Genomic DNA, 72089 nt, shown 5'->3' on the forward strand with positions numbered 1-72089 from the left:
AAAATGCACAGCGTGACAACATTGAGAAAATGGTAATCTTGAAAGACCATCCCTTAAACCGACATTTGGTTTCTGTCTTTCCATAATTTAAAGCTTTTTTTTTAAAGAGGCAATTATACAAACAAGACCACAGTGTCGATTGTCATCAAATATTTCCAGCATATGGGGCTGTCATTGCCTTCCTACTGAGGGTTCTCACCATGATAATTAGCAAAGGTTAGGACCCAGAGCCCATTTTAACAGGCTGACTGACATGCAATTATTTCAGCTTCAGAGCAGTAAAACAGATAGCACTTGCAGTTTGTAACTGATGAAATGCGAGGATAGTTCATGTAGGTGGAATGGAGCGATAAGGCACAGCCAGCCTTTGTAAAGTTCTCTGGTCTGCTGTCCTTCTTATGAATGAGTTTGAGTTCTGGAGACTCAGTGGAAGATCATCTAATTGTATCATTTAGTGTCCTTCAGAGATACATCAGGTCTGGAGTCACGCTTTCAATGCCTTCACAGGTAGACTTAAAGGATTCTGCTGCACATTTTGGAAGATTGAAGGAGTCTTTTTGCAGTTTCCCAACTAATATTTAACCTTTGATGTACACCGAAGAAACAGATCACTGAGTCGTTACTACATTATCATTTGTGGGAGCTTGCTGTGTTTGCAACATTAAAACAGAGACTACATTTCAACCTATGGAGTACTTTATGAAAAGCATTTCTTGCCTTCTTAAAATAATGAAGGGTGCTACATAAATGCATGATCTTTCTTTATGTCACAAATTGGTAAATACTCTTACTTTAAGCTGAACACAGTATTAAGCAAAAATAGTATGGAGAAGAACTTTATCTGTGCACACTAAACCTCATGCTTTTATACTAACATTAGTCTTACTACAGAGTGGTGTGTCCTTTGCAATAACAGTCGTCCGAATGCAAGCTTGAGAGAAAAGTGATGTGACATTCCATGCATGGTTTCGATCAAGTCAATTCTCACTCCACTAAATTCCTCCTGTTAGCAGATTGACCTTTCCTCATAAGACAACCATCCATTCAGGTATTTGTCTAGTAAACCTTCTATGATCTGTTCCCTGTGAACTTAGATCCAACCTTAAAAAATTAGTCCAATGCTTCACACAGCAATCCCAATGTGGTCTCTCACATTGATTATTATAACTGGAGCACAACTTCCCCACATCTGTCATCAATTCTCCTTGCAATAAATAATAGTGTTCCATTAGCCTTCCTAACTACCTTTGGTACCTACATCTTAACTTTATATGATATATAAACAAGGAGACCAAGCCTATTTATATTTCAGAACTCTCCAGTCTCTTACCATTCAGATAATACACCTTTTTTTCAGTTTTCACACTCTCTCACACTTATCTCAATTGTCAGATATTTGAATTCACTTAATTTATCCATATCCTTGTGTAGTACCTTTATGCGTCTTCAGAATTTACTCTGCCATCAATCTCTGTGTCTTGAGCAATTTTAGCGACACAAGTTACATAAGAAATAGGCCTTTTGGCCAATAGAGCCTGCCCCACCATTCAATAAGATAATGGCTGATTTTTTTCTTGGACTCTGCTCCACTTACCCACCCATTCACCATAACCATTAATTCCTTTACTGTTCAAAAATCTATCTATCTTTGCCTTAAAAATACTCAACGAGGTGGCCCCAACTGCTTCACTGGGCAGGAAAGTCCACAGATTCACAACCCTTTGGGTAAAGAAATTCCTCCTTGACTCAGCCCTAAATCTGCTCCGCCTTATTTTGAGGCTATGCCTTGGTTCGACTTTCACTCACTGGTGGAAATGACCTCCCTGCTTAATTTACTTTCTTCATAATTTAATATATTTCTATAAGAATCTCCCTCATTCTTCTAAACCTTTGGTGCTTTCATCCGCATCCATTGTGAACTCATACTGATTGTTGTAAATTAGTTGTTAACGTAGTCGTTAGCACACGTCGGATTGCTCAGTAAGAGGTACCCAATCACAGAATCACATCCAAGATTGGGTGTGTTCTTGGTTAATCAAAGCCTGGCTGAATGAGTGCAGTGTGCACTTTTTGGTATTCATTATCGCAGGAAGTAGTTGATGCCAAAACATTGAATGTATTCAAGAGAAGGCAAGATATAGCACGTGGGGAGAAAGGAGGATTAGGCTATTGAGTTGGACGATCAGCCATGATAGTGCTGAATGGTGGAGCAGGCTCAAAGGGCTGAATGGCCTCCTCCTGCTCCTATCTTCTAAGTTTCTATGTTTCTCAGTGGAAATATGGCATCTTACGTAAATGCACCATCCACGCACTGGTTTCTAAACATCTCATGCTGTGGTGCACATAGGAATTTACTACTCCATCGAAATTAAACGAGTTCTTAGAGAATTCATGGTTTATATTCTTGCTTGCTAATCCTACAGGGACCCGACAAGTTGGTGAGGCATCGTCCTAAAGAAAAATTTTACTGGAACGGGAGTGAAATTCATGAGAGGGATGAGGTCTCGCATGCGCATAGATACCAAGCATAAATGTTCACCAGGAATCAAATTCTGAAAAGACATGGGATTCTCTGAAGCAATACTGGATTTAAATATATAAAACCCTGAATGAAGAGGTAAGAGTTTAATGTTGAACGGAAGTTGTCAATCACTCTCAATTGGTGGTACAATGAAGATGCCTTAAGCAGTTTAGGATGGCATGCAACTCATTTAACACCAGAGAGGCAGGTTTGCAATTTGGGTTCAACTACACAATGTATGGACTCAAGCTGCTCGTTTCTATAGATTTCACATAGGAAATTGCCTTAATCCTGCCGTGTTTTCCAGCATCGCTAGGATGGCCCCATCCAATTAGTCCTGACGCTGGTAGCACTGTTTACCACCATGTAATTTTGCTAAGTTTCTGCAAGGGGCTTGAAGAGTTAATCAGATCATGTGGGAATTGGAATCGCACGTAAGATCGTGTTGGCAGGCTCCATTCATTAATCGAGAACCTGATGGATTTCTGCAACAATCCTGTAGGTTTCATTGTCTCTTTCCCCAGTGTCAGCACACAGATGTCAGATTTATTGTATTCGATTCTACAAGCTGCTATGTTGGGATTTGAACTCACAACCTTTGTATAGCTCGTCCAGTACTGTAATGACAGTGTTACTGTGCTTGTTAGTGAGTGATAAGAATCCTTCACAAAAGTATGCAAAAAAACTCCACAGTCACTCGCAACTCTGACCAGCAGGAGCTCAGCATCAGCATGGCAAAATCTAACCGAATTCCACAGTTGGTTCAGCAATGCTATCATTTTATGTATCAGCTATTACTCAGCTGATCAAAATTGAAGTCCCACTTTGGAGATTAAACATATATTACAAGGATACACTCTGACAGAGTGCTGCACTGTTAAACTGAGGCCCCCATCTGCCTGTTTAGGTGCATACAAACGATCCCAGGTCACTATTTTGAAGAGAATGTAGAATCCCCACAGTGCAGAAAGAGACCATTCAGCCCATCACATCTGCACTGACTCTCCAAAGAGCTTCCCTCCCACACCACCCTATTTCCGTAACCTTATTATTTCTTTGATTCATTTGTAGGATGTGGATGTTGCTGGCTGGGCCAGCATTTATTGTCCATCCCTAGCTGCCCCTGGAGAAGGTGGTGGTGAGCTGCCTTCTTGAACTGCTGCAGTCCACCTGCTGTGAGTTGACCCACAATGCCATTAGGGAGGCAATTCCAGGATTGTGACCCAGCGACGGTGAAGGAATGGCGATATATTTCTAAGTCAAGATGGTGAGTGGTTTGGAGGGGAACTTGAAGGTGGTGGTGTTCCCATGTATCTGTTGCCCTTGTCCTTCTAGAAGGAAGTGCTCATGGGTTTGGAAGGTGCTGTCTCAGGATGTTGGGTGAATTTCTACACTGCTACTACTGAGCGTCAGTGGTGGAGGGAGTGGATGCTTATGGATCTGGTACCAATCAAGTGAGCTAATGCCATAGCTAATCCACCTAACCTGCATATCCACTGCTCCCTGGACCTAGTGCCATTCATACTAGCTGCAGCAGGAGTTTTCTCCTGCTACCCTGACAGCAGCTTACATCCTACCCCATGTGGAAGTGAAGAGCGCATTTGATGAAATGTACACTATCACAAATAGGCTTGAGATGAATACCCCGGGGCCTCGTTCATTGTAGCAGTGACTTCAACCAGGCCAACCTCAAAAATGTGTGCTACCAACGTGCCATCAACACATCTCCTGTCCCACTAGCGGCTCAAACACCCTGGACCATTGCTACACAACCATCAAAGACGCCTATCACTCTATTCCCCACCCACATTTTGGTAAATCAGACAATAAGACTGTGCTCTTTCTCTCAGCTCACAAGCAGAAACTGTAGTGTGAGGATCTGGTACAGAAAGGTGTACAGCACTGGTGTGAGGTAACAGATGAGCTCCTATGTGACTGCTTAGAGTCGATGGACTGTCCTATCTTCAAGAACTCAGCAGCCAACCTAAATGGCCATGCCACTACGGTCACAGACTTCATCAGTAAGTGTGTAGAGGACTGTGTGCTATAGAATTTAATCTGAGTGTTCCTCAATCAGAAACCATGGATGAACTAGGAGATCCACTCCCTACTGAAGTCTAGGCCCAAGGCGGTCAAGTCGGGTCACCCTGACCCATACGGGAAATCTAGATACAATCTTCCCAAAGTCATCAGGGACATTAAGAGACAATACCAAACTAATCTAGAGTCCCAGGCTAACCACACAAACACAGTTCGACTGTGGTAAGGCTTACACAATATAATGGGCTACAAAGCTAAGCTGAATAGAATCGCTGACAACAGTGTATCCCTCCCTGAGGGGATTCTATGCTCGTTTTGATCAGAAGTTCAGTGAATTGGTGTCACCTGTCCCCACAGCCTTGGGTGTACCTGTACCCACACTCACTGCCACAGTGGTCAGATCGGCCTTCTGGAGGGTGAACCCACGGAAAGCAGCAGGCCCGGACATAGTCCCTGGCTGTGCACTCAGATCCTGTGCAGACCAGCTGGTGAGAGTACTTGCAGACATCTTTAACCTCCCCATACTCCAATCTGAGGTTCCCACCCCTTCAAGAGGACCACCATCATCCCAGTGCCAAAGGAAAATCAGGCAACCTGCCTTAATGCCTATCACCGAATGACTCTGACATCCATCATTTGGAAGTGCTTTGAGAGGTTAGCACTGGCACACATCAACTTCAGCCTCCCAGATTGCTTTGATGCTTTACATTACATCTACCATCGCAATAGGTCTATGGCAGATGCCACCTCCCTGGCTTTACACTCATCCCTGGAAAATGTAGATTACAAGGACACCTACCTATCTATTGACTTTATTCTGTCTTCAACACCATCATTGCAACCAAACCCATTTCCAAACTCTGAGACCTAGGTCTCTGCTCCCACTCTGCAATTGGTTCCTCGACTTCCTGACCCGCAGACCAAACTCAGGAAAGACAGATGACAACACATCCTCAATGATAATCCTCAATACTGGTGCTCCTCAAGGATGTGTACTCAGCCCCTCACTATACTCCTGGATCACTCACAACTCTGTGGCCAAAAAACTGCTCAACTTCCATTTACAAATTTGCTGATGACGTCGCCATAGTGGGTCAGATCTGAACCAACGATGAGACAGAGTATAGAAAGGACATAGATGGATCAGTGGCATGGTGTAAGCACAACAATCTCTCCCTCAATGTCAGAAAAATGAAGGAGTTGGCCATCAACTTCAAGAAGTGGAGTGGAAAACATGCCTCAGTCTATCAATGGGAGTGAGGTAGAGGTGGTCAAAAGTGTCAAGTTCCTGGGAGTAATTATCACCAACAATCTGTCCCGGTCCATCCATATCGAGGCTAGGGTCAAGAAAGCACACCAATATCTCTCCTTCCTCAGGAGGCTAAGGAAATTCGGCATGTTCACAATGATCGTTACCAATTTTTATAAATGCACCATGGGAAGCATGCTGACCGGATACATCACAGCTTGATATGACAACTTCTCTGCTCAGGACGGTCAGAAATTATAGAGAGTGGAAAATGCAGCCCAGTCCATCACACAAATCAGCCTTCCTTCAACTGACTCCATCTATACTTCCCGCTGTCACCACAATGCAGCCAAGATAGTCAGAGACCCATCCCATTCCAGTTACATTCTCTATACACACACTTCCATCGGGCAGAAGATACAAAGGTTTGAAAATATGTGCCAACAGACTCAAGACAGACAGTTTCTTCCCCACTGTTATCAAACTTCTGCATGTTCTCCTTATATCTACACAGAGTTTCCTCCCTCAGTCCAGAGATATGATTTTATGATTGCCACATATACCGAAATACAGTGAAAAGTATTGCTTTGCATGCTATCCAGGCAAATCACACGCTAGGTAAGTACACCAGGGTAATAGAACAGAATGCAGAGTATAGTGTTACAGCTGCAGAGAAGGTGCAGAAAAAGATCAACTCTAATATCTGAGAGGTTCAATCAATAGTTTGAAAATACATGCCAACAGATTCAAGAACACTGTTATCAAACTTTTGATTGAATCTCTCAAATATTAGAGTTGATTTTTTTTTGCACCTTCTCTGTAGCTGTAACTCAATATTCTGCATTCTGTTCTATTACCCTGGTGGACTTACCTAAGGTGTGAGTTGCCTGGATAGCATGCAAAGCAATACTTCCATAATCATATTATTTTGTGCCAAAAATCATATCTCTGGACTGAGGGAGGAAACTATGTGTAGACACAAGGAGAACATGCAAATTCCACACAGGCAGTCACCCGAGGCTGGGTTGGAACTCCAATCCCTGGCGTTGTGAAGCAGCAGTGCTGACCACTGAGCCATTGTGCCACCCTAAGTAGCGTAAGTTGTTAATAGTGTCCTGGTCAATACTAATCCCTCAATCAACATTACAAAAAATCACAGTATCTGGTCATAATCATATTGTTATTAGTGGGGCTTTGTTGAGGACATGTTGATATCTGCATTTCCAAAATTACAGCTGTGTTTACACTTGAAAAAGTTGCTCACTGAGTGGTGGGAGCTTTGAAATGCACTCACAGAATGCAAATCCTTAATTCTTGCTTTGTGCCACTCGGGTGAAAAATGTGCTGTGAGCCTGGATAAAGCTGGAATTCCATCTTTCAGAGCAAGGGCTGTTTTCTTGTGCATTTCCTTACATCGCCGGGCTGCTTAACAAACAAACTGTGCAGTCCTCGTGGGTTCTGGGTTAATCAGCTCTGCAAGCCTTGTGATCAATCCATGATGAGAAATTAATCCCTCGGAGCTATTCTGCTATGGATATATCCATTCCATTTTGAAGAAAAAGTTTGGAATAAGATGCTCAATTTGAAAATGAATCTTAATGATCAGCAACTTCACGTTTATTGATTCCTGGTCCTAATTCACTGTTCATGCCCTTTGTGTGCTACTGGCTGATTTTCTACTGGTGGTGAGCTTGCGGCAAATGTACTCAGTCTTTTAACGACCTTGAGAAAGCTTGTGGAATCGGTAGCTTTGTGATGTGGCAGTCTGTTCAGCAACGGAGGCTCATAAAAAGAATATTAGAGAATTATTCTACTCAGAAGGAGGACTTTCAACCTCACTGTATCTTTTCAGAGAGAGCTTTCCAACTGATCCCTCTCCACAGCCCTTTCACTTGAACCGATATTTTCCTTCTTAATTAATTTTGTTCATTTCCTTCTGAAACTTTCCAACTGAATCTGCTTCAATTCTCAGCCACTCCTCTCCAGTAAAATGTGAGAGGCTCTTGTGGTGCATTGGCCGTGTCCTTACCTCTGTGTTAAAGTCCTAACTGCTCCAGACATGTATTCCTGTACAGGACAATTAGGAAATATCTAAATGTGTGGGAGAGGGTGGTCATCTCACTGATCCCAAAGCCCAGATTCATGCCTCACCTCTCTGCTGCTCAAAGCACCCACAGCAGCAGATATTCAGCTAATAAATCTGGAATGTAAACCTAATTTCAATCATGGTGACCACGACAACAATTTTTATCTGTAAAAGCTATCGGATTTACTTCAGGGAAAGGAAATCTGTCATTCTTCCACAAGTCTTTAGATTTAAGACTGTGATAGATAGTACTGCTGCCTCACAGTGCCAGGGACCTGGATTCAATTCCAGCCTCGGGCAACTGTCTGCATGGAGTTTGCACATTCTCCCCGTGTCTGCATGGGTTTTCGCCGGGTGCTCCAGTTTCCTCCCACAGTCCAAAGGTGTGCGGGTTAGGTGAATTGGCCATGGGAAATTACCCAAGGTATCTGGGGATGTGTAGGTGAAGTGGATTGGCCATGGGAAATGCTGGGTTACAGGGAAAGGGTTGGCAGTGTGTCTTCAGAAAGTTGGTGTGGACTTGTTGGGCCAAGGCCAGATTCCACACTGTAAGGATTGGTAGATAGGTTCCTGATCAGTTGGGGAATCAAGCATTATGTGAAAAATGCAGGAAAGCAAATGTGAAGAGTGTTGGATCTAATTGGATGATCGAGCTGGCTTGAGGGGCAGAATAGCCTACTCCTGTTCCTACTCCTTACAGTCTTATAGTTTGGTTTATATGTAACTCCAGTCCCACAGCAATAAGTGCTCCTTCTGAAGCAGTCTTGCAATCCACTCAGGATCAAGGGGGTGGGAAATATATGTTGGCCCACTCAATAACATTCACAGTCTCCCATGAAAGAAGAAATTAAAAACTCGCTAGGTATAGAAAAGTTTCCTTATTTCCCCACACCTTCTGGACTCAAGATTGAGTTTGACAACTTTAGGGCTTGAACTTCTCCCATGTCCTTACCCCAACTCCCACACACCAGGCCTAGTTATCACATGGTCTGCTTTTCCACACAATTGTTAGCCATTAACAGACCCCACTAACATTTACTCACCCTCCCAGCCAGATTGTGATCTACTCTTTTGTCTGTCCAATTGTTCTTCTCTCTCTTTGAGTTCTATCCCCATCTCTCATATACTCCTTAACCCCTCCCCCACACCCTATCTTCTGTATATAAACGGACATTTTCCCAGCTACTAACATTTCTGAGGAAGGGTCACTGGACCAGAAATGTTAACTCTGATTTCTCTCCACAGATGCTGCCAGACCTGCTGAGCTTTTCTAGCAATGTATCTTTTTGTTTCTGGTTTCCAGCATCCGCTGTTGATTTGGGGTTTGCTCGTTATCTGACCCCCTGGTTCTTTTGACAATGACCATAAAACTGTGTCTTCTGGTATACAGTTCCTTCTTACCTACTCTTTTAAAACTCTTCTTTTGGTGATGGTTTCTAATTAATATTGTTTTTCACCTTATCAATTTTCCTATTTTCCTATGATCGGTTTGCTTTGGACTCACCAGTAGTATTCTTCTCGGGAATTTTAGTGCACAGTTTCTCATGTTCCTTAAGTCAGCATCTAGTTCTTTGAAATATATATATATTAAATGGAAATCACCACAATGCCTCCTAATCCATCACATTTCTTCTCAGGATCTTCAAAGTAATGTTCAGTGTCATCTATTCACCAACCTATGATTTATTGTATTTGTTTGGTGCACACCTTTGGAGCAGATACCATCCTGCTCCACTGGCCTCGATGTTGTACTGCAGTTCCTAAGTGTTGGAAATAATCAGAGCGTGTCTGTGTGGAAAACAATTCTTTTTATTGCACTGCAAAATTATCCCCCCTGTGTATTGCTTTACGATCAACTCCTTGCACTTATATGATGCTGCTAACAGAACAGCGCTTCTCAAAGAGATGATAAAAAAGGACTTTATTTATGTGGCACCTCGCAAGAGCAGTTCACAGCCAACGGCAAACATAAAAGGACAGAAGAAGTAGAAGCACAGGATAGGCCACTCTGCCCATTGAGTCTGGCCCTCCACTCGAGCAGATTGTGGCTGATCTGACTGTGGTCATAGAGTCATAGAATCATAGAGATGTATAGCACGGAAACAGACCCTTTGGTTCAAATTGTCCATACCAACCAGATATCCTAAATTAATGTAGGCCCATTGGCCGGCGCATGGCCCATACCACTCTAAACCCTTCCTATTCATATACCAATCCAGATGCCTTTTAAATGTTGTAATTGTGCCAATCTCCACCATTTCCTCTGGCAGCTCATTCCATACACGTACCACCCTCTGCGTGTTTTGGACTCCCCCATCCCATCTATTTACCTTATCCATGCCCCTCATGATTTTATAAACCTCTATAATGTCATCCCTCAGTCTCCGACGCTCCAGGGAAAATAGCTCCAGCCTATTCAGCCTCTCCCTATCGCTCAAGCCCTCCAACCCTGGCGACATCCTTGTAAATCTTTTCTGAACCTTTCAAGTTTCACAATATCCTTCCGATAGGAGGAAGACCAGAATTGTTTCAACCTTCCCCTATGCTGCACGTCATAACCCGTGACTACGGGTTTGGGTCCAGTGCAAGGTCCAGTGAAGACTCATGATCATGGCACCAATGGAAGCAAGATGGCATTGGAGCTTGGCAGTTCTTGATCCAGTGGGTGCGGTAAGGGGACTCATGGTTGGCTGCTCTAGCCCCATCTAACAAGAAGCACAGTAAATCATAGAGTCCTAACAGTGTGGAAATAGGCCCTTCAGCCTGAGTCCACACTGACCCTCCAAAGAGTATTCCACCCAGACCCATCTCCCATTACTCTACATTTACCCCGGCTAATGCACCTAACCAACACATCCTTGAACACTATGAGCAATTTAGCATGGCCAATTCACCTGATCTGCACACCTTTGGATTGTGGGAGGAAACCAGAGCACCCTGAGTAAATCCACGTAGACACAGGGAGAATGTGCAAACTCCACACAGTCATCCAAAGCTGGAATCGAAACTGTCGCTGTGAGGCAGTAGTGCTAACCACTGAGCCATCGTGCTGCCCTGTAAAGTTGTGGGTACAAATCCTACTTAATGGGTAGCATAGTGAAAATCTATTAGATATAGGGCTTGCAGGAAAACATATGTGTCCTCAAGTTGTGCCTCATTTGTATATGTGACAGAGAGGTCACACTTTACTGAGATGACCTGTTTGCGATGCAGAATGAAGCAGTTGAGTCTTTCCTGGCAATTGATTCATGTTTACAACTCAATTCCCGATTTTTGAATTCAAATTCCACCATCTGCTGTGGTGGGATTTGAACCTGGGTCCCCAGAACATTCCCTGGATCTCTGGCCTAGCCAGCAATACCCTTGTATGAATTTTTTTTAAAATTGGGGTTGATCTCTGCTGGACACAGACTTTCCTCTGGTTGACGGCTGTCCTGTTTCTAGCTTACCTGAAGGCTGTGGCCAGGGAGGGTCTGTCTGCAAGGGGATCCGTGGCAGCCTTTAATGCGGTCCTGGAAAATCAGCCTCACAGGCAGAGCAGCGATCAATAAAATGTCCAAGCTCTTGGCATCAAACTGTGCAGTGCCCTGACACTCCGAGAGCACCACTAACAATTGAGAGGAAACTAACAGTGCAGGCCCAGGGGATACGTTTAACTGACACCTTGCCACAAGAAATATGCAACCTGAGGGAGAAACTGGATACACTGAAATTGACAAAATAAAGCCTAAAAATTTACGACAGAAGCTGTATCAAATTGCAAATCAATTCAATCACTTTAAAGGAACATAATTATCTTGAATGAGCTGATTAATTGTTTTCACCTCGTAATCTTTTTATTATTCAGCAATAAAGGAAGTGCTGAAATTTTTTTTTTAATTTAATGCGATCCTATAAACTATGCTTTGAAAAGAAACTGGAGATATTTTCAGCACAGCGACCACATAGGCTGATGTGATTTCTGATGATTTGGAGGTGCCAGTGTTGGACTGGGATGGACAAAGTTAGAATTCAACACCAGGTTATCGTCCAACAGGTTTATGTGGAAGCATAGTGGGTGGCACGGTGGCACAGTGGTTAGCACTGCTGCCTCACAGTGCCGGAGACCTGGGTTCAATTCCCGCCTCAGGTGACTGACTGTGTGGAGTTTGCACGTTCTCCCCGTGTCTGCGTGGGTTTCTTCCGGGTGCTCTGGTTTCCTCCCACAATCCAAATTGCCTCTAGTGTTAAATGTATGGGTGGGTTGTGCTTCGGCGGGTCGCTGTGGACTTGTTGGGCCGAAGAGCCTGTTTCCACACTGTAAGTAATCTAATCACTAGCTTTCGGAGTGCTGATTGTTTAAAAAGCAAGTAAATCTGGGGCAAGATAGTGTTCGAACGTCACTGGACAAGCAGTCTTGAGGCTGAATCAAGAATAGTGCTGGAATCCCGACAACGGCAGCTAGTGGAATTCAGATTCAATTAATAAATTCTAGAATTAAAATTCCATCTCAGTGATGGCAACTGTGAAACTATCATCAATTGTCATTGAAAACCCTAAAACAAAACAAAGAATTGCAGATGCTGGAAATCTAAAACAAAAACAGTAATTGCTGTAGAAACTCAGCAGATCTGGGAGCATTCGTGGAGAGAGTAAAACACAGTTAACGTTTTGGAGTCTGGTGATCCAGCAGAGCTTAATTTGAATAAATGCAAGATATTGCATTTTGGTAAAACAAACAAGATCAGGACTTATACAATTAAAAGTAGGGCCCTGGGTAATGTTGTAAGAAGGCATTTCGCATGCTTGCTTTCATTCTTCAGACTTCTGAGTATAAGGAGTTATGCGGAGGTTGTCCATTGGTGAGGCCTCTCTTGGAGTACTGTGTCCAGCTCTGGTCTCCCTGTTATAGGAAGGATATTATTAGAGTCAATAAAGTCTGCCACTGGAAAATCACGGCAGACCAGGCAACATCCAAGGAACAGGAGATTCAACATTTCGAGCAGAACCTTGCATCACTATCTCCTGGAAGGATATTATTAACCTAGAAAGGGTTCAGAAGGGGTTTACCAGGATTTGCTGGAAATAGAGTGTTTGAGTTCTAAGGAGAGGCTTGATAGGCTGGGACGTTTTACACTGGAGGGTAGGAGGTTGAGGGGTGGCCTTATAGAAGTTTACAAAATCACAAGGGGTACAGATAAGGTGAACGGCAGGTGTCCTTTCCCTAGGGTGGGGGATTTCAAGACTAGGGGGCATATTTTTAAGGTGAGAGGAAAAAGATTTATAAAAGACACGAGAGAATTTTGTTACACAGAGAGTGGTTCATGTGCAGGAATAGATTAGGATAGAATAGGCGGGTACAGTTACAAGATGTAAAAGATATTTATAAATGTATGTGAATAAGAAATGTTTGGATGGATATGGACCAGTGCAGATAATTTACTTTGGGATTACAGTCGGCATGGACTGGTTGGGCCAAAGGGTCCGTTTCTGTGCTGTGTGTCTCTATGACCCTTCTTCAGACTACTGAAACCAAAAGTTTAACCCAGCTTTCTCTCCATAGATATTGCCAGAGGTGCTGAATTTCTCCAGCAATTTCTGTTTTGTGTTGGTGGAAACCCACCTGATTCAAAGAACAAAAAGAACAATACAGCATGGGAACAGGCCCTTCGGCCTGTCAAGCCTGCACTGCCACATTTTGCTCTTCCATATCATCCACATCTTTTAGGGAGGGAGACTGCCATCCTTACCTGATCTGGTCTACATGTGACTCACAGCAGTGTGGTTGACTCTCGACTTTGAAATGCCCCACCAAGTTCAGGGGCAATTAGGGATAGGCAGCGAGCTAGCATGATGAGCACAGCCCATGAAAACAAATTAAACATTTTAAATAAAACATAACATCAAGGTTTGCTCAGATGGTTGTAGAGAGAAGACATTTCTTTGCAAAATGCATCAGTGTGTTACAAAAGTGTTAAGGTTACCTCATAGTGTGTACTCGCCAGAGGATAAATTTGTATGTGACATATTATCAAATCTTCCGTGGTGGTGCTGGTAATGAGTCTGAGGAGAAGTCAAAGTGTGACAAAATAATTGTGATACCAGGAATTTTCTGTTATCTGTTACTGCTAGTGGGATTTCTCCACCTGGAAAGGAGCTGTTAAAGGGAAAACCGGGGAAAAATGTCTCTCTTGCCTGTAGTGGGTCCTGAGATCAAAATAAACCAAATAGTTTAGAACATAGAACTCAGAGAAGTACAGCAGAGTACAGGCCCTCGATGTTGTGGCAATCTTTTATCCTTCTCTAAAATCAGACTAACCTACATACCCTTAATTGTAATATCTGCCATGTGCCTATCCAAGAGTTGCTTAAATGTCCCTAATGACTCTACTACCATTGCTGGCAGTGCATTCCACACACCCACCACTCTCTGTGTAAAGAACCTACCTCTGACATCTCCCCTAAACCTTCCTCCAATCACCTTAAAATTATGCCCCCTCACGATAGCCACTACTGCTCTGGAAAAAAAGTCTCTGTCTATCCACTCTATCAATGCGTCTCATCACCTTGTACACCTCTATCGAGTCACGTCTCATCCTTCTTTGCTCTAATGAGAAAAGCCTTAGCTCCCTCAACTTTTCATCATAAGGCATGCCCTCCAACCCAGGCAGCATCCTGGTAAATATCCTCTGCTCCTCTCCAAAGCTTCCACATCCTTCCTATAATGAGGCGACCAGAACTGAACACAATATTCCAAGTCTGGTCTAACCAAGGCTCTATAGTGCTGCAGCATAACCCCTTGCTGACAGAATTCAGTCTTCAGGCAGGAGAGGGTGTGGCATTGTGATAATATTAGTGAGTGTTGAGAAGATTTGTAGCTCAGGTTGAGGCTATGGATGTAGGTTTGCTCGCTGAGCTGGAAGGTTCATTGTCAGACGTTTCGTCACCCTCCTAGGTAACATCTTCAGTGAGCTTCCGGACAAAGCTTGGTCAAGAGATGTAGATACAGACAGGGGCACGTCCTCAACTCCACTTCCTGAAGGTGATGACAGTTCCATCATTTTGCTGTTATTGAGGGAGAAATTGTTGCCTTTCAACCATGCCATTAGGGTCTTTATCTTTTTCCTGTACTCTGTCTTGTTATTGTTTGAGGTCCAACTCACTATAGTGATGTCATCAGCAAATTTGTAAATGGAGTGAGAGCTGAATTTGGCCATACACTTGTGAGTCTATAGTGAGTATAGTAAGGAGCTGAGTACACAGCCCTGTGGGGCACTGGTATTGAGGATTATTGTAGAGGAGGTGATGATGCCTATCCTTACTCAATGCGGTCTGCAGTTCAGGAAGTCAAGGGTCCAGTTACAGAGAGGGGAGTAGGGTCTTCGGTCTTGGATTTTGGCGATGAGTTTGGAAGTTAGATCTGAAGCATGGAGTAGATATTCTAAAGAATTGTAAATACAGCAGTGATCACAAAAAGCTGCACTTGAGACTTACATAATCTAGAATAAATTTCATAGCAGTACTGAGGGACAGTTACACTATCAGAGGTACCATTCCTCAGATGAAACATTAAACGAGGTCCCATCTATTCTCTCAGGCATAAAAGGTCCCAAAGGCACAATTTTAACAATAATGGTGGAACTTTCCTGGAGTCCTGGTCAATATTTTTCTGGCACCCAACACTTAAAACAGATGACCAAATACAGAAATTGCTAGAGAAACTCAGCAGGTCTGATAGCACCTGTCGAGAGAGAAACAGAGGTAATGTTTTGAATGGAGAAGAGTTCATGTTAGATTCAAAACATTAACTCTGTTTCTCTTTCAAGAATAATCATACCAGACTGAAAATGTTAACTCTGTTTCTGTCTGCAGATGTTGCCAGACCCCTATGTGTAAAAAGTGAGGTCTGCAGATGCTGGAGATCAGAGCTGAAAATATGTTGCTGGTTAAAGCGCAGCAGGTCAGGCAGCATCCAAGGAACAGGAAATTCGACATTTCGGGCACAAGCCCTGATGAAGGGCTTGTGCCCGAAACGTCGAATTTCCTGTTCCTTGGATGCTGCCTGACATGCTGCGCCCAGACCTCTATGACCTCTCCAGCATTCTCTATGTCTGCTTCAGATTTCCAGTACTCACAATGTTTTGCTGTTACTTACAATAGATGATCTGGTCATGATCAAACTGTTGTTTATGGGAGCTTGCTGTGCATGAATTGGCTGCCACAGTTTCCCCACTACAACAGCGACCGCCCTTTAGAAGTACCATACTGACTCTAAAATGATCTAGGATATCATGAGGTTGTGAATCTTATTCTACAATTGCAAGTTTTTCTTTTGTTTTTCCATTTTCCATTTTTTTACATTTGAAAAGCTGCTGACTACTCAGTTTGAGTTTTGTGTTGTACCTAGTTTTGACTTATTACTGCTATAGAATGTGTGAGCACATTTTGAACTGGTTATTCCCAACAGAAGAGTTGCCGTAACAGATCAGCTTTCAATAACTGTATGGTACAATAGGGCCACTTTAATGTAAAAAAACTACACACATGATCGAACTGAGTAGCATTTCTTGGATTAAAAATCTGCATATGTTGTCAATTCAAATGCACGACATAACATGCTGGAAATAAAATTATCTTAATGTAAGTCTTCACCCATCCTGACATCTTTCAGATGAGATGTTAAAACAAGATCATATCTGTCTATTCATGTGAGGGGTAACTTTTTTTCCACAGACAGTGTTCCGTATGTGGAATGAACGGCTAGAAGTGGTGGATGAAGGTACAGTTAACAAGATTTAAAAGACATTTAGATAAGTGCATGAATAGGAAAGGTTTTAAAGGAACATGGTTAATGTGGAGTAGTTGGACCGAAGGGTCTGTTTCCATGTTGCATGATTCTAAGTGACTGCAATCAATCTCACATGAAATCATTGAATCGCACAACACAGAATGAGATTATTCAGCCCATCTTGCCTCTGCCATCCCTTTGAAAATTCTCTCTGGTTAATCCTTTGCCATTGCTCCTTGCCCACAGTACTTACTACTTTGTTCTCCTCAAGTATTTCTCTAGCTCTTTTAAAAGTTTCTATTGAATCCATTTCCATTGACCCATTAGTCAGCATGTTCAAGATCAAAGCTCCCAACATAAAGCTAATCTCTTTATCTTCCTTTAGGATCCTTTATCAATGATCCAAAGTCTGTGGGTGTTGGTTAACAAAGCTACTAGCTTCTCCTTGTTGATTCTGTGAAAAGCCTTAATCGTTTTAAACAAAAACATTATTAAATCTCTCTTCAATCCTCATTGCTTCGAGGAAGAAAGTCCTAGCTTTCTTGAATCTGTTGCAAAGTCACACAAGTCTATTTTTTTTAGAAATAGTGTGACTTACTTTTCAATCGTCAGGAAGGCACAAATAACTGTTCGTTTTCTCAATGTCACTTTGTGCAAACTTATCACATTCTGAATGCCTACCACGTTTTCTTACTCAACAGTGATTATCTAAAAACAACATTGGTATATTCTGAGGATGTGGAGAAAGGTATATCTAGGAAGGTTATTTCTTTACTTTCGTTCTCCTCACTTTCTTTCTCTCTGTTTCTGTAATCCTAAATTGGATGATTTCATAATCTCCGCCCCATCAACGAGGAATGCTTTTGGGAGCTTAGCAACTAATTCTATCGCCAATTCTTATGTCCAACCTCTGTGAATTGTGGCTGCTTCAGATGTACTTTGTTTACCCCATCCAAGCACCATTATGACACACAAGTTCCAGGCAATGACCATCTCAGATAAGGGAGAATCCAACCATCGCCCCTTTATTACCATCGCTACACCTTCCACCAGTGATACCTTGAAGGAGCTTACCATTCTTTACAAACTGAACTGGATTAGCCGTATAAATACAGTGGCTACATGGATAGATCAGAGCCTCGGGATTTTGCAATGAGTAACTCACTTCTCGGCTCCTCAAAGCCCATCCACCATATACAAGGCACAAGTCAGGAGTGTGACAGAATCATTCCACTTGCCCAGATGAGCAAGGCTCGAACAACACTCTTAGAAGCTTGAGACCAGCCAGTGGAAAACATTCCTTTAGAATGATACCTATCAGCAACCTTCACATTCATTTGAAGAATTTTTTCCTGAAGAAGAATTTTGCAAGACTCTTCAATTTGAAGGATAGCTCCACCAACATAATTATTCGCCCAAGTTTCTTTTATGTAGAAAGGTTGTGAAAATTGGCGATTTTCACACAGAGATCTGAAGCATTTGATAATGGATCCTTGTGCTCTGTTAACTGCTTTTCTCTCTCTCCACAGAGGCTGCCAGACTTGCTGAGCTTCTCCATCACTCTCTGAGTATGTTTCAGTTTCCCAGCATCATGGTATTTTGCTTTTACATCTTTGACCAACCTGTTCAGAGATTAGATTAGATTAGACTTACAGTGTGGAAACAGGCCCTTCGGCCCAACAAGTCCACACCGACCCACCGAAGCGCAACCCACCCATACCCCTACATTTACCCCTTACCTAACACTACGGGCAATTTAGCTTGGCCAATTCACCTGGCCCGCACATCTTTGGACTGTGGGAGGAAACCGGAGCACCCGGAGGAAACCCACGCAGACACAGGGAGAACGTGCAAACTCCACACAGTCAGTCGCCTGAGTCGGGAATTGAACCCGGGTCTACAGGCGCTGTGAGGCAGCAGTGCTAACCACTGTGCCACCGTGCCGCCGTGCCGCCTAATGTTATGCAACACCTCTGCAGCAGATGGCACCTGAACCTGGAGCTCCTAGCTTCAAGGCACGGATGCAACCACAATCCCACAAGACCCTAGAAAGTAGAAAGTAAGTTGTGGAAAATAGGGCTGATCTTCCTTTTCATCCCTCTGAAGACAGGTGCATATGGTATATTAAGGAAAGATAAAATCTCATTCCACTGATTTTGAGGGATAGGGTTGGGTCTTGCTACAGAATACCAACGAACAGGTTTGGTCTCTCAAGGTGTGGGAATGAAGGATATCCTGCATTGTACTTTAATCCCTTTGAGGGAGGCAGTGTATTTGGAACTTTTCCTCAGGAAGTGAAATACTTTGAGAGGAGCCCTCAACAAAATAGCTCCCACCTATGGTATGTAGCAACTGTGAGTTTAAAACAACTCATAGCATTCTCTTACTTTGCTTTTTAATAATCCTACAAAAAGAGGAAATGTTAGAAACAGCTAGCCCAGGATATTGTACCGTACTTGTGAAAAACATCACAACTTGAGGGAACAAACATTTAAAGTCTTACATTTGTGTAGTGCCTCTCACCAGTTTAGGATGCCCCAGAGTGCTTTGCAAACATTGACAATACTTCCAATCCTCCAAAGAAAGTTCCAGAACCAAATTCTGAAGCAAGAATCTAGGTCAGGCCACAAAGGAGCTGTTGTCAGACGTTTTGGCTCTCTGTGTGAAAATTGCCAACATTCACAACACCGCTACATGCAAGAAAATTGGGCGCATAATTATTTTGATGGAACTGTCCTTCAAATTGAAGGATAGTGATGCTGTTTATGCCATGCATTAATGTAATCAAATGCAGTAGGAATACTCTGAGGAAGGTCTTCAAATAAAATGTCTATTTTATTCCTTCTTAAAGAACTGTATTGGTAGGAGCTTGTCAGCAATCCCCCCAAGGCAATTAGTGATCATTCTTTGCAGCAGGAAGCTCAGTAGAAATAGCGATGTAAACAGTATAAATTAACGCACAATGTTCTGTACAATTCTAACTCGAGGCCTTAATTCCTCTCTCCTCTTCCTCCATGCCAATTGATGTTCCAGTAGCTGCTACCACCCAGAGTAATTGAGGCAAGTAGCTTGGATGAAGCTCAGAGCAGGCATGAAGGAGAAAGGAATAAAAATATATGTTAGTAGAGTCAGTGTTGAGGGATTAATATCCTGAAGACCTGGACCGATGATCCGGAAACAGCTGGGTTCAAATCCCATCATCGCAGTTGCAAAATATAAATTAATTAGCTAATCAAATTCAGAGAATGTGAAAAGTATTAGTATAAATAATGGCAGAATCTTATTGGACTAACGAGGATCTCAGCTATGAGTTGGAGAGCCAGCAAGGCACCTATGCTGTTAATTTTCAAGGGGTCCCACCAAACCACAAGACAATCAGGCAATGACAAGGCCACTGGCTGGTCTTTCTTTGGAATCCAGGTCCCAGAGGCAGAGGCTTCACCATCACAGAAGATCATAAGTTCAAGTCCCACTGAAAACCAAGCCGACACTCCAGTTTATACCGTTCACATCAGTAGTGACCAGGTTGTTGGATTTCCAAGGGTAAAACCTAATTAAAGGACTGCGACTGTGCTGTCACTTTCAGAGGTTATTTTTGTCCTGGATTTTTTTGAAGACAGGTTGTTGAGGCAGAGGTGTCAAGCTGTCTCTAAGAAAGTAAACCATTTTGGAGGCCTTTTTTAAAAGTTGCAACAATAAAAGCAGGCTGGGTGTGGCCAGCTCTCACCAACCAGGCTTTCTAGTTTTTTTTTAGTTTTTATGTTTAGTTTTGAGCAAAAGCCTTTGGGATCTAGAAAGAATTGGAAGCTTCAGTGAATGTTTCCATGCTACTATAAGCGCTGAATTTTCTCTTGATATTTCTTCCCTCCTGGATGGGAGAACTGCATGTGAGAATCCGTGTCTGAATTTGCCTTTTTACCAAGGGGTGTGTTTATGGGATGTGACTGTATTTACAACAGTTAATTAGTAATAGGTACTGTATTCATTATTCATTTATGTCTTCCAATAAAGTTAAATCATTCTAGGCACCTCTTTCTTTTGTTTGTCTTTTAACACCAGTGGCTAAATAAATTGTGATTTGCTTAATGTTGAGTAGTTTGACTAGTCATATCATATCTGGAACACAGCATTTCCCTTTAAAATAAGAAAATACTAGGGTCTACCCTACCTTCTTAAAATATTCTGAGGGTTGTGGTCTGGTTCATAACAAGATGAATTTGAAGTGTTCAGTGCCCACCACGATAAGCACACCATTTTCAAGGCAAGTGGATGTGAGGAACAAACTGCCAACCAGTGGTGGTAACTTTTAAAGGTTTTGCAGAATGAGGAATGCTGTCCTGACAGAAGCACTATCTTTCAAATGCAGCTTTAAACATTTAACACCCTCTCAGGTGGCAAGTCAGCAATTGTTGTACTATTTAAGATTCTTCAAGACGCCATTTTGAGACTCTGAGACAACACCAGAGAGTTATCAAGCAATGACAGCACAGTGTAAAGGACTTTCAGAAATCAACAACAGTTCTATTGAAAGAGCTGAGGAAATCTGCAAGTTGTGCAACCACAGAGCGTGTAAGGAAATAGGATTAATTTTTCTCTATTTCACTCTTCCAAATCCTGCAGTACCATTGAGTCTACCTGTACAAGCAACCCCCTACTATTCAATTATAGAAGCCATTCATGAATTCTGACTTCAGGTTTTCAACACCTTCACTTCAGAAAGAGAAGCATTCAAAGCAAGTAACAAGCCTACAACAATAACAGACTGATCATCTATGCATCTTTGTAAGTAGCTTTCAAGATTAGATTAGATTCCCTTCAGCATGGAAATAGGCCCTTCGGCCCAACCAGTCCACACCAACCCTCTGAAGAGTAACCCACCCAGACCCATTTCCCTCTGACTAATGCACCTAACACTCTGGGCAATTTAGCATGGCCAATTCACCTGACCTGCACATATTTGGACTGTGGGTGTAAACCCACGCAGATACAGGGAGAATGTGCAAACTCCACACAGACAGTCATCCGACGCTGGAATCGAACCTGGGACCTGTGAGCAGCAGTGCTAACCACTGAGCCACCTTAATGTTGGTGTATTCTTAACTTAATAACTGTTTGCAATAATTATGTGATAATCTAACCTTTGATATGTTCTAAAACTAATGCTTATTATTTTTAAAGTGGAACGTTAAAAAATTGAAGAGGAGTCGCAATGAGTTGTTTACATTTGCCTTCCATGGACCACTCTGCAGACAGGGCTAATGCAACTGTGAACACACCAACTTAAAATATTAATTATTCTTGTCACTCTGCAAAGGCTGCTTGATTTGGCCACCGTTTCCAATGTTTTCTGTCTGACGTCCTTCCGAACTACTTATTGATCCCACATTACAAATAGGTCCCCTATCTCTTTTGAAAGTAATCAGTCATGTACTCTGGTTTCTCTTCAGATTGTTTAAATCTTTTACATTTTCCTAAAGATTTCCATGGAGAGCATGAATTGGAGTTTTAAAGAATGTTTCTTTTCTGTTCCTACTCCCAATACTTTCAAAAGCTACCCCAGACCCTTAATTGATTGTATTGTCTGTTCTGCAGATCCACTGTCCCATTAGCCTTGTAAATGGTGTGCTTATGTCCATGGTCATGCAGTCAATAATCTTGGCTGTTCTGAATCCCTCCAATTCATCCTTTAACTAGATTTTACTCGCCAGAAATCCCAACAACCTGGTTAATATTGATCTCCACAAACTAAATTAGATTAACAGCATGGCACCAAATGTTCAATCAACATAAAGCATTTGTTCGAAAAAAATTTTAATGAGAGGGAGTATCTCATTAGAATTACTGTGCTTTGTATCTGATGGGCTAATCCCCTATCATGTGGTGAGAATATATTTCTAATGGGCCTATTTCTATACATAGATCTTCCCCGGTTTTGTGATATGAATGAGTGCATAGCTTTTCATGACATCTGTAAAGGCACAGCACGTTTGCACTGTTTCATTGCATTGTTAACAATCATTAAAGTTGTTCATGCCACTTTCCAGACCACAGCCAAGAACCTTACTTCTAGCGTCTGAGTCATAAATATGTGGTTTTGGACAGAAATACTCTTGCCAAAAGAATTCAGAAAACTTTTACACAATCCAGTTCAGAGGAGCAAGTATTTTCTTCACATGGTTGGCTCTTTGTGCAAACCTGGTGTTGACAGAGAATCACACAGTGAAGAAAGAGATTAATCTGCTTTGACCATTAATCCCAATCCTCTGCTCCTTTACAAATCCTGCTTTGTTTTATTTTCTGCCTTGACAAGAGTCTGTTTAATACAAACTTGAAAATTCTGATTGAATCTGTTTTCCGGCATTACATTTCTGATTGTAACATTGTGCCATGTTTATAAGCAGATATTCCCTATACCTTCCCTCCTGACTCTGTGGTTACTGACTGCCCACGAAAACAGGTTTTTTTTTCCCTATCCATTCTATCAAAACTGCTCATAACTTTGAGTACCACATCAAGCTAGTTATGCCCCTTTGGTGAAAATGATGTTGGCATCATCGCGTTGACTTCAGACCTCCAAAGCAACAATTGCCAGCAAAAGAATGCAGATCGAAAGTTATCTATCTCAGGTTATAGCCCAGTAGTATTGTTTGTCTGAGGCAGTCGAAGCATCTGTTGCATTTGCAGCAGCCTCCAGGCATCTATCCCTTGGCCCTGTGGTCCGCATTTGCAATTCTTGAAACATTCATTTTTCAAGGCTGAACCAACAGCTGCCAGTGAAACTTACTATGCCTGAGCGTGGTCCCTGGTGCTGCCGTTCTACTTGGCTGTGGGTCAAGCTTTGAGTGTCTAACATCTGCCCAAGAAGCCTGAAGCATTGGCCAGGAGTCAAGCTTGAAGCAATCATCCTGCTATTCTTTGCACGCCCCATCCCTCGTCTCTGAACGCTTGCAAACATTAATATCAGCCTTGGGTCGGTGGGAGAGCAGGGAGGCATGTGGTGTTACAAAGGGTGAACCCATAATTTGGGAAGTTGGGCAAAACTTTAGAAATCCACTTAATTTGTCCTGTGTTAATTGGAGAGGCAGAGTTTAGTAAGGGACCGTATTGTAGATTAGAGGCTTCATCACATCCTGCAAGGATAAATACACCTCCTGCTGCCTTCATTTGCTGAGCAATTGATTAGAGCTCTGGCTAGCACTAGCCTATTGACTTCCAATATCAATGCAGTACATTCTATCACAAGAGTTTTACTTCTTTTCAATGCGGCGCGTGTTTTTCTGAAATATTTTCTCAAAAACATTTCGCCCTCCCAGTCCTCTCTTTCTGAGATTGTGCCTCTTCAACAGCAGCACTGAGCTGTGTTGTCAAGTTTCAAGTGGCAGGCTTTTCGGCTGTCACTCTGTAACGCGATTGTTAGAAGATTACAGGCGATGATACTCGGCCAAATGCTCGCATGTGCTTTTATCCCTGCAGAAATCATAGGATTTGATTCCAAGGGGAGGCACTGATGTAGAGCTCATGGCATTGGACTCATAACCCAGCAACCACAGTCTGATGTTCTCAGGATAAAGATTCAAATCCCCATACCATGGTGAAATTTGATTTCAATACAATCTGGAACACAGAAACATAGACAATAGAAGCAGGAGTAGGCCAGTCGGCCCTTCGAGCCTGCACTGCATTCAATGTGATCATGGCTGATCATGCAATTGCATCCCACTCCTGTTTTCTCCCCATACCCTTTGATCCCTTTAGCCATCTCCAGCTCCCTTTTGAACCGACCCCAACAGCTTTCCTGTGGAAAAGAAATCCACAGATTCTCAACTGTGTGAGCGAATAAATTCTTCCTCATCTCAGTCCTGCATGGCCTACCCCTTATTCTTCGACTGCAACTCCTAATTCTGGACTTCCCCAATATCGGGAACATTCTTCCCAAGTTTCTATGAGATCCCCTCTCATTCTTCTGGAATAATGGTGACCATGTCCATTGTTATAAAAAATACCCAGCTGGTTCACAAATGTCCTTCAGCGAAGGAAATCAGCCTCCCTTACCAGATCCTATGTGTGACTCCTAAACCCATAGCAATGCTGTTGACTCTGAACTGCCCTTTGGGAAATAAAGGATGGGTAATAAATGCTGGCCATGCCCACAGTGAACAACTTTTTTTAACAATCAAGGACAGGAATCCTGATTGTTCCTCTCCTCCATTCAAACTGTAATGATTTAACTGAGTTCCAGGCTGATATCAGGTGGTGAGGCCTCTTCTGGAAGACTGTGTGCAGTTCTGGTCGCCCCGTTTCGGGAAGGATATTATTAAGTTGGAGAAGGTTCAGAAGGGATTTACCCGGGTGTTGCAGGTATGGAAGGTTTGCGCCATAAAGGAAAGCTGGATAGGCTAGGACTTCTTTCACTGGAGCGTAGGAGGTTGAGAAGTGGCTTTACAGAGGTTTATAAAATCATGATAGGTATAGATAGGGTTAATGGTAGCTAGCATGGGGCATTTCAAGATTAGGGTGCAAATTTTTATGGTGAGAGGAGAAAAATTTTAAAAAGACCATGTGGCAATTTTTTTTGCAGAGGGTGGAATGAACTTCCTGAGGATGTGATGGATGTGGGTACAGTTACAATGTTTAAAAGACAATTAGATAAGTATATGCATCAGAAAGGAGGGACAGAGACCAGGAGCTGGTGGCTAGGACTAGTTTCGTTTGGGATTATGGAATGGTTGGGCCGAAGGGCCTGTTTCTGTGCTGTTTGACTCTAAGTCTCATCTGCAACCTTCTTGTCAGTAATACATGACATAGGTATGACACTCTGCTACACAATATGTTCACCCACTGAGACCCAGGAACTAATAACAATAGATATCAAACCTAGTTCCATTTTCTCATGACAATTAAAAATCAAAAGTCCTGGCAAGAGTAATAAATGAATTGCTCTTTTGGAGAGCCAGTGCAAACACAATGGGCCCAATGGCCTCCTTCTGCACTGTAATAGTTCTGTGAACATGCTCACTAATCTCCACTGCATCCTGTCCAGTCAATATGACAAGGTCTCAAGAATGAAGTCAAAACGCAAGGGTGGGTTGCGGCTGATGTAAATTTTCTGATTGCATTCAAATGTGTCACTAATCACAACTGCAGTCAACTCAATCCTGAGGCTTTAGCAAATGAACAGAAGATCACAACGAGAATCTTGTGTGTGTCTGTGCGCTTGTCTGTCGTGGAAGAAGCTGAGTCCTGAAAGTATTCCTGCTTGATCTGTATCCTGCAACTGTGGTGGCTTAAATACTGACGAAACACAGGATCAGTGATAAGAGAAACACATTAGCTGCAGGGATATCGGGTGGGCGAGACTTAGCACTCTCTTATCCAATTCTGGCTTAGGGTTCAATGCATTTGCAATGTTTTAGATTGGGATAAGCCAGGCATCTAAATCCTTGCTGGTCTGCTCAACCTCAGAGCTGTGTGATGTGTTTTGTCACTTGTCGGCCAAACTGCTCGAGGGGACGACTCATGGAAGTGAAGCATAGACCTACAGAGGATTGTAACATCAGGAACAAACAGTTAGTGCCAAGAACATTAGATTCTTGCATCTTTTATGTGTAAAGAGTTCCTCCTTTGCTCGTCCATGCTTGAGGATTGTTTCCGAACGTCTATTTTGTCTGAATTCAGTAATGTTGTGGCTTGTGAGAGACTAAACATAGAGAAGGGGAGACAAAAAGTTAACTCCTTTAATCGCATAAGTCTACCAATTTCCTTCAATGGTGGAACAGAACAGTTCTGGATGCAATCCCCTATTCTTTGAAAGGAAGAATAAGAAAGAGAATAGGTTTCAAGTCAGGTGTATTATTTGCAAACTCAGAGCACATTGTAGCCAATGGAGTTCTGTCGCTGTGATAATGTTACAGTGGCCAATATTTGCACAGGAAGATCCCACAACACTACTAATCATTATTGTGCTAGGTCTCCGAGTTAGTATGCACGATATCTTTCAGAGGCATGGTGGTGATATCATCACTGTATGTGACTGGAGAGTTTCACACTGCATTCTAACTGGGACCACTTGAAGCATGACATGCTGCTGGAATCTTGCCAGTCTTTGGAACTGAATAGCCTAATGTTTGGTGACATTAACTGAAACTGATTGGCATATTTGTAAATGGTATTGGGATACATCAGAAGCTGTAATCAACATCTGTTGAATCTTTCCAAACCACTTTACTCCCATCTAGTTCTTACATTGCAGGAACTAACCAGTTAGATCAGGCACAAACACCCTGCTTGAGCAATGGTGGCAGGTCAATTATCCATTTGAGTGCTTGAAGAATTAGTACTGGCCGATTTCCCTGGAGCATCCAAAAGTGAGGGTGAACTTATGGAAATTTATCAAATTATGAGGGGCATGGATAGAGTGACTAGTCAAAGTCTTTTTCCCAGGGTAGGAGAGTTTAAGGTGAGAGGGAAAAAGATATAAAAGAGACCTAAGGGGCAACCTTTTCATTCAGAGGGTTGTGTGTGTAGAGTTGCCAGAGGAAGTGGTGGAGGCTGGTACAATTACAACAATTAAAAGGCATGTGGATAAGAATGTCGATAGGAAGGGTTTAGAGGAATATGGGTCAGGTGCTTTCAAATGGGACTAGATTAAGTTTGGATATCTAGTCAGCTTGGATGAGTTGGACCGAAGGGTCTGTTTCTGTCCTGTATAACTCTATGAATCTATGACTCTATATTCTGACTGTAGCTCTTTGTCAGGGCTTGAAAGCTGTTGTGACCCCTTAGTCAGAACAATGCAAGTTGAGCAGGCAAGTGTGAGAATTGGGAGTGGATAGGGGCAGTACGTGACTGGTATAACTCAGTCAGAACTCCCCAGAAAATAAGCTGCCTCAAAACTCCAATCTCGATCCCCACTTTTTGGGAAGTCCTGTGTTAATATAGACTCCAATAGCGGACTGTTACCATTCAATTTTGTGTTACTACCTTGAAGCATGGATCTACTGTTGCAGACATCGTCAATGTGGAGTTAGGTACATCCAACAGGTGAAGCAGTGCAATAAGCCTGCATTGGAATTCAGATTGGAAGGGACTTGAACCAAACTGGGAGAGACTGAGGTTTTAGAGCACTGTGCACTGATATTCGATCTGCTGCGTCATGTGTTTAGATGCCACAAGAACAGGATTGCAATCTGCTCTGAATGTTTCATCTGGACTGCAATCTGCTCCAGGGACTGGTTTGTCTGACAGGGCTTGCTTGCAGTTTCTCATGTGTTTTCTTTTTATTCTTCACAAAGTCTCAAGTGTTTATCTTGCTGAGTAGATTGCCACCCTGAGGTTTTTCAAAGCTGCAGGACAATTGGATTTGGAACTATCTCAGGCAGCACAGGCCCTCCGTATTCAAGCAGTTTACCTGCAGGGCTGTGCTAATTCAAACAAACATGCCATTTACAACAGAGGTTATTCTGTCCTCCAGCAAGACAGCAGAAGGCCACTGTGTTTCCATCATTCAATTGTGGCCATCAATTGGATCTGTTCTCCAACGCTCAGTACAGATTAGTTTCCCTGGCCAGGAGGCAATGATGAAACAAAATTTGCCCCTTGCAAATTGTGAAGCTGTTCAAGGATTTTATAACTTGGGAGTCCCAAATTAAGAGAATAAATAAGGTATTGACTAGAGAGTATACCATAATATTCAAATACTTAATTTTCAAATGCCACATTACAGCCAGGCCTCAGTTCAGTAAGTCACCTCATGCTTCACATTGCATTTCACGATGTTGTCTGCAGTCATTACTCTTTCCTGGCTCCAGGAGGTAAAATTAGACAAGGGCAACAGATATAGGCACCAGAAATAAAGCTTCTGATCATAGGCCTCAAACCCTTATAGAAGATGTTGACAGATAACACATCACAATGCATGATGATGTTCTGTTGTTGAACGTCATACCTTAATAAGTATGAAACTCAATTTTCCAGAGATTTGATATCAGAGACTTGAGCAGAAAATCCAGGTTGGGACTCCATTGCAGAACCGAGGGAAGTGCTGCATTGTTGAAGATGCCAGTATTGGGATAAGCTGTTCATCTCAGTTTCCACCAAACCCCTCAGTTAGATTTAAAAGATCGCACTATTTTGGAAAAGAGCAGGAGGTTAATTTCTGATGTCCTGGCCAATATTTATTGATCAACTAACACTACTAAATCTGGTCTGGTCATTCATCATTGTAAAACTCATCACTCACACCCCCCAGCTACACCTCTCATAGTCCATTCACCCAAGGGAGTCAAGTCAAGTGGCCATTGCCTTACCAGATCATAGCGCTGCTCTCTCATTGGAGAGAGATGACTGGTGGAGATTTAACCTGAGGGCCACCATTCCTCAGTCGAAAGGAGAAAGGTTGAAAAGGAGAGTCCTTCATAGTAGCCTCTGTCAGTGATGGGAATTGAACCTACACTGTTGGCATCATGCTGCTTAGCAAACCAAGTGTCAGGGCCTGCTGGAACACTAGGGCTAGTTATGTCGGAGGTGTTCTAGGAATTAGCCAATTATCAAGGCAAAGGATCGGTGTCCAGATTCATGCTTTAACTTCTGGCTTGGAACTATTTAACAAAACCACAGCTGGTCTTGGTGACTAAGGACTGAGAAAGATGGAGAAAACATAGAAAAGGGAAAGGAGGATATGAGTGCTGGGGGTAAGGTGGATAGACAGTGAAACTGCAAAACGATTGAATAAGAATCCATAACAAATTGCAAAATGTATTGGATTTGTGTGCTTCTAAGTCCGCAGGTAAAGAATATAAACACTCAACCATGACATATGTTCTCTCTTGTAAGTGCTTTGGTAGAGCTTACTAGAGTCTAATTCTTTTGGCAATGGTGTCTGATAAGATTAGATTTTAATAACATTTTGTTATCGTGCTATTACTTTGCATCCATTTAAGTGGCATATTCAATTTGCCATGCAAAAATTACACAATGACCCTGTTAATATATATTTAACATTGATACATAAACTGAGATATAATCTTAATTGGAAATTCAGACTGCACAGTAAATGTATTAAAAGATGATGTCCTGATTGTGTTATTTTACAGTGTAATGCTCGATTATATGAATTTACACTTGCATTTGGACAGAAATCTCATAGAATTGCTTCAAAGATTGTTTTGTGGCTTATTAATTTAATCCCTGCTCTTTTTTTTCAGATGCACATGGAGTGAGATGCTTTCTTTTCAAGAAAACACAAATGTCAGATAACTCTTAGCTTGAAGCAGAATAGAACCGGTCTTGTCTCTAAGACAGAGTATTCTGCTTTCATGTCCCTCACCACTGTGGGCTGACTCCCCAGCATGGATCGCCAAAATTATTGGAGGGACGAGATGTGACCTCAATCAGAATAACATGTCTGTTCAGGTAAGCACCAAATATTCTTAATTGTATTATGCAACCTACTCTCAATAGATGGAGCATATACATTGATCAACTATCTTGAGCACATATGAAAAGAAACTGCTGGCATTTGGGGGGTCTTGGGACATGTTTGAGATTAATTATTCTGAATTCTGCAAATAAACCTCCGATCAAGAAAAGAATCACTGACTAGTCTCATATTTCACCAACTTCCTTTTACCTGACTAACAGATATCCCACATCACCATTTCAACCGAACCATCCACCCACCCTCAACCAAGGCACACATCAGGAGTGCAATGGAATACTCCTCACTTGCCTATTTCCAACAGCCCTCAAGGAGCTCAATATCATTGCGGTCGCCACATTACAACAAGGATGTGGAAGAGGTTTTGCAGAAGAGGTTTACCAGGATACTGTCTGGATTAGAGTGAACAAACTACAAGGAGAATCTGGACAAACTAGGGTTGATTTCTCTGGAGCAGCAGAGACTGAGGGGAGACCTGATAGAAGTTTATAAATTATGAGAGGCATAGATAGGGTTGATGGCCAGAATCTTTTCTCCCAGAATTGAAAAGTCTAATTCTAGAGGGCAAGCATTTAAGGTAAGAAGGGGAAAGTTCACAGGAGAGGTGGGGGGCAAGTTTTATGACAGAGGTGGCTGGAATGCACTGCCAGGCCAGGTGGTGGAGGCAGATACAATAGGCGTTTTTAGGTAAGCAGATGATTATGCAAGAAATGGAGAGATGTGGGCCATTGGCAGTCAGAAGGGTTAGTTTAATTTAGTATCAGGTTTAGTACAAGACTGTGGGCCAAAGGGCCCATTCTTGTGCTGTACCGTTGTATATTCTATGTTCTATTCCTAGATTTTAAAAATTCTCCCTTAGCTTCCACTTTTCCTGTCACCTCGCTTCCTTAGCTGGTTACTTGCTCTTTGATTCTTCAGTGTGTTTCTGTTTGTTATAAGAGGCAGTGAGGACCTGAAAGGGTTAACTGTTATCAATGAGTTCCACCCATCAGGAGATAAAGTACTATTTCCAGGAGCAGATGAGAGTTTTTCTCTGTATGTTCTCCTACCAGTGCTTCAGTAATTACTCTTCGTCATAATCACACGCAACAAGATAGCATTGTGAGCTCACTCTTGGGTTGAGCCTGATGTGTCTCAAGAGAGTGTCATCTATCTCAGATGTAATGTTAATTACCTCTTAATTAATAAGTAATAAGCCTACTTAATGTTCAACAAGATTGAGCCTGTCTTCTGCTGATTATTTTGAATGTGCATCTTTCCCCAAATAGAGTCATCGAGTCATTCAGTATGGAAACAGAGCCTTCGGTCCAAATCACCCACACTGATCATGTTTCCAAATTAAACTAGTCCCACCTGCCTGCATTTGGCCCATATCCCTCCAAACGTTTCCTATTCATGTATTTATCCAAAATAGCTACGCAGAGACCAATAACCCATCACTAAGTCACCCTTTATTTACACAAGCCCAGTGCACTGGCTGTGGCCAGCCAGCTCAGAGTTAGTCCCTGAAGTGAGAAGGTTCTGAATCCCCTGTTTACGTTAGTCAGCCAGGGCTCCTTCAATTGGTCCAGGTTAACCAGGATTCATAATCAATGAGATCCACACAGCTCCAATCCAAATGTCTTTTAAATTTTGTAACTGCACCTGCATCATTTCACAAATGAACTGAGTAAAAAAGAAATTGCCCCTCATGTCCTTTTTAAAACTTCCCCCTCTCACCTTAAAAATATACCCCCTGTTGAGGTAATATCATGTTAGTAACTTAGATTAACAGTAATAAGAAGAACTGGTGGTGATGAATTTACCTGAGACAATCCAAATGATCTCCATATGTCCATAAGATGGTGGTAGTGATGAGATTCATGGTTCTTTCTAAAACTGCTCAGTGTTTGACTCAGTTGTTCTAACTAACAAAGGGAGTGGTGAAGGGAGAATTAATTCCCAGCTATAGAAGGGTTAGGAACAAGAGAAGATGGGTTTGAGGTCGTGGACAAAAAGCTAAAAAGGCTTGTGAAGGAAGATTCAGTCAGAAGGAATTGGTTCAACTTTTGATCATTATAAAGGAAATTTTTGTAGGGCTGTGGGGGATGCACATCTCTTTCAAAGCCTGCTGATAACATTACTGTGGGGGCATTGTTCCATACAAAGGGTAGTTTCTGTGGTTAAGTTATTGTTGGCACGAGCACATTGTGTTGAATGGCCTCCTTCTACACTATATAATTCCCCATTTCCAGTCATGTTTCCTGTCTGTGTTTGTCTGTTTTTCCCTTTCTCTCACCCTGAATGTATTACTGCTCTCATACACTTCTAATTCTCCACCGGCCTGCTGCAAATTAGGCTGAATTAATGTGTTTTCGCCAGAATTTTCTGTTTTTTTTTAACCTTCAATGTTTGGAGCCTTTCTCATTGCTTGTGTACACATGCTAATACACACAACTGTCCTGAACTGGGACACAAGAAGGATAGTTGTTAATTGGCCTCCTGTTAATCACCTGCTGATTTCCCTTGCAGTGGTGGAAAGGGCATTTGACCAGGAGCAGGCAAAATTTTGAGTCTGAAGAACTGTCTTTCATTCTGCATCCTTTCAGAATTGAATTTGCCTCCCAAGTTTTGCTCAGATTGACAGCTCAAACTGAACATTGGCTAAGCAATAAAAGCCAACCTCCTCTCTACTCCCATCAATCCATCACAGGAGGTAGGGCATGCTGTTATAAGTGGCCACTTTTAAAACTGGCAAGACATGGTAATAGAAAGTACCTTAGTATCATTTGGTCTAATCTTAGTTTGGAACTTTTTCCAATCCTATGTGATGCTAATTTGGAGATGAGGTCTGGTCAAAGCTGTGAGCTTGGATTGTATAAGGCAATGGGCCTTTTATTTATTCATTCATTCACGGGATGTTGGTGTCACTGGCTAGACCAGCATTTCTTGCCCATCCCTAATTGCCCAGAGGGTATTTAGGAGTCAGCCACATTGCTGTAAGTTTGGAGCCATATGTAAGCCAGACCAGGTAAAGATGGCAGTTTCCTTCCCTATAGGATATTAGTGAACAAGATGAGCTTTTCTATCAAAATAAAAATCGAACAAACTGCGGACGAAGGATGCCATGAACAAAAATTGCTGAAAAGCTCAGCAGGTCTGGCAGCATCTGTGCAGAGAAATCAGAGTTAATATTTTGGGTTGAGTGACTTCTTCAGAAGAAACATTTTTCTGACAATTGATAGTGTTTGTGGTCTTTGTTCGGTACGTAATTCCAGATTTTTATTAATTTCAAATTCCACTATCTACCGTGATAAGATTCTAATTCAAGTCCCTGGATCGTTACCTGGCTCTCTAGATTAACAGTCCCATGATAAAATCACTAGGCTGTCACCTCCCTTTTATAGATGCATGCAGGAGCACAAAGTATGTTAGGGTTAACATTGGCAAGGAAGACCTGGGTCACGTTTTGTTCACAAGTGAACTTACAAATATTTTCTGATCAATCTGTTCAGCAATATTAGAACACGCAACTTTACAGCTGGTGGGACATGAACACAGGCCCCTTGGCTCAGAGGTAGGGACACTACCACTGCATCATAGACACACTCGCAGAAATCTTTCTATGTCAACATGTTCAGTGATGTTATTGCAAACCTCTGGAGCTGGGGGTCTTGGTCCATGCCTCCTGTGCCCTGTCTGTAGCTTCTCAGCAAGCAGGAAAATTCGGGGTGGGGGGACGGTGGAGTTGGAGGCGAGGTGTCAAGAGGTATCTGAGGTGATACAGTTTCTGTTATCCATGCAGGTAAGCCATTATCACCAGGTGAAATGCATGGACACCCTGCCACACCTTCATCACATGGACTAGAGTAGTTGTAGAAAAAGGAGCACTGTAATGTCCACGTTCATTTGTTAATGGATGATGGACTAAAAATGGGAAGAGATACTGCTTTAAACCAAGGAGGTTTAAAGAGGTATTTGCAGTTTTAAAATCCAGTTCACTGGACCATTGAGAGTTGTATATAAAATGTTACTGTTCCCTGGAGCAGCAAAGGAGAAGGCTGACAGAATATTACTGGTTGGTTACCAAGAGAAGGGACAACTGCCTGACAACAACAGTTTAATTGGTTCTTGATTTGATTTCATTTGATTATTGTCATATGTAATGTGACACATAGAAAGTATTGTTTTGCATGCTACTCAGGCAAATCATACCATGTGCAGAGGAACCTCGATTATCTGAATGAGGTAGGCAAGTGCTATTTTGTTCAGATGATTGATTATTCGTATTTTAGCTGAAACAGGGGAAGCCATACTGATCTAACGCTGTGCTCTACTGGAGCATAATTCTAATGAATCTTCCATTTAATCTTTGCAGAAAAGATTTACAGGGATGTTCCTGGGGTTGGAGGGTTTAAGTTACAGAAGGAGGCTGAATAAGCTGGGAGCATTTTCTCTGCAGTATCAGAGTCAGAGGTATGACCTTATAGAAGTTTATGAAATTGTGAGGGGCATGGATAGGGTGAATAGTCAAGATTTTTTTGCCCAAGATAGGGGAGTCAAAAACTAAAGGGGTGGAGGTTTAAGGTGAGAGGGGGAGGAAAAAAAGGGACCTAAGGGGCAACTTTTTTCACACAGACGGTGGTGAGAATCTAGAACTGCCTGTAAGAGTGGTTGAGGCAGGAATTCTCGTAACATTGAAGTAGTATTTGCTAAGGAACACGAGTGGCTAAGTGCTAAAAAGTGGGATGAGAATAGGAAGGTGCTTGTATTTAACCAACCCAGAGTTGATGGGCCTTTCTCTGTGCTGTAAACTGGTAGGTAAAGGTCCCAAAGTACTTCTGGACCATAGTGCCACTTTCTCATTAGACAGAAACAGCTGGTGGTGATTTAACCTAAGGGTCACCATGCCTCAGGTGAGGGGAGAGGCTAAGGAGGAGAGTCCTTCATGGTAACACTAGCCAGTGCGGGGATTGAACTCATGCTCTTGGTGCTACCCTGCATTACAAAGCAGTTATGCAGCTAACTGATCGAATCAACCCATCCCGTAGATTGCTATGTCTCCATGAAGAAACTGTCCATGGCTTTAGTTAACCCATAACTCAAGTACAGTGTGCAGTTTGGCAAGCCATGCTATAGAAAGGATGTGATTGCATTGGCAAGGGTGAAGATCAGATTCACCAGGATATTGCCTGGGATGGATCATTTTGTCCATGAAGAGAGATTGATAGGCTGCAATTGTTCTCCTTTGAGCAGAGAAGGCTGAGAGAGGAACTCTTTGAGATCTACAAGGTTCTGCGGGACATAGACAGACAGGACAAATGGGGAGAAACTTTTCCCATTAGTAGAGGAGTCGATAAAGGGGGGAAATGGATTTAAGATAAGGATCAGGAGGTTTAGAGGGGATTTATTGGAGTCTGAACTGAAGTGCCTGAGAGGATGGTTATCACAGAAGTGGAAAAGTACTTAGCTGAACACTAACAAGATCAGATCAGATTCCCTACAGGGTGAAAACAGGCCCTTCAGCCCAACAAATCCACACCAACCCTCAGAAGAGTAACCCACCCAGACCCATTACCCTCTGACAAATGCACCTAACACTGTGGACAATTCAGCATGGGCCAATTCACCTAACCTGCACATCTTTGGAGTGTGGGAGGAAACTGGAGCACCCGGAGGAAACCCATGCAGACACGGGGAGAATGTGCAAACTTCACACAGACAGTTGTCCAAGGTTAGAATCAAACCCAGGTCCCAGGTGCTGTGAGGCAGCAGTGCTAATTACTGAGTCATCGCGCCACCCTTGGTGCCACTTGAGAGAAAAAAAGTACACAAGGCGAGAGTTAGAAAATGGGACTGGAGTAGATAGATGCTTGATGACTGGCATGCTATGATGGGCTGAAGGGTCTGCTTCTGTGCTGTAATATTTTATTACTCTAAGTGTTTGCACCATCGTTGATCAACCAACAGTACAGAGAATATTCAAAATAGGAAATCAGTTCTAATATTTGAACAATTATATTTAAGGAGTAGAATTAACTAAGTGATGTGTGACTTTGCCTTAGTAGACTTGAATAATCTCCTTGCAGGAAGTGAAATGGCTATCTGAGCTTAATAGAGCCTAGAAAGATGTCACCAGTTAGGCACTGTCTCAGCAGGTTTCACAGAAGATTTATGAAATACACAAATTTCAATGCCAAGTCCCAAGCGTTCTGAAAAATTCAGTGATCACAAAATCATACCAATCCAGAGGCAATTATGAGCAATTAACAACACTTATTGCAGAGAATAATTGCCTGATGTAGGCAAGTACTAATGATACAGGAAACAAAAATATGCCATCGTTTTAATTCAGAGTTGAACCCTCCCCTGATGACCCCACTTCTGCTGAAGGTAAAATTATGTCTATTATCGAAAAACTTACAAACATACTTAAGGCACACCCAAAAAGCTACAGTGTCTTCAGGGAATTGACTGAATAATGTCATTTCACCAGGTTTAAGCTTCCAAAGCTAAGTCAGATTTTCAATGTTCCCTGAAGATTGCAGTTTCAGTGACGAGACTCAGACTGAATGTAACTAGAAGCTTTGTGTTCCAGTTCAAGTGTGTAGACTCTCAGAATTAGCACTGCTAGTGCACAGCAGATATACAAACCACAACCTGAGGCATTGAGATTCCAGAATAGAAACATAGGAATTAAAAGTGGGAGCCCTTTGAGCTGCTCGGGCCATTTAATATGATCACGACTGCTCATATTTGGCCAGATCCCCATAGCTCTGTGTGGAATGCTCTGCCCCAGAGGGCAGTGGAGGCCCAGTCTCTGGATACATTTAAGAAAGAGTTGGATAGAGTTCTCAAAGATAGTGGAATCAAGGGTTATGGAGATAAGACAGGAAGAGGATACTAATTAGGAATGATCAGCCATGATCATATTGAATGGTGGTGCAGGCTCGAAGGGCTGAATGGCCTACTCCTGCACCTATTGTCTATTGTCTCTTCATTCCACTTTTCATTAGAAACATACTTTAGTGATTAGAATGAGGTTGGTCAGGGAGATCTTATTGAGTATGAGATCTTGGATTGGGGCTGTTAATCTGGGAGCCTTGGCTGACAGATATAAACAGGAGTGTCAGGGATTGTCCTCACTGTAGGGACTGGCTCTGAGCTGGCTGGTCAAAGTCTATGTGCTGTGCATATGTATATAAAGGGTGACTTGGTGATGGGAGACCAGCCACCATGGAGTTACTTTGCATATCTACTTATTTCTTGAATCTGCTGATTGATTCTGACTCCGCTGCACTTTGAAGCATTGAATTCCACAGCTCCATAACCCTCTGAGGGAAGTAGTTTCTCCTCATCTCAGTTTCTACTCTGTATGATATTCCGTTGCTTATTGACCATCATGAATAACAAATGGAAAGTTGTGCAGGACACAATCACTTAAGCTGCTTCAGTCTGAGGGTCTCTCTCTTTCAAAACCCCTTAAAGGCCCATCTTTGTTGCTGATCTTTCAATCACTCTTTCTAATTTTAATCCTTGGACTTAAGCCGAGACCTTTTGCAAGTGGAGACCTCTCCATTATCACGAGAATACTGGAGGAAGCTGACATCTGGAAATCCCACCTCTGAACATAGCCATTTCTGCAGGGAGTGAGTGGGTGATAGCATAGGGCATGATGCCATGTCTTACACATATATTTGTGTGGAAGCAATTGTCCCCGCTCATGTGTTTTAAACTTATCAAGTTTAAACTTATCAGTCTTGATAGAAACTGTTTAAAACTTTGTGGGGTCCTCAGTTCGACTGGGGTAGGATAGTCGTTTTGACATGGTGCAGAGACATCTTGGGAGAAGTAAGTTGCCTATTGATATTCTGAAAGCTCTGACATGAATATCTATGTTATTAACAGTCAGGCCCATTGAAACTGTCAACAGTGCTACCAAAAGGAACTCTCAAAATTGACACTAGGAATTCTCAATAAAAGCAATTAAAAGCAACAATCAAAAATGTCAAAATGAATTATCAATAGGAACTATTGGAAGCAAAAGTAACTATTAGAAGTGAGTATCAAAAGAGGCTGCCAAGCTGTCAAAACATTTAAAACTCCTGCACTTTGAAGTCTTGGAGAAAAAACAGTTTTGAATCCTCAAGCATTTATTACCTACTATAGGTTGTAAATTATATTGGAGTATGGTTCTGCTGCTGCTGATGGCCCACAGACCTGATAGATCATAGTCTTGAGTTTCTAGATATGTTTGAAGTGTTCCTTATTCAAGTGCTTAATCCCTTATTAAAACAGCCATTGGAATCCATAGTGTCATTTTTTAAAAAACTCTGTATTCACTAGCAGCCGGCAATCAAACTGTGATAATGGAAGGTTGTGAAATCTGTCTTATAGAACTAATCCAATAATGATTGAAAGTACTCCACAGTGGCTGAGATCCCATCACCAAGCCACCCTTTACTGACACAGGGTGAGTCCTGGACACTGATCCAGCTCCCCCAGAGCCAGCTCTCAGACCAAACAAGATGTTCCTTTTTTTCACAAAATGAAATGCAATTAATGGGAGCCAGAGAAAGAATCACCACTAACAGAATAGACACAACTGTTCTTTTTTTAATTTTATTAAACAGAACAAATTACAAACAAGCAGTTAACAATGAACAGCAATTTAAAGGGAAAATGGGAGAAGGGCTTATGCCTGAAATGTCGAATCTCCTGCTCCTTGGATGCTGCCTGACCTGTTGCGCTTTTCCAGCAACACATTTTCAACTCTGATCTCCAGCATCTGCAGTCCTCACTTTCTCCGCGAAGCCAGACCCCCAAACCCCACCACACTAACAGTTCACAGGGAAAAGAGGATGAACCTTAAATCCTGGACACAACAGTTAGAACATAGAACATAGAACAATACAGCACAGAACAGGCCCTTCGGCCCACGATGTTGTGCCGAACATCTATCCTAGATTAAGCACCCATCCATGTACCTATCCAATTGCCGCTTAAATGTCGCCAATGATTCTGACTCTACCACTCCTACGGGCAGCGCATTCCATGCCCCCACCACTCTCTGGGTAAAGAACCCACCCCTGACATCTCCCCTATACCTTCCACCCTTCACCTTAAATTTATGTCCCCTTGTAACACTCTGTTGTACCCGGGGAAAAAGTTTCTGACTGTCTACTCTATCTATTCCTCTGATCATCTTATAAACCTCTATCAAGTCACCCCTTATCCTTTGCCGTTCCAACGAGAAAAGGCCGAGAACTCTCAACCTATCCTTGTACGACCTATTCTCCATTCCAGGCAACATCTTGGTAAATCTTCTCTGCACCCTCTCCAAAGCTTCCACATCTTTCCTAAAGTGAGGCGACCAGAACTGCACATAGTACTCCAAATGTGGCCTAACCAAAGTCCTGTACAGCTGCAACATCATTTCACGACTCTTGAATTCAATCCCTCTGCTAATGAACGCTAATACACCATAGGCCGTCTTACAAGCTCTATCCACCTGAGTGGCAACTTTCAAAGATCTATGTACATAGACCCCAAGATCCCTCTGTTCCTCCACCTGACTAAGAACTCTACCGTTAACCCTGTATTCCGCATTCTTATTTGTTCTTCCAAAATGGACAACCTCACACTTGGCAGGGTTGAACTCCATCTGCCACTCCTCAGCCCAGCTCTGCATCATATCTAAGTCCCTTTGCAGCCAACAACAGCCCTCCTCACTGACCACTACTCCACCAATCTTTGTATCATCTGCAAATTTACTGACCCACCCTTCGACTCCCTCATCCAAGTCATTAATAAAAATTACAAACAGCAGAGGACCCAGAACTGATCCCTGCGGAACTCCACTTGTAACTGGGCTCCAGGCTGAATATTTACCATCTATCACCACTCCCTGACTTCGACCGGTTAGCCAGTTTTCTATCCAATTGGCCAAATTTCCCTCTATCCCATGCCTCCTGACTTTCCGCATAAGCCTACCATGGGGAACCTTATCAAATGCCTTACTAAAATCCATGTACACTACATCCACTGCTCTACCTCATCCACATGCTTGGTCACCTCCTCAAAGAATTCAATAAGACTTGTAAGGCAAGACCTACCCTTCACAAATCCGTGCTGGCTGTCCCTAATCAAGCAGTGTCTTTCCAGATACTCATAAATCCTATCCCTCAGTACCCTTTCCATTACATTGCCTACCACAGAAGTAAGACTAACTGGCCTGTAATTCCCGGGGTTATCCCTATTCCCTTTTTTGAACAGGGGCACAACATTCGCTACTCTCCAGTCCCCTGGTACCACCCCCGTTGACAGTGAAGACGAAAAGATCATTGCCAACGGTACTGCAATTTCCTCTCTTGCTTCCCACATAATCCTAGGATATATCCCGTCAGGCCCGGGGGACTTGTCTATCCTCAAGTTGCTCAAAATGTCCAACACATCTTCCTTCCTAACAAGTATCTCTTCTAGCTTACCAGTCCGTTTCACACTCTCCTCTTCAACAATACGGTCCCTCTCGTTCGTAAATACTGAAGAAAAGTACTCATTCAAGACCTCTCCTATCTCTTCCGACTCAATACACAGTCTCCCACTACTGTCCTTGATCGGACCTACCCTCGTTCTCGTCATTCTCATGTTTCTCACATACACATAAAATGCCTTGGGGTTATCCTTGATCCTATCCACCAAGGATTTTTCATGCCCTCTCTTAGCTCTCCTAATCCCTTTCTTCAGGTCCCTTCTGGCTATCCTGTATCCCTCCACTGCCCTGTCCAAACCCTGTTTCCTCAACCTTATGTAAGCCTCCTTCTTCCTCTTTACTAGACATTCAACCTCCCTTGTCAACCAAGGCTCCCTCACACGACCATTTCTTTCCTGCCTGATAGGTACGTACATATCAAGGACACGTCGTATCTGCTCCTTGAAAAAGTTCCACATTTCCACCACATCCTTCCCTGACAGCCTATGCTCCCAACTTATGCTCCTCAAATCCTGTCTTACAGCATCGTAATTTCCCTTCCCCCAATTGTAAAATCTACCCTGTTGTGCGCACCTATCTCTCTCCATAACCAAGGTGAAAGTCACAGAATTGTGGTCACCATCACCAAAATGTTCACCCACTAACAAGCCCATCACTTGTCCCGGTTCATTACCGAGTACCAAATCCAATATGGCCTCCCCTCTGGTTGGACAATCTACATACTGAGTTAGAAAAGCTTCCTGGACACACTGCACAAACACCGCCCCATCCAATCTACTTGATCTAAAGAGCTTCCAATCAATATTTGGGAAGTTGAAGTCGCCCATGACTACGACCCTGTGACTTCTGCACCTTTCCAAAATCTGTTTCCCAATCTGTTTCTCCACATCTCTGCTGCTATTGGGAGGCCTATAGTAAACACCCAACAAGGTGACTGCACCTTTCCTATTTCTGACTTCAGTCCATACTACCTCCAAAGGCAGATCCCCCTCGAACTGCCTTTCTGCAGCCGTTATACCATTTCTAAGTATACGCACGTGAGCCCATCTCTGTGTCCGCAAGTATTCCCTGTCAGTGCTACCTTCTCCACAGCCTCCCTACATTCTTGGACATCCTGACAAACAGCAAGCTTACTTGCTGGACTACAAGTCCGGATCCCATCCCCCTGCCAAATTAGCTTAAACCCCCCCGACGAATGCTAGCAAACCTACCTCCCAGGATATTGGTGCCCTTCTGGTTCAGGTGCAACCCGTCCTGTTCGTACAGGTCCCACCTTCCCCAGAATGCAGTCCAATTGTCCAAATACCTGAAGCCCTCCCTCCTACACCATCCTTGCAGCCATGTGTTCAACTGCACTCTCTCCCTATTCCTTGCCTCACTGTCACGTGGCACCGGCAACAACCCAGAGATGACGACTCTGTCTGTCCTAGCTTTTAGCTTCCAGCCTAACTCCCTGATCTCTTGAATGACCTCCCCACCCCTCTTCCTACCTATGTCGTTGGTGCCAATATGTACCACGACTTCTGGCTGCACACCCTCCCCCTTAAGGATTCTGAAGACACGGTCCGAGACATCACGGACCCTGGCACCCGGGAGGCAACAAACCATCCGAGAGTCTCGCCCATGTCCACAGAACCGCCTGTCCGTCCCTCTAACTAGAGAGTCTCCTATAACTAGCGCTCTCCTCCTCTCCCCCTTTCCCTTCTGAGTCTCAGAGCCAGATCTCACGCCACAGACCTCGTCACTGCAGTTTACACCTGCAAAGCTGTCCTCCCCAACAGTTTCCAAAGCTGTATACCTGCTGTTTAGGGGGACGACCACAGGGGAACCCTGCACTGCCTGCTTCTTCCCCTTCCCACCTCTCACTGTTACCCAGCTACCTCTGGGTAGGATGGTAACAGTTCTTATCTGTCAGGTAGGAGAAAGTGAGGACTGCAGATGTTGGAGATCAGAGTCGAGAGTGTGGTGCTGGAAAAGCACAGCAGGTCAGGCAGCATCCGAGGAGCAAGAAAATCAATGCTTCGGGCATAAGCCCTTCATCATCCTGCTCCTTAGATGCTGCCTGACCTGCTGTGCTTTTTCAGCGCCGCATTCTCAACTCTGTTTTTTTTTCTTCTTTTTTTTTCAGTCCTTTTTTTAATGCTTCTCCTGGTTATTTATTTTTTTCTCTTTACTTTTTTTAACTTTTTTTGTTTATAACCCCACACTACCGCCTAACTGCGGTAGTGCTTATTTTTTCCCCAGTCAACTCTGTTCTTATCTGTCAGCCAGGGCTCCCCGATTGGTCCCAATTAACAACCTCAATCACAGAACTCAGATCCTATGAGGTCCACCTGGCTGACTTCATTACAATTACCACAGATTAAGCAGACAGAGTGAAATACCAAGCAATGAATTACTTTAACATTCCAGGCAGTTCTAGAGTGGACAAGGTGGAGATCATAAGCTGCCACAAGGGCTAAAAAAAAATGCTTATAAAGATGTGTAAAAGGGCATAGATTGGCAGAGAGGGAATGGGGCAATGATGGGTTGGTTGGGGGATGGATGCTTAATGTAGCATGGATGATACATGGGGAGGTTATGTATGGGGCTTTTGAGGGAATATAGGGTCTCGAAGACTGTTCATTTGTCCTTTTGTTGTAAAACATTGACACAGCATTGAAGCACATCTTATAGAATGTTTCTAGTATTTTCTGTGTAGCTTGAGACCTCATGTAAGTGCTGCTACAGCACTTCTGACTGCAACTGTCTCTTCGTTCTCTAGAATCAGCAACCCAAGCTCAGTTTTCATGGGTTGTGCGCTTGTATTTTGTCTAATTAACTAATGTGACTTATCATAGCATCTTGACAAATTTGCAAAAACTATCTGAAAACTCCCTATGAATAGATGACTGCCTTAATTGGGTAATAGCAGTCACAAATTGCCAACCTTGTTCATCAAATCTATTGCTCGCCTCATTGGCAGCACCGTGACCAGGAGAACTAGGAGTGGGAAAGAAATTCAGGCTTGCCCTTGCCAGCATCATTCAAGGAATGTGCTACAATCAGGTTGTGTCAGTAAGAAATACCATAAATATTGGAGTAATAGTCGAGCTCACTTAAAGGTCGACCTCCTATGTTTGGTCAAATAATCTGGAATTCTCCATATATCTCGTATAAAAGTCATCGCTAGTTCTTCACAGATAACAGCTCAACAGTTATGAGTTGATACCACTGCCAGTTTTCCAGTCTGCCAGTTGTTCAGCTCCACTCCTGGTCTTCCAGTCCACTGGCTGTTGCGTTCCGGTTTGGATTTTCAGAGTTATAATAATTCTTTTCTTCCTCTTTATTTGTTTACAAGCGTCTGCTAATGATACAATATGAATCTTGATGGGCATGAATTTCAGCCCTTCAGAAATAGTATCCATGTCGTATTCAACCCAATAAATTTAACCTTAAAAGTAGTCAAAAAAATTTAACTATTAGTCAAGTATATACGGTATTGACAAGTTGAGGGTTGGTTAGCTCAGTTGGCTGGATGACTGGTCCCTGATGTAGAGTGATGCCAGCAGCATTGATTCAGTTCCTGCAGTAGCTGACGCTACCATGAAGGATATCCCCTTGCCTGCCATGTGGTGACCCTCATGTTCAACCAGGCCAACATTCTGCACTACATGACGACAGTGATTTGCACTTCTAAAGGCAGAAATTGCTGGAAATACACTGGCACCATCTGTAAGGAGAAACCAGTGTTAACATTTCAGAACCCTTTGAAGAAGGGTCACTCAATTCGAAACATTAAGCGTTTTCTCTCCATTAACGCTGCAAGACCTGCTGAGATTTTCCAGCAATTTCTGATTTCCAGCAATTGATTTTTTTTAATACTTCAAAAGTAATTAATTTGCTGTACATTGTTTTTGATATCCTGACGTCCTGACAGGCACCATAAAAATGCAGTCTTCTCTCTTTTCTCCCCTCTGCAAAACGGTTAATCTGTCATATTCTCACAGAACCCATTAATGTTTGAGCTCCTGTTATACTGAAAACTTGTAACAAATAGGGGAGAGAAAAAGTGTGATCTTTCATAACGTCTGAAAGGGATGGAGAGAGGAACAAAAGTAGAGGATAGTAAGCAGTTACATTGTTAAACTCCTCTCCAACATTTGACTAGTGGAATAAATTGCAAGGAATAATATTTAGGGCCATGTTTACTAAACACAATGCCGACAACATTCCAGTAAAATGAGAGGGTTACAATTGAAAAATCCAGGCTTTGATGTCCGCAATAGCCAGCTGTGAGGTCAAATGGCTGTGTATTTATCCACGCTTAGAGAAACATGCCTCAGTAAGACAGCCTAACACAGCCCTTAAATATAGCTACTTATCTAACATTAGCTTTTCGCAATTCTCAATTAACTCCAGATCAATACTGGAGCACTCTTGTCTGAAGTAACATGTACCAAATGTACACTCCCAGTCAAATCAGAGATGTAAAATCTTCCTCCTTGAATAACATATTCTCAGTCCATGTTCAATCTGGGCACTAAACAAGCAACAAATTCAAGGGACATCGCAAACAGCTTTCAATACTGGTTAGGTCACAGGCTGGAAACAGCAGTGTGCACTTGCACAGAATGATAAGTCATATCTACTCACTGAAATGTACCAAACTGCAGAGCAGCAAGTGATCATTTCAAAAGCAGCACAACTGTGGGGTTCACATCATATGGCATAAACTGTCAGAACACAAAGCTGAATTGCTTACATAAGTTATCCAAACCCTATAGTTGTGTTCCTGCCTTTAGAACCCTTCCAGCTAGTCGTTATGTATTATAATGTATGCACGTTTAATTTTTAATGGTATAGGTTTTGGATTTGCACTAATTTAAAAGTCTCTGTGGTCCTGCATCCATTAACTTATGTGCTACATTAGCTCTTGCAAGGAAGCTTGCAGATTACAAAGCAATCCCAGCACAGTGTCAGAGCAAATTACTGCAGATACTGGAACCTTTTCTGAAAATAAAAACCACTGGAGATCACAGCAGGTCAGGCAGCATCCAAGGAGAGAGAGCAAACTAACGTATCGAATCTAGTTGACTCTTCATCAGAGCTGAGGGATGAAGACTCATCTAGACTTGAAACGTTAGCTTGCTCGGTCTCCTAGGATGCTACCTGATTCACTGTGATCTCCAACGTTTTTTTTTGTTTTCAATCCCAGCATCAGTTCATTTTGACACTGAAGAAGTTAATCCATCAGATTCCCTCACTCTTCTACATAAAGACAAAATGCTGCGTGTACTGGAAATTGGTTTGTCTCTCACTCACCATTCTTTTCCCTATGCTGGGTTGAATAATTATTTCCCAATGAGGAACCCTCAACCCTTGTGGGAATTCAACTCAAGTTGTTGGCAACACGCTGCATTGCAAGCAGCCAACTGACCAAGCAGCTGTTAACACAGAAAGAAATGGCCAAATCTCATTCTATACAAATGAACCTGAATGCTGCTAATATTTTGAAATTGTTATCTTGTGGAACTGATTGCAGGTTCAGTGGTAGCACTGCTGCCTAACAAAGTCGGGGACCCGGGTTCAATTCCACCTTCAGACGAGTACCTGTGTACAGTTTGATCATTCTCCCCATGTCTGCGTGGATTTCCTCTGGTGCTTGGTTTCCTCCTGCAGTCCAAAGATGTGCATGGTAGCAGGACTGGCTATGCTAGATTGTTCCATAGTGTCCACGTATGTTCAGGCTAGGTGGATTAGCTGTGGGGAATGCAAAGTTGCAGGGATAGGGGGAGTGGGTCTGGGTGGGATGCTCTTCAGAGGGTCAGTGTGGACTCAGTGGGCTGAATGGTCTGCTTTCATACTGTATTCTATGATTTCTGATGGTACGTTGGCTACTTCATGAACTCCCTTTGCAGTAGAAATAAAAGGAAGCCAGGCTAGGAAAGATAAGAACCGAAATGATGTAAATACCATTTTTTTTCCATTGTCCACTTTGGCTGCGTTACTTGTTTCTATTTGATATATTTTACTGCTGCCTGTTAGTGCAAGGTGATGCATGAGTCAGAGCAGATTAAAGGTGACAGCAGTGCTGTGCTTGTAACAGTTTCTCCATCTGCAGCAGTCTTTTCCAATCGGAGATGGACTGCGAGTCGAATGAATTTGTCAATCTCCAATGGAGCAATCGTGGTCACAGTGGGAAAAGGTTATCTTCAGTTTTTCAAGCTGATAATAAATGTTTAGGATGCCTTAAGTGGCCTGTGTTTTATCAGAGGTTTCAAAATATTGGGCTGAAACAGTGAATTATTATAGTAGCACTGCTGCAATACATCTCTTGTTAAGCTAGCCATCACAATATTCAACCAACAACTCATAAAACAAAATAAAGAAATTCTGGAGTTGATCATTCTGCCCATCACGCCTGCTGCACGAATTTGCTTTCTCAACTCTACCTTCTCCCATTTATCTGCAATTCTGGTCTCCCTGCTGTGGGAAAGATGTTGTGAAACTTGAAAGGGTTCAAAAAAGATTTACAAGGATGTTGCCGAGGTTGGAGGATTTGAGTTATGGGGTCAGGCTGGATAGTCTGGGGTTATTTTCCTTGCAGCATCAGAGGCTGAGCGGATGACCTTATAGAGGTTTATCAAATCATGAGGGATAGGGTAAATAGTCGAAGTCTTTTCCCTGGGATGGGAGAGTCTAAAACTAGAGGGCATAGATTTAAGGTGAGAGGGGAAAGATTTAAAAGGGACCTAAGGGACAATGTTTTCATGTAGAGGGAAGTACGTGTGTGAAATGAGCTGCCAGAGGAAGTGGTGGAGACTGGTACAATTACAATATTTAAAAGGCATCTGGATGGGTACATGAATGGGAAGGGTTTAGAGGGACATAGGCCAAAATGTATTTAGGGTATCTGGTTAGCATGGACAAGTTAGTCTAAAGGGGCTGTTTCCATACTGTACATCTCTGTGATTTTATGACTCCAGTGGCTCCATATCTCTTTGTTCTGAACAATCTGTCATCCTTGGACATACTCAAGGACTGAAAGCATTGATGCTCTCTAGGATACAGAATTCCAAAGACCCCCACCTCCTGAGTAAAGACTTTCTTTTTGAATCCCTGAAGTGTGGAAACAGGCCCTTTGACTCTACATGTCCACACTGACCCTCTGAAGGGTATCCCACCCAAACCCATTCCCTAACTTTTACCCCTAACCAACACATCACTGAACACTCTGGGCAACTTAGTATGGCCAATTCACCTAACCTGCACATCTTTGGACTGTGGGAGGAAACCGGAGCAAAGCCACACAGACATGGGGCGAATGTGCAAACTCCACACAGACAGTCGCCTGAAGCCGGGATGGGACCATTCGCCGCCGCCGCCCTTTCACTACCGAGGACACTTCGCCACCACCCATTGGCCGCTGAGGACGATTCGCCACCACAAGTGTTTGTAACTCATTTTTATGTATAAACCAATAAAATGATATTTATTTCATCTCTTTTTTCATCAATTTGTACAATGTTGTTGTATACATAAAAGGGACTGAGAAGTTTCATAGAACAGGTGGGAGGGAAAACAATCAGTACATATATATATTTCCAATGGTGAATAGTCTCCCAGAGGTCAAACAACCCCAGTGGCAAACCATTAGTGGCAAATGTGCTGCAGTGAATTGTCATCAATCTGCCTGAGGCTGGGATTGAACCCAGGTCCCTGGTGCTGTGAAGCAGCAATGCTAAACACTGAGCCACCATACCACCCCATTTCCTCTTTGCAGGAACAGGAGCAGGACTAAGTTGGATGATCAGACATGACTGTATTGAATGGCAGAGCAGGTTTGAAAGGCTGAATGGCCTACCTTTGCTCCTATTTTCTATGTTTCTATGACCTAGCAGCTTTTCAAAGTGAAACTTGGCTTCCTGTCATTCCACCTTGATTTTGCGCTCAGTTGTTTTTAACATTTGGGGGAGTAGCTTGGGAATGACATGACATCAGTTACTGCATGAATTCCCTCTCTAATGGCATTGCGGGTCAACCCACAGCAGGTGGACTGCAGCAGTTCGAGAAGGCAGCTCAACATCACCTTTTCTAGGGGCAACTAGGGACCGGCAACAAATGCTGGCCCAGCCAGCGATGCCCACATCCAACAAATGAATAAAACAAAGTTGTTGAGTTGGATTACTTTCTATGCCTTCAACAGGTATATTTATTCACCTAAGGAGTTTCTTGCTCATGTCTGTACTCTGTTTACCAAGTTTGTTTGATTCATTTGAGGATTTTCACTGCTACTACTGCTTTTACATTTGAGTGGAGATAGCCTGGAGATGATGTATGATGTTGAATTTCACAATCATTTACGTACCACTTGAATTCTTCACTCATGAATTGAAGGCCATTATCGCTCATCACAATGTCCAGACTATCATAATGACTGAAGTGTGCATCCAGGCATTCTACAGTCTCACTGGTCGTCTCTGACATTAACTGGTCTTACTCCCAGTTATGAAAATAGCAGCTGACAGTTGCAAGATAATCAGTTCCTTCAACAGTGACGAGGTCTACTTCATGCTTCTTCCAGGGTATGTCTGGGATGTCATACATCACAAGCAGCTATTTAGCTGGCTTCCTATTGTATTTGTTATAAACACAGCACTGGCTAATGTGGTCTTTAATCTCATTGCTCGTGCAATAGAGCATTTCTCCTCATTTTCTCAGTTCTTTGATGGTAGTTACGGTGAACCCTGACCAGTGCTCATTATTTTGTGTGAGACTTGTTGCCACTAACTTCTTTACTGATAAGGATCCAGTGTGTTGAAGGAAAACAACTTAGTTGTTTAGTGCGAAGAGACTCCTTGTCTTAAGCAAGATGCATATTATCACATGACAGCAACTGAGTACATGTTACCCTGATATTATAGAGATATTACAGAAACTATCAGGAAGACCCACATGGTGGGTCTTATTCCTTCAAAATTGTAATCTCTTCTGCCACCAAGTCCATATGAGATTATCATTGTGGGTGGTGCTTAAGGTATACCTCAGTAATAATGGTTTTAGACTCTTCCTCTTGGCGTTTCACACTTCAGCATCTGTTTCCCATCAACTCAGGCATAATGATTCTATTTCCTTTGTTCAAGTTGCCACCTTCGGTAATCAGCCCTCCCTGAAGAAGGGCTCATGCCCGAAACGTCGATTCTTCTGCTCCTTGGATGCTGCCTGACCTGCTGCGCTTTTCCAGCAACGCATTTTCAGCTCTGATCTCCAGCATTTGCAGTCCTCACTTTCACCTTGGGTAATCACTTCACCGCTACATCCTCAATATTCTCCGATGGCTGCTGATGTGACCTTGATGTTTTCAGGTCTTCCATTCATCATTACACTCTGTGGAACTTGGGGTGTTCAGCCTTGGTGCATCATTTGCTTGATATGAGCAAGCCACAGTCCTTCAGATTCAATTTCTTTGCTGGTTTTGATGACTTCCAGATCATGTCAAACTGTTTCTCTCTTTGAATCTGGACAATTTCATACTCTGTCTTAGCATCCTCAAATTGATCCATAGGGAGTGCCCCTCTCAACAGCATTGTATTTGCTTGCACATTGTCTGCAAACCCTAACCCTAACCCATTCTGTGCAGCCACTTTAGAGTGGATAGAAGCAGTTTTAGAAAGTCACTTTGAAATGGTTGGTGGTCAGACTCAACAGTTGCCTTATTTCTCACTAACTAGTAGTGACTGCAATGCTCGCAAACAAAGACAGCAGTCAGGAGCTCTTTCCCAAAACTGAACTTGGTATAGCTCAGTTTGCATCAATGCCTCACATGCAAATGTAACTGGTTGCCCTTGCTGCATAAGGGTTGCTCTACGTGCTGTGTTGTTGGCATCACACTGCAAGGTGTCTCCATCGCTGAAGTCACAGTACTGGCATTGGCATTACTCACTGTTTCATTTTAGTGAAAGCTTCTTCTTATTCAGTGCCTCAATCTTATTACACATCCACAAAGATTCTTGTGCAGATGTTCACATACTGATGACAAATTAGGCCAGAACTTTGCTAGATAGCTCACAAGCCTAACAAATCATCATACTGCTTTCACATCTTTCGGCAGCTGCCCCTCTGCTACAGCTTTCATTCTAACAGCATCAGCAGATGATCTATGTACTTGACTTCAGGCATCTACAATTGCATATTGTTCATCTTTGCCTGGTGAGCTGTCTCTAGCAGTTGCAATAAATTCTGAATATGGTTTACAATGGCTTCTTCAATTGTCTCTCCACATCTACAGATTAGCAGATTATCAACAATAGCACCCACTCTCTGAATATCGCTAATAGTCTTGTGTTGTCTGCATTGATGCCATGGAAATGCTAAACGTCTGTAGCTACTCAGAATATTGCATCAAATAGCAGTTACCTTCATCTTGGCACCTTACTTGGAGTTACCGTCCTTTAGGTTAAGGGTAACAAATATGTCTGCCTTGTCAAATTGTGACAAACCTTCTACAATGGTTGGAATGAGCTGGTGACTTATTGGCTTTCCACATCTCGGTTTCCCAGGTTTTATTTCCTGTTGCTCTGCTGTTAATTCTGTCTGTAAACGTTAGGTGTCACTTTCTTGCTGCTTGCCTTCTTTTCCAGCTCTTCTACCTTCTCTTTCAGGACTGACTTCTGGGTAAGTGAAACTTTCCTTTCTCCCATATTCTCATCCACTTCAAGATGATCTTCACCACAAAGACTTCTAAGACTTGTAAAAACATCTTTGAAATCTTTCAGGATGCACTCAACAGTAAATGGCTCAGTGGCGTGTGAAATGCTTCACATTTCTTCTGGCATGTAAAGGGTTCCTAGTCCGAGCTTTAGACCAGCTTGAACTGAAACATACAGAGCTTGATTAGAGTCTTCTACTTGGAACTCCATTCTTCCCATTGCAATGAGCTCTCAGCTTAATTTATCCTCTTGGGATGAGTATCATTCCATCACATAGTCTCATTCTTATTTTTTAAGTGCCTTATTTTTGGGTCAACATCTCAAACCACATTGCAAAGGTCTGTGAAGCTCCTGATGTTGGATGAGGAACCAGTGTTTAGCTGGTACTATACATTCATTTGATACTGTCATCCTGCAGTCTTCATTCTGATAGTCGTAAACAATTTACAGCAGTAGCTGCTGACATTTTGTGAGTTACAGAGTGATTTGTCAGGATCACCCATTGACATCTCTCCTGCAGCCATCTTTCTCAGCTTGTTTTACTTCTTTCCAGTTAAATGCTTGTGTGCAAGATGATACAGATTTTTTTCAGTCACAGCAATGTTTTCCCCATCTAGGAAATAGAGTCATACAACACAGAGACAGACCCTTCGGCCCATGCCGAACATGATACTAGTCCCTCCTGCCTTCTCCCTGGACAATATCCATCCAAACCTTTCCTATTCATGTACTTATCCAAATGTCTTTTAAATGTTATCATTGCACCCACATCTACCACTTTCTCAGGACGTTCATTCCACCTGACAACCATCCTCTGTGTAAAAAAAATTGCCCTCATTTCTTTTTTAAATCTCTCTCCTCTCTCCTTAAAAATGTGCCCCCTAGTCTTGAAATGCCACATCCTAAGGAAAAGACACCTGCCATTAATTCTATCTACACCCTCATTATTTTATAAACTTCTATGAGGTCACCTCTCAACTTTTTACATTCCAGTGAAATAAATCCCAGCCTACCCACCTTTCTTGATAATTCAGATTGTCCATACCTGGCAACATCCTGGTAAATCTCTTTTGAATCCTCTCCAGCTTAATAATATCCTTCCTGCAACAGGACATGTTTTCTTTTATTTTATATAATGTTCACTAAAATATTATATTCTGATCTCTGGCCTTTATTTTTCTCCTGGCCTTTCTGCAAAAAACCTTTTCTGCCCTTGCTTCAAGTATGTTGTTTTCATTCTGCCAGAAATATCTCTTGAGATATTGTGAGGCCTTGTCTATTCCCTTGCTAGCATATTCTAATGAGTGCTTGACAACCTCAGAGCTGTTTCACATATTAACACTTGCCCAGAGAATAAATTTCCCCTCTCTCAACAGACATGATCTCATGATGCGATCTCTTATACCTAAGACAAATGAGACTATGCACAAATGGCTCTTTGTCTCAATGCTTAATATGCTGATTAATAATTTCTTTCTCTTTCTGTGCTCTTCCATTCATTAATAGAAGGCTCAAAGTATGTCTTCAAAGTCTTCAAAATGTCTTCTACATTGGTTCTCTGCTTCTTGGTGAGATGTAGAGTGTAATGTTTTTTGTCGTACTATTTTGCCCTAACTCTAAATAAGGTGGCTACATTTATTTGCTTTTTTAAAAATCCAATTCTGTTGCCATTTCATATTATTGACACTGAGACTGCAACAAATTCTGATTTTATATCATGCATCCTTTCATTTCCATAGCAGCAGGGAGTAGAACAGACACAGCCATCCGACTCAGTCAAAATTTCAAAGTCGTTGACTACGATTTGAATCTGGTTTTCTACAGTAGCTGGCCTCTCTTACAGTTCTGAAAATTTTCTCATTCTCAGCCTCTAAAGTCCTGTTCCGAACAATGTTTTAAAAACGAAAGTGAAAGCAAATTACAGCAGAGGTCAAACGACCACAACAAGCCAGAGACAAGTGTTGGATTGCATTGAATAATGCAGCCCAATTGCATTTCTCCAAATAACTGTCATGTCGGTAGACACCCAACTGGTCAAGACTGAAAGACCTGACTGGACCCAAGTTTCAGGGTTCAAAAACAAATTGCAGTTAATGATCCTTGTTGTGTCCCTATGATATGATATGACAGTTTAGACTGACCAGAGATAGGCCCACTCAAGCCATGGGGCCTACAGGCTAAGTGAATCTCAAAACAATCTGTGCAATTGTCCTCTTCCTGTTTCCCTTTCCTCTCTGCTTTACTTTCTGTCTGCGTTCAATTCTTGATGATTGGCACAGGCTTTCTTTCAGAGGAGATTGAAGATGTAGCACCGAAGTTAAGCAAGTGTCAGCTCCCATTACAGCAAACTTGGTGCAGACAAATATTTGGATGCCACAACAGTGGTCCTAAACCCCCTCAGGCCCCAAAAGCTCTGTTAATGTCGATAGAGATTGACTTCGAATACGTAGATTCTATTGTGGCAGGCACCTGTTTAAAACAAGTACATTTATATTCCCAGGAGGCAATTCCAAATGAATTGTAGCCCCACAGTGACAAGTGAGCTACTTTGACACGGCCAAGAAGTATGTTGCATAACTATCGCTTTGCAGATGCACTTTAACATGTATGTGTGGCAATAACATCAACGTGAGCATCTTTGCTTCATTAGGCTGAAATCAAACAGCAGCTGCAAGAAAGGAGCTTGAAATTCTTAATTCAAAGACCTACTTGGCTAGAACCCACTTGATTTCCCAGCCTGAACTAGTTTTTTTCCCCATTTTGGCATTGTCAAACTCACTAATCCTGCATTCAGTTTCAGAGATAAACTCTCTCATGGTCATGTGCAATGTGAGCAAGTCCATACTAAGTATCCAATAATGTATCATGCCTCAAGCTCATTATCCATCCTTAAATCAGTATCTCTAAAAGGCCATTATCACATCACTGTTGATGTGAGCTCACTGTTCAAAATGAGGCTTCTGCACTTCCTACATAACACCAACAGTGACTACACTTCACAAATGATATCATTGGCTATAAAGTCATTCAGGATGTTCTGAGACTGGAAAAATCGCTGTAAAATTGGAGATTTTTATTTTAGAAAATCCAAATCTCAGTTCCCTTTCTTTCATTTGTTTTTAAAGTTTGATATTTATGTCATCAGTTTGAATACGGGTTCTGTATTGTTATGCAAGAGAAAGATACCAATAGCAATCTTTGGCATCAGAAGGTGCATGAGGAAGCTGAAAATGGACTTTCTCCTTGATTCATCCTCTGCTGAAAAGGAATTGTCTGCAAAGCTTCCTTTAGACACAATGTGAAAAGCAGAATGGACCACATGGACTGCAAGATTCAAAAAGGCAACTCACCAGCACCTTCTTAGAGTCATAGAGTCATAGAGATTTACAGCACGGAAAAAGGCCCTTTGGCCCAACTTGCCAATGTTACCCAGTTTTCACAATTAATCCAATTCCATTTGCCTGCATTTGGTCCATATCCCTCCATTCCTATTCCATGTACCTGTCCAAAAGTTTCTTAAATGACAAATTGTATTCACCTCCACCTCTAGCCACCTGTTCCAGACACTCACCACCCTTTGTGTGAAAAAAATTGCTCCTCTGGATCATTTTGTATCTCTCCCCTCTCACCTTAAACCTATGCCCTCTACGCTGGAGAGAGGTTTGCAGCCACTACCACCAGAACCTGGACACCCTGGGCTATAACCTGGATGTGAAAGTGCATGTTAGCACAGCAACTAGGGCAGAGTTGGTTGACTGGATGGCTAGTTTGGATTAGATTGATGCCAAAAGTACAGGGTTTGTTCCACAGTGAGGTTGGCATCATGATCTGTCCCCTTGTGATGAAGGACTTCATGTTGTATGTCAGACCCAGCATCAGGCAAGGAACTTAACAAGGGTGGCCCTCAAGAAAGGATGTAATTAAACTAGAAAGAGTGCAGGGAAGATTTACTGGATGCTACCTGGACTGAAGAGTTGAGTCATAAGAAGAAGCTGGATACCCTCCCCCACCTTATCTCAGTCCCAACCCTCGGACTCAGCACCGCCTTCTTGACCTGCAATCTTCTTCCCGACCTCTCCGCCCCCACCCCCTCTCTGGCCTATCACCCTCACCTCAACCTCCTTCCACCTATCGCTTTCCCAACACCCCTCCCCCGAGTCCCTCATCCCTACCTTTTATCTTAGCCTGCTTGGCACACCCTCTTCATTCCTGAAGAAGGGCTTATGCCCGAAATGTCGATTCTCCTGCTCCTTGGATGCTGCCTGACTTGCTGCGCTTTTCACAGCAACACATTTTTCAGCTCTGATCTCCAGCATCTGCAGTCCTCACTTTCTCCCATCCTTTTTTTATCATGTCTTACCACATTCAGACTTGTCACACAGTCCCCTTTTTTGGGATCATCGCGTTAAATGTTATCTTGGGAATCAATTACAGCAATAATTGAAATACCTCCATAAAGATGGGTATCTTGTAACCAATTCACCCTTTATTTGCACTAACTACACTTGTTCAGCTCCCTCAGAGCCAGATCTCAGAGTGAACCGAATCTCGGACACCCCTGTTTGTATGTCAGTCAGGGGTCCCTGATTGAACCAATCCTGATCAGCTAAAAATCGCACAACACCAGGTTATAGTCCAGCAGGTTTATTTGGAAGTACCAACTTTTAGAGTGCTGCTCCTTCATCTTTTTTTTTTGCAGGTTACAATTCATTAATATGTAAATCCCAGAATTTCTTTCAAGTCACATTCCAAGATAGCTTAAGGTTTTATAAAAAAAAGGTAACATCTCAGCTCAGACAGTGCATTAAAGGTGTGAGATTAGAGTCTGTCTATGTTCCATCCTTGAGTCAGACTGGTTCTATTTCCAAAGTCAGAATACATAAAATGTCACATGGACGGACTGACTGCCTGCAGATTGTGTGCTTTTTGAACAAAATAGAATGTATCTGCAAATTCAAATTCATGCCATAGACTTATATGTGTGCGCGTGCATGTGTACGTGTGTGTGAGGGAGAGAGTGTGTGACCATGGATGTGAGTGTGAGAGTGTGTGTATATGTGCTTGATAGCATGTGTGTGCGAGTGACTTGGAGCATATGCCTGTGAGAAGGTGTGTGTATAAGTGTGAGCATGTATATGCGTGTCTTTGTGAGCATGTGTATGAGAGATCGTCTACGTGTGATCGTGTGTAAGAGTATGTGTGTGTGTGTGTGTGTGTGTGTGTTTGTGTGTGTGTGTGTGTGTGAGAGAGAGAGAAAGAGACTCTATAGTGTATTGTAGTGTGACATGAACCATGTCACACTACAGGCCATCCTCATGAATACCGAACTTAACTACCAGCCTCTGCCCAATAACTCTGCATTGTTGCGTATCACAAAGTCCACCTTGGAGGATGGTCACCTGGAGATCCGAGGCTGAATGTTCCTGACCACTGAAATGTTCCTCGACTGGGAGGGAACCCCTTACTGGTAATTGTTGTGCAGTATCCATTCATCTGTTGTTGTAGCGTCGGCATGGTCTTGCCAATGTACCATGCCTCGGGACATCCTTACTTGCAGTATATGAGATGGAATGTTGGCCATGTCACATGAGTACTTGCTGCACATGTGTACTGGTGGCATCCATGTCGACATTCTGACAAATCTTGCAGTAGTGGCCATTGGCAGGGTTGTCAGGTGTTGTTGTCAATGTTGTCCTGAAGGCTGGGCAGTTTGCTGTGAATAGTGGTCTGTTTAAGGTTAGGTGGTTGTTTAAAGGTGAGAAGTGGAGGTGTAGGGAAGGTCTTGGTGAGGTGCTCATCCTCATCGATAATGTGTTGCAGGGTGCGAAGAACATAGCGTTTCTCCACTCCCAGGAAGTACTGGAAAATGAAGGGTACCTTATCGGTTGCATCCCGTGTTTGTCTCTTGAGGAGGTCATTGTGCTTTCTCGCTGTGGCACGTTGGAACTAGCGATCTATGAGTTGAGCATCATATCCTCAAGGATATGAGGGCATCCATAAGTATCTTCAGGTGTCTGTCATGTTTCTCCTTATCTGAAAAGACCCGATGCATGTATAGGGCTTGTCTGTGGGGAATGTCTGTTTTAATATGAGAAGTGTAGTATTGTGAGGTTTCGGTAGAGTGAGGTGCTGAGGTGCCTGTCCTTTGATGGAGATGCGTGTGTCCAAGAATGAGACTGATTTTAAAAAGCAGTCCTTGGTAAGTCTGATAGTGGGATGAAACGTATTGATATCACTGTGTAGCTGTTTCGGTGACTCTCACCATGGCTCTAGAGGAAGAAAATGTCAGGGATGTATCAGTTGTACAGTGTTGGTTGGAGGTCCTGTGCAGCAAAGAGGTTTTGTTTGAATTTATGCAAAAATAGTTTGGCATATTCGGTTGCAAATGTGGTCACCATGGCTGTTCCATGTGTCTGGATGAAGAACTGGTTGTCAAAGTTGATGGTGCTCTGGTTGAGGATGAAGCTGATTAAGTTGTAGGATGTTGCCCAGAGATTGGCAGTTGTTGGTATTGAGGACTGAGGCTGTTGAAGCGATGCCATATCGTGTGGGATGCTGGTGTAGTGTCGAAACGTCCATTGTGACGAGGAATGCTCCTGGTTCCACTGGTCTGTGGGTGCTGAGTTTCTGTAAGAAATCTATAGTGTTGCAACAGAAGCCGGGGGTCCCCTGTACAATGGGGAATCCTAATAGGGAACTCATATTCCATGAGGACCATCTGGCTGACCTCATTGCAATTACTACAACATTGTTCCTAATTTCTGAAGCAAGTTGGCTATTTCAGGCACTTCAGTGAGTCTGAATGTTGTACTTAGCCATTTACAAGTCTGCTTGTTTTATCTAAAACTGAGATTTTGGAATGTCACAGTCAGCTGTTTAGTAAGGAGTTGAGTCACTGAAGGATTGGAAATTCAATGTAATGACTGCCTCTTCTAATTGCTAGCAGTCACACATATTATCTCAGTTTTCCTTTCGGGGCAGATCAGAAAGGTTAGGATTTCACAGACATCTCAAAATATATCACGGCTAATTAAATATGTTTTAAGCCATACGGTAAATGCATGTATAGCTATTTCTGAAAGTCAGTTCTAAGAAAACTTGTATTTATGTTTCTTTCTTTATTCTTCCTTGGACTATATGACCAGGCCAGTGTTTGTTACCCATCCCTATTTGATTGCTGTCTTGCTGAGGCAATTTCAGAATGCTCTTTCAGTAAAGTTTCAACCACATTGCTGTGGATCTGAGCCACGTGTAGGCCAGGCAGTTAAAGATTCCTTAAAATGAGTCAAATTTATTTTTTGTGACAGTTGATGATAATTGAGACGAATTTTACAGATGCTTTCTAATCAACCTGTTCTGCGATGTTATGACACACTTCTGAAGCAGGTAGGACTTGAACCCAACCCTCCTGGCTCAGAGGCAGGGCCATTATCACTGTTCCTCAAGAGCCCCTTGAGACCAACCTTGCAGTCAACCTGTTATTATACACTTCAACGGTAAATGGGATTTGAATCCAGATCTTCTGACCTAGAAGTGGGGACATTACAACTCCATCACATGAGCCCAAGACTAGCTTTGTATGCTTGATTGATTAATTGAGTTCAAATTGTACTAGTTACCGTGGTGAGATTCAATGCTTGGTCTCAATATTCTTCTGGTGCACAGAGCTCCTCAATCTGTGTGCAGTAGAGGTGCAAATAAGTGGAATCCAATGCATCAACATGCAATCAACACGCACGGAACTTCCCTGCATCAGTGCAGCAGTTCAGCTTAGAGAGAACATTGGTGGCAAAATCTGACCCTCCATCCCCAGAGCATTAGTCAAGGCTTCTAGTTTGCTAATCCAATGACATACAGGGGAAACAAAAACAGTAAAACAAGCGAATGAAACTCATTGGTCCGACACATGTTGCAAACCACAAAATGGAGGATAAGAATAATGAGTACGTTCATTTCCAAGTGTAGTTGTTTCCCACCGGTATCTCTCTCTGGAGTAACTATGCCAGATGTTTCAAACCTGGAGACTTGGCAGCAGAAGCAGGCCATTGAGCTGTTTGAGACTCTACCACCATTCCACACCGTTCTGATAATCCTCACCTCCACTTTCCTGCCTTTTCCCCATAACTCTTGATTTCATTTATTAATTAAATCACGATCACAGCCTTCAATGTTCTGAATGACCCTATGGCTAGAAATTCCACTGAATCGTTACCCTGAGAGAGTAGGACTTCCTTCTCATCCCTGTCATAAGGGTGTGACCACTCGTTCTGAGATTGAGCTGTCTCCCACTTTCTACATCTATCCTGTGAAGTCCTCTGAGAATCTTGTATGTTTCCATAAGACTGCCTCTCATTCTTCGAAACATCAATGAGTATAGGCTCAATTCTCTCAACCTTTGCTCATAAGACAGTCCATGCCTGGGGTCAGCCTCGTGAAACTTCTCTGGACTGTCTCCAATGCCAGCATATCTTTTATTAGATGAGGACCCCCAAGTATTTGTGCCGTAAAGTGGTGTACAGCCAATCAAGTACCGTTGTAGCACAGCCACTGATGTAATGGAGTAAAGGCAAGATACTACGTTACCCAATAGTCTGTTTTCAGCATTAGTTACGGGATGAATGTTGACAAGGCGGACTCTGTTGGAGGGAATCTTTTTGCTCTTTTAACAACATAGCCACATGGGATCTTCTGTTTCTCCAACAGTGCAGCACTCTCTCAGCACAACACTGCAGCTTCAACCCAGATCAGGAAGTCCTTGAGCTCAGAACCCACTGACCCAGAGTCACAAACATTGTCCTCTGCATCTTGGCATGATGGCTTACAGTGCCAGGAGCCCTGGGTTCAATTCACTGTGGTGTTTGCACATTCTTCCCGTGTCTGCGTGGATTCCCTCCGGGTGCTCCGGTTTCCTCCCACAGTCCAACAATATGTATGTTAGGTGGATAGGCCATGCTAAATTGCCCCATAGTGTTCAGGGATGTGCAGGCTAGATGGGTTAACCATGGGAAATGCGGAGTTATAGGGATAGGGTGGGGTGGGGGTGGATGTGGGTGGATGTTCTTTGGAAGATTGGTGTGGACTTGATGGGCTGAACAGCTTGCTTCCACACTGTAGGGATTCTATGATTATCTCTGCTGATACTTGAGTGAGACAGAACAATAGAAGGTTGGCTTTCGGACTTCTGGGATTTGCATTAGGAAGCAGCAAGGAATGCCTTTTGAGAAAAGGTTTTATTTTCTTGGACAGCTGACAGTTTACTGAGCATCAATTCTGTTTGCTATGCAAAATATTTACATATTAATTTCCGCAGCAGGGGAGAGAGGGGCAGGAAGAACAAAACAAACTGTTGATAACTCCTTGCCACCCACTTGTGGAAAATTGCACCCTGCGACTAGCCGTAAACTAGTTATTAGTCACAGGATGATTGGAGGATACCATGCTGTGCGAAGGAAGAGTACTATAATTTGGTCTCTAGAGGAGCTTGTTGGTACTTAAGAAGGGAACGTATCACAAACAGAAGCAGAGTAAAGTCAAAGGGAAACTCAATCATCTCACATTAAATTGCAAATTACAGTGCTGAAACAGGCCATTCAGCCCACACAAGCCTCGAACTACCCCTCTAAAGGAGATCTTCCATGAGGTTGCTTTCAATTCGAAGAATTACTTCTTGCAGGGAGGATGTGATGTCCTGGTACTGTCACTGCACTGAGTAATCCAGGACCCCAGAATAATATTCTGGCAATATACAAACAAAGAACAAATGTAGACCATTCAGCCCTTCAAGCCTGATCCAATAAGATCATGGCTGATCCAATGTTAACCTCACCTCTACAATCTTGCATATCCCCTGATAACTTTTCGCCCCCTGGAAAATCTAGAATCCATCTACCTCTGCCTTAAAAATATTTAGAGTCTACATCCACCTCCTTTTGAGGGAGATCTAAGGACTTACAAACTTCTGAGGGAAATAAAATTCCTTGACTCCATCTTAAATGGGCATCCCTTTATTTTTAACCCATGATGCCCAAGTCTAGACTCTCTCACAAGAAGAAACCACCATTCCATTTCCACATGGTGTAGTCATCTCTGACTGTTCTAAATTCCAGAGAATTCAGGCTCAGCCTGTCTAGCCTTTCCTCATACGGCAATCCACTTGTTCCAGGGATTAAATTATTGAAACTTCTCTGCATGGATTCCAAAAACATTAACATTTTTCCACAAGTTCAGGGATCAGTGCTGTCCACAGTATTTCAGATACAGTCTCACTAATGCCTTGTATTTCTGAAGTCAGAAGTCACACAACACCAGGCTATAGTCCAACAGGTTTATTTAAAATCACAAATTTGAAGGCTTCACCTGACAAAGGAGCAGTGACACGAAAGCATCATATAGACCTGTTCGACTATAATCTGACTTTGTCCACCCCAATCCAATGCCAGCACCCCCACATCCTGAATAACTAAACTTAACCTCCCTACTCCTGCATTTAATTCCCCTCACAATAAAATGTTCTACTCTATTGGCTTTCCCAGATTACTTGCTGTATATGCATACTAATTTTCTGTGATTAATACGCATGGGTTCAAATCCCACCATAAGTGTGCTGAAATTTAAAATTAAAAATCTGAAATAATAAGTCTCAACTAATAGAGACAATGTCAGCACTGTTGATTGTTGTTTTTGAAAGGAACATCTGGGTCAATAATGTCCTTTCAGGAAGGAAGTGTGCCATTTTTAGCTGGTCTGCCCTACATGTGACTTCAGACCCACAGCAATGTGGTCATTCATAACTATCTAATCATGGATGGGCAATAAGTGGTGGCCGAGTCCCACATTCTCTGAATGAATAGGAATAAATTGAATTCAATAAAATGTGGAATTAAGAAAAGACTGATTTAATGGCTTAGTTTGTTGCAAAAACCCATCTTTCCTATTCCAGACGGAAATCTGTTATTTCTACATTGTCTGGGCAACATGTGACGCCAGATCCACTGAAATAGGGTTGGCTCTTAACTGTTCCCTGACAATTAGGCTTTATGAAGAAGGGCTTATGGCCGAATTGTCGATTCTCCTGCTCCTCGGATGCTGCCTGGCCTGCTGTGTTTTTCCAGCAGCACATTTTTCAACTCTGGTCTCCAGCATCTGCAGTCCTCATTTTCTCCTAATTAGGCTTTATGGCCCTAATAATGATGTCCACATCCATTTTAATTTTTTTTTTAAGTTATGGTAGTTGTCCTTACACTTTGTGAAGAACAATTTAAGTTCTCAGTTGGTCTGTCCCACTGAGGCTGTAAATTCTACCTATAATGTGAATGCAGGGGCAGGAATTGGTAGTCATGTGGAATTCAGTTGTTATTAGTGAGAGGATTTCACTGATTTACAAAGCTGAAAACATTTCCATTAGCTGCAGATAATCTGCAATGGGTTTCTGTTCAGCTCCATTGGTTGGATAGCTGGTTTGAGATGCAGACTGACACCAACAGCATGGGTCCCATTCCCACACTGGCTGAGGTTACCATGAAGAATTCTCCTATGCAGCTTCTGCCCTCACCTGAATTGTGGTAGCCCTCAGGTTAAACCACTATCGGTCCCTCTTTCTCTAATGAGAGAGCAGCCCAATAAGCATATGGTAGCTCTACCGTTTAATCTCTAATGATTGCCAACACAAAATGGCTGTTTTACATTCTCTCATTTTTCAAATACATTGCAACTGGCATTCTGATTCTAAAACTCTGTCAGACTAAACTACTAACGCTCAGAAGAAACAGTGTGTACCATTTACAAGATGTAAATTCACCAAAGATCCTTACGCATCACCTTCCAATCTCATGACCACTTCCATCTGGAAGGACAAGGGCAGTATACACATGGGAACACCACCACTTGCAAGTTTCCGCACCCCCCCCCCAAGCCACTCCAGACTTAGAAATATATCGCCGTTCCTTCACTGTCACTGGATCAAAATCCTGGAATTCTTTCCCTAGTGGCATTTGGATCAACCCACAGCACATGGACTGCAGCGGTTCAAGAAGGCAGCTCACCACCACCTTCTCAAGGGGCAATTAGGGATGGTCAATAAATGCTCGCCCGGCCAGCTATGTCCATGTCCCACGAGTGAATAAAAAAGAAATCTCACTGACTTCACAATAGGGTCTGTATACCAGAACTGGATTTTGTGGCCTCAAAATGAAAGACAATTTTGTGCACAGGTCCTCCGGAGCAGCAACATTATGTGTAGCCTTTTGTGACACAACAATGTCACAGAGGATGCGGTAGTGCAAAAGTATTAGCACAAAAACCCTGGAACCTCCAGGGGATCTGAATCCTTGTAACAAACATCACCAATCCTGGACTACACAACACTTCCTTCCACATCTGAGCTGGTGTCAGTCAAGAATCCTGTACATTGAAAGCACAGTCACACTTAGTGAAAGAGAAAGGTGAACGTTGAAGGTTAGTCCAACAGTATGGGTGAACAATGCTGCAAATTAATTTGCAATGCAATTATTTTCGACATTAAACAATCTCAGAATTTCAAGGAGACATTCCTTGCTCAAAAGGGTTAATCTGTACTATCCATTGTGTGGGCATTCTGCCTGGAACATGGAAAAGTTTCAAGAGCAGTTGCCGACTATGATCGCATCTGACTGAGGAAAAACAAAGTTGCAGGTGTTTTGAGGCTGTTAAGTACTATGTGAACAATTCAAATTTAATTGTGTTCTGCCTGAGGTGATTGTCTATGTGCATATTTTTTTAATTCATTAGATCACAATTTTTGCTGGCTAGCCCACTATTTATTGACAATCCCAGAGGGCAGTTAAGAGTCAACCACATCGCTGTGGGTCTGGGGTCACATGTAGGCCAGACCAGGTAGGGATGGCAGGTTCCTTCCCCAAAGGAGTGAACCAGATGGGTTTTTACCCAGATAATTGATTCATGGTCATCATTAGACTCTTAATTCCAGATTTTTATTGAATTCTAATCCCACCATCTGCAGTGACAGGATTCAAACCCAGATCTCTAGAATATTTCCTGGGTGTCTGGATTAGCAGTTCTTCAATAAGAAGAACATTGCTTTGTGTGTGGATATATTTGTGTAGGGGTGTGTTCTTGTGTGTACATGTGTCTTTGTATTTGTGTGTGTGTGTGCATACTGTGCAAGAACTAAAAATATTATAACACCATGAAACAGCTGACTTTGTCAACAGACCTGCTCCAATTTCATGGCTGACTTGCAAGTACCAAAATTCACTTTGTGCCTTTACTTCTGCTGCAGTTACATAGTATTTTACAGTAGCAGCAGGCCATTCAGCCCAACTGGTCCATGCAGGTGTCTGAACTCCATATGACCCTTCCCTCCTACCCTCTCAAGTTATCCTTCATTCCTTTCTCTTACGAGAGTCCCAGCGCATTTGAATTTGGATCCTGGAGGTTAGGGAAGGGTTGGTTTATGCCAGCTGTCTCATTCCACAGCCTCAGTCAGAACAACCAAGTAGGAACAACTTGAGACAAATGCCAGTTAATGGCAACATGAATATAAACTTTCTAGATGGCCCTGAGGTACACATTTATGCCATCTTGCAAGACAACAGCTTGAGCCCCGCTGTGCTAGCGCATTCTAGATAGTTCAACCATGAGTCATCAATCTGTGGTGTTGCTGCTTGTGTCATCAAATGCTGTCAATGGCTCAGGAGCCTGGAATATACATGCTCACTCTGTTTCTATGGCAACTCTAGCACCCAGCCATTTAATGTTGGATTTAATGCTTAGGAGACTTTAAACTCTAAATCTTCTTCAGCACGTAACTGACTTTACTAAAAGGATTGTTATAATAAACTTGAACTAAGCTTTTAAATCACTATTTCAGTGTTTAATTCTGATTGTATTTGTATTGGACCTGGATATCTGCTGGTTTAATAATGTTAAGATTTTCACGATTGATGTATTTTGACAAACACGAGCTGGATCAAGGGGCTTTAAATTGAAATGCTGCCTTTTCTTCAAACAAAAAAATTTGCTCAAATTTTTAATTACGCCTTTGTATTTGTCGGAGCTGCAAGTGAAGAAAAGGAATGACCTTAATTACAACAAAGATAGTTTTCCTGAATCTTACTTACATTTGGTGCAGACGCTCAGAAAGCCATCTGCTCCAAATGTAAAACAAAAGGATAAAACGCAGAGAATGATAGGTGTGTGTCTACCTACAGCACACCGAGTGCAGTGGTTCAGGAAGGCACTTTCTCCAGGGCAACTAGGGATGGGCAATAAATGCCATCCCAGCCAGTGATGCCCATGACCCACAAAAAAAAATTGTTAGGAAAACACAAAGAATCAAAGACCCAAAGGAATAGAGTTAGAAATATGACTACTAACAAAAGCCATGGGTGAGACCAGAAGTTCTAGGTTTGTAGATATGGAGAAAGGAGGTTCTTCTTTAATTTTGGAGAGAGAATTGGATGGTCGGAAACTATGGGTGGAATCTCGTAGGGATCTCAGTGAAGGGGGGAAAAAGCGAGACATTTGGCAGAAGCAGGCATCAAATGCGGGGAGGTCCCTCTTGACATCAAGATCATCTCAATCCATCTTGGGCCGCACACTGGCTCAGTGGTTAGCACTGCTGCCTCACAGCACTAGGGACCTGAGTTTAATTCTAGCCTCAGATGACTGTCTGTGTGGAGTTTGTATGTTCTCCCTGTGTCTTATGGGTATGCTCTGGTTTCATCCCACAGTCCAAAGGTATGCAAGATAGGTGGATTGGATGTATTAAGAATGTGCAGGCGGGGGTGGATTAGCCATGATTTTAAAAAATGCGGGGTGACAAGGATTGGTTGGTGCTCCGGGCGGGATGTTCTTCAGAGGGTTAACGAGGATATGCTGGGCCAAATGACCTCTCTCTGTATCGTAGGGATTCTGTCTTTTACACATTTCACAAGCAGTACTATGAGCTTCTCACCAAGCAGCGGCCAGATGCTAATTGACAATCATTATTGATTCTTAAACACTTTGTTAACAGCCCAACTTTGAGTCATTAATATTCATTTCCATTTATTTTTCATAATAACATTTTACCAAACTTTCCAAAGAAGTCAGTCATTGTGAAAACTCACAAGGGAAAGCAGGGCATGTCCCTGGGAGGGGCCTAGGGCGTAGAGTCAGCTTACTGCTTGTTCAGATTGACCAATTGCCAATCTATGGACCAGGATACAATCCTTGGGCAACCCAGGTTCAAGCACACCACCTCTTTGAGCACATCAGAATCCTGACAAAGCTACTATTTACTGACCTTGTGCTCTGGAAATATAGACTTGCATTGATGAGTGCATCAGCGACTGGCGTTGGAAGTTTTGCAGCCCTGTGCAGGAAGGGGATTCCCTTCCTTTACCCCATACCCCTTCCACCAGGGCCACCAAGTCTCCATCAGAAAATCTCGGTACCATCTTCCTCTCCTCTGCCATGTGGTAGCTCCATCAATGACTGAGAAAGGCACCTTCTAGGTGCCAGTTGTTATACGGATGTGCATGCCCAAGAGTTGCTAGTCCTTGGGTGGATACCCACCAAACAGCGAATCGTCGTAGGAATGAGTAAGAAGGGGTGGAAATTGGATAGTTGAGGTGGCATGGTAAGCAATTAATGAGGTGGGCTTGGTGAAGCAGGGTGAGAGAACTCGTCAGTCATCATGGCACAAAGCCTCTCAAAACATTTGGATGCAACTTTGACTTAGTCAACAAGAAAATGTAAGATTTGGCACATAGCAAATAGGAATTGGTGTAGGACTTTTGGCCCATTGCATTTGTTTTGTTTTCATTCACAGGATGTGGGCATCACAGGGCCAGCATTTATTGCTCAGAGGTCAATTGAGAGTCAGCCACATTGCGGTGGGTCTGGGGTCACATGTAGGCTGGGCCAGGTAAGGATGTCAGATTTCCTTCCCTAAAGGACATCACTCAACCCATTTTTCTGACAATTGACAATTGGTTCATGATCATCATTCGATTGTAAATTCAAAATGTTTATTGAATTCAGATTCCACCATCTGCCGTGGCTGGATTCAAACCTGTGTTCCCAGAATATTACCTGAGTTTCTGGATTAACAATGATAATACCACTGAGCTATCACCTCAATCTTCTGCCATTCAGTATGATAATGATTGATTCTCTGAGGCAATTCAACAATCCCCTTGATGCCTTTGCACACTGGATAACCATCTATTTCTTTCTTAAATGTAGTCAATGTCTTGACCTCTGACCTCTTCCTTTGCAGAGGCTTCCTCAGGTTCACACACCTCTGAGTGAAGAAATTTCTCCTCATCTCAGTCTGAAATGGTTTATCCTGTATCCCCGTGACAGTGATCACTTTTTCTTTCCTCCCCAGCCCAGTCAGTAAAATCATAGTATAGAAGTGTAGAAGCAGGCCACTCAGCCCATTGAGTCCACACCGATCCTCCAACTGAGACTCACCCCCTTTCCCTATAAGCTTGCATTTCCCCTGGTTAATGCACCTAGCCTACACACCCCTGGATGCTTTGGAACAAGTTAGTATGACCAATCCACTTAACCTGCACATCTTTGGACATCAATGGGAGGAAACCCTGGATCACCTGGAGGAAACCCACACAGCCACAGGGTGTACATACAAACTGTACGCAGACAGTTACCCGAAGGTGAAATCAAACCCAGGACCCTGGCATTGTGACACAGCAGTGCTAACTACTGAGCCAGCGTGCAGCACTGTCTAGAACTTGATGCACTCCAATGATATAATTGAAAGCAAAATGATTGCAGGGCGAGGGTAAAGAGCTGGAAAGATTGCTACTAAATTGGGAGATACCTTTCAAAAAGATAGAGCGGACGTGATGGGCTGAATAGCCTCCTTGTCCACTTCAAGATTCCGTGAAATCTGCAGGGGGACAGCTCTTCAGAAAGCAGCCCAGTGTGCTCTGTTTCAAAGTGACGGGCTTGTTAAATGGCTTGTCTTAACCGTTTCTCCCAAGGAAGCATCATTTCGCTGCTAGTCCTGTCATTTGATGTTCGCTGTCGCAGTTCGGGCTTTTTTTTCCGTCTTCTCTTGTGGAGGTGGAAGGTGCAGGCAAATTGAAAATGACAATGAAAGGAATTCGCCGCATCATTTATTCATTCTGTGGAAACTCAGGAATGACAATCCTGTCAAGCAACCCATTTGAAAGGGCAGACAGCTCGCTCTGGATTTATATCCACAGCCTGATTACTTGAGTCTAAAAGTATGGGTAGACAGAATGGTCAGAGACATAGAGGATATCTCACCAGTGACAAGAAGTTAACGACATTCTCTTGCAAGTGTAAAGGACACATAACTCACTTCTATCAGAATTGCAAGTGAGTTAGGCACTGCAACAACAATAACCTGCATTCATAAGGCACCGTGCACATTCCAACGCATTTTACAGAGGAGCAGTGTCAAATAGGAAAGACACTGGCCTAGCAGTAAAATCACTAGACTGTTAATCCAGAAAGTCAGCTAATGTCCTGGGGACTGTGGTTAAAACTTTGTCATTGTCAATGGTGGAATTTGAATTAAAAAGGAATCTGGAATTTAAGGTCTAATAATGACCATGAAAAAATTGTTGAGGGGGATAAAAAAAAATTGATCCACCAAGTTCCCTTAGGGAAAAAAATCTATCATCCTTACCTGATCTGGCCTTCTTGTTAGGTGGATTGGCCATGCTAAATTGCCTGCAGTGTCCAGGGATGTGTCGGCGAGACATGGGAAATGCAGGGTTACAGGGAAAAAGTAGTGGGTTTGGGTCAGGGTGGGATGCTCTTTGGAGAGTTGGTGTGGACTCAATATGCCAAATGGCCTGCTTCCACACTGGAGGGATTCTATGATTTTTTTTGTGACTCCAGACCCACAGCAATGTCCTCTGGGCAATTAAGGATGGGTCATAAGTGCTGACCTAGTCAGAGATGCTCACATCCTGTGGGTGAAGTAAGGAAAAAACAGAATTTGGCACAGAGCTACCCAAGATGGCATATGAGAATGGGTGACTTATGCTTGGTGTGAGAATTAATTATTACGGACCGTTGGATGGAGAGGTTTGCTTTTAAGTTGAAAGGGGGTATTTCAGACCTTTGAGCCCAGGCACCAGAGCAATGCAACAAAAATCAAGGAGACCCAAGAGGGTAAAATTACAGAAACACAGAGATGTCAGATGACCACAGAGCAGGAGGTGATTACAGAATCATTGAGACGTACATCATGGAAACAGACCCAACTCATCCATGCCAACCAGATATCCAATATTAATCTATTCACATTTGCCAGCATTTGGCCTACATCCCTCTAAACCCTTCCTATTCATAAAGCCATCCAGATGCCTTTTAAATGTTGTAATTGTACCAGCCTCCACCACCAGTAAGGTAAGAGGTAGACTAGGAATCAGTATGAGTCAGAGAGCACTGTGAACTGGAACATGCTGCTCTATACTACCATAGAAATAAACTCTCTGTTCAATCATCTTCGATATTTTGCTTGCTAGGCTAAAATGAACCATACCTGAAATAATGTTTTACACACTCAATCTCAATAGTTGAACACAGCTAACACTTACCTTCACTCACGCTTAACTTGATTCTCTAAGTATGGGAACTCTCTTCCCACTGAAAAGCGATGACTGCCATTCAGATCCATAGATATAGCACAGTATAATTTTTCTACTGATTGAGCCACCCAAATTCTCCCCTGGTTTATTATGAAGTTCTGGAATGAGCATTTGCATTCCATTCATAATCAGAGCCATAAGTTTACAATGAATCCAGAGACCCAATTCTCCTGTTTCTGCCAAACAAATTTCCCAGGATTCCCGGAAGCTCTGAGGGGGCCATATTCCGTAACTATATTCATAGAAAGCAACACTTTATGAGGGAACGGTGCAAATTGATTGACCAGACAACTCTGCTTGGTCTGGACACTGCCACAGAGAATGTTTAAGCGATCTATTATCCCCATGCTTAAGAATCGTAGAATCCCTACAATGTGGGAGCCGGGCCTATGGCCATCGAGATCACACTGACCTTCTGAAGAGCATCCTACCCACATCCACCTCCCCTACCCTAATCCCACATTTCTCATGGCTAATCTACCCAGCCTGCATAGCCCTAGACACTACGGGAAATTTAGCATGGCCAATCCACCTAATCTGCATATCATTGGACCGTGGGAGGAAACTGGAGCACCCGGAGGAAACCCGCACAGATATGGGGAGAATGTGCAAACTTCCCACGAACTGTCAGCTGAGGGTGAAATCAAACCCAGGGTCCTTGGTGCTGTGGGGCAATGGCTGAGCCACTGTGCTTTAATTTAATTTAAAACAAAAGATGCAACACCTGGACATGTCCCTTTTGTTTACAGAGGACAGCTCCCAGCATATCAATATATGTGACTTCTAGCCAGAGTACATGAGCCATATTGCAAATCTGACCGATAAATTTAAGTGGATTGTTAGTATAATTCTCATCACATTCAGGAAAACGTTACCCATTTCTTATTTAGTATAAATTGTTATTCCTTTTGAAATTTGATATTCTTGCATGTGTCCTGATAAGTGCAAGATGGAAAGCCTTGACAGTATATGGCTTTTTGGAGAATTTCATACAATCCCCACAGTGTAGAAACAGGCCATTTAGTCCAACAAGCCCACACCAATCCTGTGAAGAGTATCCCACCCAGACCCATTTCCCCCTACCCTATTACTATACATTTTCCCCTGTCCAATGTCCCTAACCTACACATTCCTGAATACTATGGGCAATTTCACATGGCCAATCTGGCTAATCTGCACATCCTTCGACTGAGAAAACCCACGCAGACACAGGGAGAATGTGCAAACTCCACATACACAGTCCCCTGAGGCTGGATTCAAACCCGGATTCCTGGCGCTGTGAGGCAGCAGTGCTAACCACTGAGCCACCATGCCACCCAAGACTTAAGTTCTATTCTACCAAGTGACTAATTCTGTTCATTTTCCTGTGAAACTGGCATATCAATGGGCTGAATCAGAATTGAGAGAATTTCTTTGAGTCCACTTATGGCTGAGCCTGTATAAAACTCCAGCACATTCTGTCAGAAACATTAGTGCTTATAAACCATATTTAATTTGATCACAAGGATTTTAAAGGCCTGTAGTCATCTAACTAAAGTCCTCAACTATTCTGTTTTAATCTCCACAAAGTTTGATCATGATATGGGAGAATATTTTATTCAAATGAGTTTGCACACTCTTCTCAGGCTTGAGATTAATACAATTGAGAATAATAAGTGCCTTGGTATGTCTTTACTTTCTAGAATTGATCCTACATTGATGGGATTTAAAGCAGTCCTGGGAAGACCAGGCCTATGGAGAGACCTACAGACTTTATAACCAGAAAGATTGGTGGCCTGGGTGAAACAGGGAGGTAAGATGGGAGTGTAAGTGAGTATTATTTCCAATAGCTATTTGGAGGGCATGTCAAGGTTCATGGTGAATGAGGAGAGAGAGGTCCATCTGACTGATGAGGTTCAAGCTATGCAGGTCTGGACTAGGCCGGGTTCAACCAAATCTAATTTTCCATTGACTGGACTTGGCTTGGCTCTTTGAGGATAGTCTGGGCCATTTGTGGAACTGGCAATTTCCAAAAAAGAGTCTTACCAACAGATGCGAGATTGACTCTCTCTGAGTGCTTTACCTGATGCAGACATTATCTCCCATAACATAAGAAACTAGGCCAAGGATATCATGGTAATGAAGAATCCAACAGAATATTATATACAAGCACTATATTCCTCAGGCACTTAAGTAGCTGAGTTAATACTAACCT

At 42.7% G+C, this 72089-nt stretch overlaps 1 non-coding gene across 1 annotated transcript; it reads left to right on the top strand.

Moving 5' to 3' along the window:
- The first annotated feature begins 22090 nt into the window (after positions 1-22090).
- LOC132834869 (U5 spliceosomal RNA) lies at positions 22091-22204 on the top strand. The gene has a single exon (XR_009647258.1). It is a non-coding gene; the product is annotated as a U5 spliceosomal RNA (small nuclear RNA).
- The last annotated feature ends 49885 nt before the right edge of the window (positions 22205-72089 follow it).

This window comes from Hemiscyllium ocellatum, chromosome 42, assembly GCF_020745735.1.
Source record: "Hemiscyllium ocellatum isolate sHemOce1 chromosome 42, sHemOce1.pat.X.cur, whole genome shotgun sequence".
NCBI classification, from domain to species: Eukaryota; Metazoa; Chordata; class Chondrichthyes; order Orectolobiformes; family Hemiscylliidae; genus Hemiscyllium; species Hemiscyllium ocellatum.